Genomic DNA, 72,089 nt, shown 5'->3' with positions numbered 1-72,089 from the left:
CGTTTATGAAACCACCCACATTTTGACTCCATACCAACATTCAATCATTGGGTACTATCGCTACATCAACGACCTGCTGATCATTTGGCGTGGCACACATGGGGAAGCGGTTACCATGGTTGATGAATTGAATTCTCTCTCGCTACCCATACGGTTCACAGCGAACATCAGTGGAGATCGAGTCCAATTTTTGGATCTTGAACTTTCGTATGGTAATAATGGTATACAACATACTTTATTCTCCAAACCCACGGATCGCAACACTTTGTTGCATGCTAGGAGTGCTCATCCCACTGCCCTGATAAAATCAATCCCGAAAGCCCAATTCCAGAGAGTGATCCGCAATAATTCAGATAAAGACAAAGCTGAGATACAACTTGGGGGTATGACCCAAAAGTTTTTGGAAAGAGGATACGATGCTCATGTGTTGGACGATGCACTGTTGAAAGCTCGCTTAGCTCCGGTGCTCCCAAGTAAGAAACGTGAACAGAGACTGGTCTTCCCGATGACCTTTCACAATTCGTCTAGCCAAATATCAGCTATCGTCAAAGATAACTGGAAAATGATCTCAGCAGACGATACTCTGCCAAAAATCTTTAAGGAGATGCCACTCATCTGTTACAAAAAGAATAAAAGCCTCAAGGATATACTGGTCCGTACAGACCCTGTGGAGAGCTATTCGGGTGCAGTTAAGCATAACATACGAGGGAGTGTGCGGTGCCTTGGGTGTGTGACATGTGGACATATGATTCCAGCTAAGAGATTCAACCATCCACATACGAACAAGACCTATGAGATTAAACATACCATTACTTGTAAGACCCAGTTTGTTGTATACAAACTAGTATGCCCATGCGGCCTCCATTATGTGGGCAAAACGGAGACGCAGCTATGCGAAAGGATCAGAGGGCATCGGTCGAGTATCAGGTTAGCCTATAGGGATGGACTATCAGACAAACCGGTTGCACGGCACTTTTTGGAAAAGAAACACCCATTGGCATCACTGAAGTTTGTGGGCATAGACCACATTCCTCCCCCCCGTAGAGGTGGAGATAGAGGAAAGATGCTGCTTCAAAAAGAGACTTTTTGGATCCACCAATTGAATACAGTGGCGCCTATGGGGTTAAATGAAAGCAATACATATCACTCGTTCATATGAAGGTTTACAGCTAGCTAGCAATTTTTAATTGTACATTTTTAATTAGTGATAGAAAGCAATGGGTATTATTGTCATTAGTTGTGGTGGTACGTTGGAGTCACTATTATGCACTGTTATACACAGTGGTTTAATGTTTTAAGCTACTCTATACATGGTTTTTGCACTTTATTTAGATCACTTGCACTTTTTTGTGTATTGGTATTAGCACTTTATATTTACCACTAGCACTTTAAATGAAAACAGTAGCGCTTTTTCTACTCCATTCACTATATACTTAGGGTTTATATGACTACCCCCATACCCCTAAGGGGTTAATGCACATGATTTTTGCTATTAGGATATATTTCTGTGCCAAACACTATGAATTATATATTTATTTGCACATCCACTTATACAAACAATAGATCGATTTATTTAGAAGCACTTAGATGCACTTTCTTTGTAATTATATTTGTGGAATCTCTCATCCTGTCGATCACGGCCCGGTTTTCACGAACGGGCCGTTTTGTTGACATGGTATCCAGGGTGACGGGTAAACCAACACGTAGACACGTAATGGAAGGGGCGTGACGCGCATGTATGCGCGCGCATACCTGGAAGAGCACAGGGTGATGGCGGGAACGCACGGAAACACACCTGAGTGAGTAACTAACTGATTATTTATGTATATATTGGTCACTGATGCACTGTACTGTATTGTTCTGCTGTTCTATTTTTTGACCCTGAGGAAGGTCCCGAGCGGGGACCGAAACGTTGGTCGTTTTTTAACCATTATTGAATAAAAGTTTTTATGTTTTAAAGTCCGGAGAGCAGCCTTCCCTTCTATTCTACTATATATATATATATATATATATATATATATATATATATATATATATATATATATATATATATAAATAAAAATAATAATAATAAATTATTTCTATATATATTGGAAGGCATGGCCTGAAGTTGTGGGAGGGGCTATAGACCTACAAAAGGGACTCCCCCCTTTCCCTACTTACCTTTGTGGGTCAGACGAATAGCACTTCCAGGTCATACAAGAAACCATTTTGATTTCACCTTTGCTCCATGAGGTCTCATACTCCAAGCTGTGTCCAGGAATCCTGCTGCAGGGCTTTCCGTTAATCCAGTGGCTTTATTTCCGGTCAGCATCACATTTGGTGCCTCAGGGACTCTCAAACCGTAAGTTGACCCACCTGTCGCGCCAGGATTAGTTCCCACGGCGTTCAGCACAGCATGGGTCCTCACTTTACGGTTTCCATTCGTTTTGCATGGTTATTTCATTATCTAATACGCACCTAGCTGTTCATGTAAAATCTGTTGTTTAAAATCTGTTGGGTTAAAATCATCTGTGCGGTTAAAACTACAAACGAAATACAATTTTTCACCTACACACTGTCCCCTACCGGTCTTTGGGTGTACTACAGGCTTCTTAGACATTATCGCATTTCATGTACAAACCAACGAACCACTGCATTTTCGCCCACATACTGACCCCTACCGGTCATTCGGTATACTACAGGCTTCTCAGACATTATTGCATTTCATGTACAAACCAACTAACTACTGCATTTTTGCCTACACACTGACCCCTATCGGTCATTTCGGTGTACTACAGGCTTCTTAGACTTGTTTGCTTTTTCATGTATAAACCACTAAATTTTCACCTACACACTGACCCCTAACGGTCATTCGGTGTACTACAGGCTTCTCAGACATTATTGCATTTCATGTACAAACCAACGAACCACCACATTTTCACCTACACACTGACCCCTATCGGTCATTCGGTGTACTACAGGCTTCTTAGACGTTTTTCATTTTCATGTACAAACCAATAAACTACGGTATTTTCACCTACACACTGACCCCTACCGGTCATTCAGTGTACTACAAGCTTCTCAGACATTATTGCATTTCATGTACAAACCAACGAACCACTGCATTTTCACCTACACACTGACCCCTACCGGTCATTTGGTGTACTACAGGCTTCTCTGACATTATTGCATTTCATGTACAAACCAACTAACTACTGCATTTTCGCCTACACACTGACCCCTATCGGTCATTTCTGTGTACTACAGGCTTCTTAGACATTGTTCGCATTTTCATGTATAAACCACTAAATTTTCACCTACACACTGACCCCTACCGGTCATTCAGTGTACTACAGGCTTCTCAGATATTATTGCATTTCATGTACAAACCAATGAACCACTGCATTTGTGCCTACACACTGACCCCTACCGGTCATTCGGTGTACTACAGGCTTCTCAGACATCATTGCATTTCATGTACAAGCCAACGAATCACTGCATTTTCGCCTACACACTGAACCCTATCAGTCATTTGATGTACTACAGGCTTATTAGACGTTTTTGCATTTTCATGTACAAACCAATAAACCACTGCATTTTTACCTACACACTGACCCCTACCGGTCATTCGGTGTACTACAGGCTTCTCAGACATTATTGCATTTCATGTAGAAACATAGAAACATAGAAACATAGAATGTGACGGCAGATAAGAACCATTCGGCCCATTTAGTCTGCCCAGTTTTCTAAATACTTTCATTAGTCCCTGGCATTATCTTATTGTTAGGATAGCCTTATGCCTATCCCACGCATGCTTAAACTCAGGGCCGGCGCGTCCATAAGGCGGCACAGGCGGCCGCCTTAGGGCGCACGGGCTCTGGGGGCGTAAGATTTCAGTGACCGGCAGGAGGGAAGCTCTCCCTCCTGCCGGGCCACCATCTCGGCCCCCGGTGCGGCGTGCGGCTGTGCTGTAATCAGACGCGGCGAGGGAGCTCTAACCTCTCTGCTCTGCTCCCTCGTGCGCTGCCTGTCTGCTGATACCGCGAGAGCCGGAATATGACGTCATATTCCGGCTCCCGCGGTATCAGCAGACAGCGCGCGAGGGAGCAGAGCAGAGAGGTTAGAGCTCCCTCGCCGCATCTGATCTCAGCACAGCCCCACTGGACCCCAGGGAAGGATTCCTCATCCACACCAGCTCTCCAGGTAGGGAGGCTGGGTGGAAAATATGTATTTGTAAAATAATTAGTGTGTGTGAGTGTATGTGTCTGTGTGTGTGTATGTGTCTGTGTGTGTGTATGTGTCTGTCTGTGTGTGTCTGTGTGTATGTGTCTGTGTGTCTGTGTGTGTGTGTATGTGTCTGTGTGTGAGTGTATGTGTCTGTGTGTGAGTGTATGTGTCTGTGTGTGTGTGTGCGTCTGCTAGTGACGGCGTGTGCGTCTGCGAGTGATGGCGTGTGCGTCTGCGAGTGACGGCGTGTGCGTCTGCGAGTGACGGCGTGTGCGTCTGCGAGTGACGGCGTGTGCGTCTGCGAGTGACGGCGTGTGCGTCTGCGAGTGACGGCGTGTGCGTCTGCGAGTGACGGCGTGTGCGTCTGCGAGTGACAGAGTGTGCGTCTGCGAGTGCGTCTGTGTGTGTGCATGTGAGTGTATGAGTGTGTTTGTCAGTGTATGATGAGTGTGTTTGTAAGTGTATGAGTGTGTGTCTGTCAAATCAGTGAGAGTATGTTTGTCATTGAGTCTGTGTGTGACTATCAGTGTGTCTGTCAATGAGTCTGTGTCTGTCAGTGACGTCTGTGTGTTTGTCATTGAGTGTGTGACTGTCAGTGTGTACAGAGTGTAGCGGAGCGGAGCGCGGTACAGGAGCTTCTGTTTCCTGTACCTGGCCAGACTGACAGGAGGTGCTCACAGAGAGAGCACTCCCTGTCAGTTCGGCCGGGTACAGAAAACTGAAGCTCCTGTACCGCGCTCCGCTACACTCTGTACACATTGACACACCAGGAAGGGGAGTGTGACCACTAAAGGGGTGTGGGGTGCACCGAGGGACAGGGAGGGAATGGGAGAGAAACACCAAGAGACAGGGAAAAGAGGGGGGAGGGGAGAAGAACACTAAGGGACAGGGAAGGGACCAGGGAGGGGCTGGTTAAGAGGCACATAGGTGAAGATGTTTTTTTTTTGGGGGGGGGGGGGCGGAAAAATGCATCTTCGCCTATGTACCTAAAAATCCAAGCACCGGCCCTGCTTAAACTCCTTTACAGTGTTAACCTCTACCACTTCAGCTGGAAGGCTATTCCATGCATCCACTACCCTCTCAGTAAAGTAATACTTCCTGATATTATTTTTAAACCTTTGTCCTTCTAATTTTAGACTGTCCTCTGGTTGTGGTAGTTTTTCTTCTTTTAAATATAGTCTCCTCCTTTACTGTGTTGATTCCGTTTATGTATTTAAATGTTTCTATCATATCCCCCCTGTCTCGTCTTTCCACCAAGCTATACATGTTAAGATCCTTTAACCTTTCTTGGTAAGTTTTAACCAAGGAACCACTGCATTTTCGCCTACATGCTGACCCCTACTGGTCAATCGGTATACTACAGGCTTCTCAGACTTTATTTACATACATTTTCTGTTTTCCCCTGGATACATCCTTAGCGTACTGGCAATTAGGGACTATAGGTTTCCAATAGGTATTCTCCTTTCTTGGCATCTATGCCTGTCGTATAGTGGTCCCGCGAGGCCAACACCCCACCTCAACGCTCAGAGGCAAACACCCATCGGGCCACTCGTGAGCTAGCCGCCTCGCATGGTATATAGAGAGGGCCTCACCTGTCACTCCCCTCCCCTTTTTTCTGGTTACAGTCACCGAGAGGCCAACATCCTGCCATTACGTTGGTGGCCACAAAATTCCCTCGCGCCATTGCATAGATAGAGCCTCTCAAGCCACTTGGCAACTAGCAGGGCCTCACCTGTCACAAAACAAAGGACTAATTGTTTCACCATGCGGCTTTAGCTAGCAAGCCAGTACTAGCACACTGTGGGTTCATATAATAATGGCTATCTTCATCTTTCACTTGGAGAGGATGTTGCTAGTCCCACACGACAATTTTGTCCCAACACAGCGGACAATCACGTTTCAGGCTCCAAGCTCTAGCACCTCAGAACTACCAGAGACAAATTGGGTTGTCTCATTCTCTTTGGCAAATCCCAGATTTGCAACAATTTCCATGTTGGCACAAGTAGTTTCAGTGCATGCAGACTGTGGCAGGTATGTTCCCAATACGTCAGGGCACATGAAAACCATGTGTCCCAATAAATATACCCTGAACATTACTTCGCGTCTGTAAACATTATGCATTTCCAGTACTTTCTAACTCATCACCCTTCCAGACATTTAGTTGATTTCCTAATCTCCGATTTTAAAGGCCTTCCGGACAGGTATTGCCATATACTTTTGGGGAAATCTAGAATGCCCTAACTTGCAGTCATCACAGCAGCATCCAACAGCTAGCAATACACTCATGGTTCAAGAATGGCAGAAAGATTCTACCTGGGCCTCTCCGATCTACACCATTTACCGTGTGGCGCAATCCGATTGGGATTGTCACAGGGAATCTTCCCTCACACTGTAACTGATCATAGACTTATCTGCACCTCACACCTCGGCTACCCCAAGTCTCAACTCCCTCATACCCTTCCGAGGAGTCTTCATTACAGTATGCCACCGTTGTTCATACCATTACAGCTATCACTCAAGCAGCGGGGAAGCCTGGTTAAGTAAAACTGATATCACAACGCATTTCAGACTGCCATCATCCACCCTACACTGGTACTTACAGGGCATTTATGGGCAGCAGTCATATATTTCTTCTCCTGCTTAACTTTCTGGTCAAGAGCAGCCACAATCTTAAATATATTCGTAGAACTATTTGCTGTTTGTGGTTAAACATATCCAGATGCCCCACAGTCATACACTCCCGAGATGATTTCTTGTTGGTCAAAAGGAACGCCTTTCCCTCTAGAAGCTTCAAGGAGGCCATTAGTATGTCTGAACACTTGGGGGTCCCAGTATTCCCTAAGGTCACAGAAGACCCAGACACTATCGTTACATTCCTGGGCATACAACTTGACTTGGCATCCTTGCCAACAAGTTACCACGTGAGAAATAGTAACAGTCGCAACAACACCAATTACCAACTCCTGCTTGGTTCTCGCAACCGCATGGAACTACAATCCCTGCCAGGTTCCTTAAAATTTGCCATGCGCATCATACCGCAGACTGCGCTTTCATCTCAGACCACTTTGCTTTTTCCACACTCCCGCATGATGATCAGGGGCTGTCCCTAGACAACCAAGCCACGGCAGACCTAACCACACGTAATGGTAAACTACTGTGACAGCTGACGTGACCGCTGCCATGGCAGGGGGTCATTTATGGTCAAGGTCATGGATTACATGAACCTCGCCAACATAGCCGGGCTCTGACTAAACTGGCCTTGTCCACCAGCACTCAACACGCTTGCTACAGGGTTTCCACTTATACAATACGTTTCATGTCGGACCATGACTTAGATAGCTGGTTTGAGGTTTCACCAATTATGGCATTCACTTCTTTTGCCACCTTAAGTTAAAAATTCGCACACAAAACGGTTAAACTTTATCTCACGGACATTCAACACTATACGTATTTCTCCTTCCCAAACAACAAAGGTTCCTATCCTCCTACCCCATCCATACCTTACTTAGAGACATAGTCAATCGGACATTCCCGCTACAACTAAATACTGGCCATAGACATACAATGTTCAAACCATATCAGAACCACTCGACCATGCACCTTCCGAACCATGCACCAATGCAGTCATCAAAACTGCTACCTATCTAGCCTTTAACTGATTTCTCAAGGTATAACTCACTATCAGCTGCAAACATTATAAACAAGAGTGCCTGTTGACCTCTTATTGTTCTAAAACACACAATACCACTATGTCCGGTCCCTTCCTAAAACTAAGATGAGTCAGATGTGCGAACCAGTGCATATAACCTACTATCTTACAAGCAATGCTGGGTGCCCGGTTTAAGGTACTGGTTACGTTCTTGGGCACGCCACCATACGCACCACTGAACCATTACTGTCACTGTACAATACTGTCCTTACCACAGGTAAGTTCATGCACTATATAGCCAAGATATCCCCGCACACGTTAAAGACACGGGGCCACTCGGAATCATAGGCTTATGCGACTTACATACCACAGCCGATTCAGGAATTAGGAAGCTTTCATTAAATGTCTACCTGATGGTTAACAAATGCACTATGATCCTGTATAATGTTTTGCATTAATATTTCTCTTTTTTCCCACTTTTTACCGGCCTACAGCATACGTCGGTTTCTGCACACCTCAACCGATTATTCCTAAAGCTACATCGCTACAACCATCTTATTCTATATCATATGAGAATGCCCCGAACACAAATTGGAAGGCATGGCCTGAAGTTGTGGGAGGGGCTATAGACCTACAAAAGGGACTCCCCCCTTTCCCTACTTACCTTTGTGGGTCAGACGAATAGCCCCACCCTCCACTCCCATTGTTCATATTTCCTCTATGTAAGCCCACTTTTTACCGGCCTACAGCATACGTCGGTTTCGGCACACCTCAACCAATTATTCCTAAAGCTACAACCATCTTATTCTATATCATATGAGAATGCCCCGAACACAAATATATGTATATATATATATATATATATATATATATATATATATTCGACACATATATTTCTATAATATTTTTACATAATCAATTCATTTTATTAATTACTATTTGAAGGACCTGCCTGACAACCCAGGCTGAAAGTCCAGAGAATTTGGCTCGCAAGCCCTATATTTAACCCTGTAACTTTCTAGGACACCATAAAATCTGTACATGGGGGGTACTGTTTTACTCGTGAGACTTCGCTGAACACAAATATCAGTGTTTAAAAACCGTAAAACATATCACAATGATGATGTCATCGGTAAAAATTACGTTTTTTGCATTTTTCACACACAAACGATACTTCCACTGACGATATCATTGTTGTGATACATTTTACTATTTTGAAACACTAATATTTGTGTTCGGTGAAGTATCCCGAGTATAACAGTAACCCCCATGTACAGGTTTTATGGTATTTTCAAAAGTTACTCAGTCAAATAGAAGGCTTGAGTTTCCTTTTATTCACATTGAAATTTTCCCGATTGGTTATATTGCCTTTTGAGACCGTATGGTAGCCCATAAATGAGAATTACCCCCATGATGGCATACCATTTGCAAAAGTAGACAACCCAAGGTATTGCAAATGGGGTATGTCCAGTCTCTTTTAGTAGCCACGTATTCACAAACACTGGGCAAAATTAGCGTTCAATTTAGTTTCCTGCATTTTTCACACACAAGCAAATATGAACTCTAAATGTGGCCAGTGTTTGTAACTAAGTGGCTACTAGAAAAGACTGAACATACCTCATTTGTAATACCTTGGGTTGTCTGCTTTTGCAAATGGTATGCCATCATGGGGGTAATTCTCATTCCTGGGCTACCATTTGGTCTCAAAAGCAACGTACCATATTTATCGGCGTATAACACGCACCGGCGTATAACACGCACCTCATTTTTAGAAGGAAATTCCAGGAAATTTCCCCCCCTCCCATAGTACCCCCCCCTCATCCCATAGTATTCTCCCCCCTTTCCATAGTATTCTCCCCCCCTACCATAGTATTCTCCACCCCCTCCCATAGTATTCTCCACCCCCTCCCATAGTGTTCCCCCCCTCATCCCATAGTGTTCCCCCCCTCATCCCATAGTGTTCCCCCCCTCATCCCATAGTGTTCCCCCCCTCATCCCATAGTGTTCCCCCCCTCATCCCATAGTGTTCCCCCCCTCATCCCATAGTGTTCCCCCCCTCATCCCATAGTGTTCCCCCCCTCATCCCATAGTGTCCCCCCTCTCATCCCATAGTGTCCCCCCTTTCCACAGTATTCTCCCCCCTTCCCTCCCATAGTATTCTCCCCCCTTCCCCTCCCATAGTATTCTCCCCCCCCTTCCCCTCCCATAGTATTCTCCCCCCCCTTCCCCTCCCATAGTATTCTCCCCCCCCTTCCCCTCCCATAGTATTCTCCCCCCCTTCCCCTCCCATAGTATTCTCCCCCCTTCCCCTCCCATAGTATTCTCCCCCCCTTCCCCTCCCATGCACTTTCCCTTGTCCCATCATTACTTACCTGTCTTGAAGCGCTGGCCGGTGTTCAGCGCGCACCGCGGTACTGGAACTTCAATTTCAGGTTCCGGTTTCCGGCGGGACTGAAAGGAAGTGTGCAAACAATAGTGTGCACACTTCCTTTCAGTCCCGCCGGAAACCGGAACCTGAAATTGAAGTTCCAGTACCGCGGTGCGCGCTGAACACCGGCCAGCGCTTCAAGACAGGTAAGTAATTATAGGATATCGGCGTATAACACGCACCCACGATTTTCCCCCTATTTTCAGGGGAAAAAAGTGTGTGTTATACGCCGATAAATACGGTAACCAATCTGGCGAATTTCAATGTGTATAAATTGAAAAAGTATTATGACATTCACAGTTACAATGTCATGCAGAATTTAAAAAAAAATCTTATTTTCTCCGATTTTTTTATATTTTATTCATATTAAATTATGTTTCATAGCTAAATATTTTGATGTTACATGAAAGTCCTGTTTCCCATGAATAAAATGATATATAATAAGTGTGTGTGCACTTAATATAAAAGAGGTGAATTACGATTAAACAGACAAATTCCAGGTTTTGTTTTGATCACATTTGGCTCAGTCCTTAAGTGGTTAATCAGGACAAAAAAAAATATTTACAGGGCACAGATAACAGTGAATTAATAACATCAATTATGTAGTCAAACAATGCAATGTTAATAAGTAATAAAATTGTGACACTAAAATCCATACTTATAAAATAGTAATTTTGAGCAGAATCCTAAATTTGCTAAATATGGTCCAGAATAACTGAATATGACCCACTGTGAAACTCAGCTATATTCCCAACTTAGCTATTGCGGCCTAAATTTAGAAAATGTGGCTTCCAGGTCACCACAACTTACTGTTTAGTAAATATAGACCCTAGTTTTGTATGAATTCTATGATATATTATTCTAAATAAGAAGTTATATTTTTGCTATTATAACCTCTTCCTGAGCTTAAAATTGAGGTGGTGATCTGTACTCACCTGGCCTCTTACCACATAACAAATTATATTCGTAAGTTAAATGAGGTCTGTGATGTTTATGAAATGTATATGAATTTATATAGAATTTAGCCTTGTTTGGTAGGAAAGGTGGACAGCGTCTAAAATCAGAACATGGAGAATTGCCAATGATAACAAAATGTTGTGTTTTGCAGAACTATTAAGGGAACAGCAATGTCTAACAAGAATCCTCATATACAAGGCACATTGGTGTTGAAATCAGCAAGCTTAAAAATGGCAACCTTTAGTGCACTTATTCACAAAAAAAAAATAAAAAATACTAAAATGGGCTAGTGTAGCTAGCAGTCACCCACTAAAAGAGGAGAAAAAACTAATTACCAAGCAGTGAGTCAGAGTACAACAAGCTTCAGCACTACTTGCAATAAGTGCAACGCTAAAGTGTAATAGTGAAACAACTTATACACTTACCCCTTACAATATGCACGGTTATACATGTAAAATAAACAGAAGAAAAATATATAGAGTAGTATTGTACAGCAAAACCTTAGTAAAACACAAATGGGTGACAGAAAAACTCACATTTTAAAGAGCCTTTTATAAGGGTATAGGCTTTATACACATGGGCCACTGTGCCTTTAAGGTAGGCAACAACACCTAAGGGGTAGAACATTTCCTTTCTTCCCTCTGTCGATGGATATATCTCCAAATAAAGCACAGAAGAGATTTCTTGGTGCAGATTGTCTCAAAACAGGTGGTACAGAATATATGTAAAAATTCAGTGCTCACCTTTTATAGAGCCTTTTGGTAACTGGCTCTAAGTACTGCAGGCATAGGTGTCAATTAGGGGATGACACTTCCCTCAATCGGATACCAAATATGAGGAGGAGATAGGATGTAAGTAATTTTAAAATTACAATTTATTAAACAGAAAAATAATAAAATAAGTAATAAAAAACATGTACCGTATATATGTATTATATATTCTTTCCTCTCTCCTCTTCGGTCACAGACGCGTTTCAGTCTGAGGAAGCCGAAAAGGATGGTGAAACCGTTTTTTTTTCCATTATGTTATTTGGACCTTAAAGGTACACTTTAACCCCTTAAGGACCAAACTTCTGGAATAAAAGGGAGTCATGACATGTCACACATGTCATGTGTCCTTAAGGGGTTAAAGGACCACTCTAGGCACCCAGACCACTTCAGCTTAATGAAGTGGTCTGGGTGCCAGGTCCTTCTAGGGTTAACCCATTTTTTCATAAACATAGCAGTTTCAGAGAAACTGCTATGTTTGTGAATGGGTTAAGCCTTCCCCTATTTCCTCTAGTGGCTGTCTCATTGACAGCCGCTAGAGGCGCTTGCGTGATTCTCACTGTGAAAATCACAGTGAGAGCACGCAAGCGTCCATAGGAAAGCATTATGAATGCTTTCCTATGTGACCGGCTGAATGCGCGCGCAGCTCTTGCCGTGCGTGCGCATTCAGCCGACGGGGAGGAGAAGAGGAGGATCGGAGGAGGAGAGCTCTCCGCCCACCGCTGGAAAAAGGTAAGTTTTAAACACTTTCCCCTTTCCAGAGCCGGGCGGGAGGGGGACCCTGAGGGTGGGGGCACCCTCAGGGCACTCTAGTGCCAGGAAAACGAGTATGTTTTCCTGGCACTAGAGTGGTCCTTTAATCACCAAAACAACTTTAACTTAATTAAGCAGTTGTGGTGTTTAGTTCATGCCCCTGAAGTCTTACTGTCCAATTCTTTGCCATTTAGGAGTTAAATCACTTTGTTTATACCGCCCTAGTCACACCTCTCTGCATGTGACTTACACAGCATTACTAAACACTTCCTGTAAATAATCATCTAATGTTTACACTTCCTTTATTGCAAATTCTGTTTAATTTATAATTTCTTATCTCCTGCTCTTCTAATAGCCTGCTAGACCCTACAAGAGTCTTCTTTGTGTAATCAAAGTTTAATTTACAGAGCAGGAGATAAAAACTTTTTAAAGTAAGTTACATCTGATTTAAAATGAAACCATTTATTTTTTCATGCAGGCTGTGTCAGTCACAGCCAGGGTAGGTTGGCTAGGGCTGCATAAACGGAAACAAAAGTGTTTTAACATCTTAATGGCAGAGAATGTTGCAGTGAAACTTCAGAGGCATGATCTATACACCAAAACTGCTTAATAAAGCTAAAGTTGTTTTGGTGAGTTTCAATTTTCACTTCAGTAAATAACTATAAGAGTTACAAGGTTATTCACTACAGTGAGAATTATCAGGAATTCAAAGTGTATTTAGACAGAGCAGGCACCTCCCGTTTGGGTAGCAGTTGCCTAATCTGCTTTGGCGCACAGCTAGCCGCCTCCTGTGGGGGCGCTATGGTGGCCAGCTCTTAGCATATTCCCTGTATTTGAGGCAGATACCCCCTGGGATATGTGTACTACTGGTTGAGAAACAAGGGTGGAAGAGATGGGTCCACTTTAACTAGAAAAATTGACTGAGTAGCCAGACATTATGCCACCATAATTCAAAGTGGAACCATTGACACATTAGGGTATTTTGTCCAGGTTGTGCTACCCAACAGGGCTTATAGGAAGAACAGTAGATAGACAGCAAATAGAAAGAGCAATGCTGGACAGTGCCACTACCTTGCTTTTGCATGCAGCCTGAATTCACTGTCTGAAATTAAGATTAATAAAGGAAATACTGCACTCCTTATAACTTAAATTAAGAAAATTTGAACCATACTTACCATAATTTTCTTTTTCTGGCTATTATTCATGGCAGCATCACTTATGGGTAGCTCCGTCCTCAGGACCAGAACAGGATAGGAAATAGAATTCAAATGAGTCCCATCTCCCTTCACGCACTAGTCAATTTTTAAGCTAATAACTCACAGTGGTAACTTGATGCTGCCATGAATAATAGCCAGGAAAAGAAAATTACGGTAAGTATGGTTTAAATTTTCCTTATTCTTGGCTAATCATAGCAGCATCACTTATGGGTAATACCCAAATAAGTATTATTTATAAGTATATGAAATTGAGAACAGAAGACAAAACCCCTCTTCCAAAAGTAGTAGATGAGGAGGCCAGGTCCAATTTGTAGTGCTCAATAAACGTCATTGGGGAAGACCAAGTGGCTGCCTTGCATATATCATCTGTAGGCAGTACTGCCCAATTTAGGTCAGAATAGGATCAGCGTCACTACTGCCCAATTTAGGTCAGAATATGATCAGCGCTAAAGTGCCACAAAAAATAGGACTATGTAGGAGTTGAGATCTCAGGGCGTCATGACGTGCTGACGTGCTGACGGCGGGCGTGACGGAAGAGGAGGGGTGAAGGACTCTGTGGAGCATGGCGAGATACACCACGCTGCTATGAACGCTTAAACTTCCCATACGAGACACTGAACTTTCCGAGCTGTGCCTTCCCCATAATATAAAAGCTGGGGTATGCAGGCTTCTTATTGGCGTAATACCGGCTTCTGAATTCATATGTTGACGATACCGCCTGGATACCCACTAATGTCTATTGCAAATTCCCTGGATTAGACAAATCACAACAGCAAGCAAACTTCATCCCTGCATGAAACAGGAATACGAAACTTCAGATAAGTGCACTACTTCATAATTCTACCAGCTATAATTTATATTACAAATTACCAATTCATATAGGGAATTACTATTCTTTCCCTAACAATCTATTGAAAATCAAAAAGGCTATATATCAACATTAAATGAAGACAGTCAAAAGATGTATATTTATATTCTATAATTGCATGATCTTTATTGCCTAAGTTGAAAACTTGAGACTTAAAATACCTGCTATTTACTTAAAACCTGACAACAAGGGCTGGTCAACTAAAAAGTGACCTCATTAAGGTCTCAAGAATAACTTAAGACAACAAAATTAAAAAGGCCATATGGTCACAGCAAATGAAGACAGTTAATTGATGCATAACTATATTCTATAACTGCACTATTTCTATGGCCCAAGTGAAAAACCTGTGACCTAAAATATCTGTTATCTCACTAAAACGGACAACAAGGGCCGGTCAACTAAGCAGTGACTTTAGTATAGACATAAGAAAAACTTAAGTCTACAAAATTAAAAAAGTCTATATATTCACATTAAATGAAAACAATTAGCACTAGCCTTATTGTTTAAGTGGAAAACTCGAGACTTAAAATACCTGCTATTTTATTAAATCTGATAACAATGGACAACAAGGGCCGGTCAACCAAGCACTGACTTTAGTATAGACATAAGAAAAACTTAAGTATATAAAATTAATAAAGTCTATATATTCACTTTAAATGAAGACATTAATTGATGCATAATTATAATCTATATCTCCACTAGCCTTATTGATTAACTGGCAAACTCAAGACTTAAAATACCTGCTATTTTATTAAATCTGATAACAATGGACAACAAGGGCCGGTCAACCAAGCACTGACTTTAGTATAGACATAAGAAAAACTTAAGTATATAAAATTAATAAAGTCTATATATTCACTTTAAATGAAGACATTAATTGATGCATAATTATAATCTATATCTCCACTAGCCTTATTGATTAACTGGCAAACTCAAGACTTAAAATATCTGCTATTTTATTAAATCCGATAACAAGATCCGGTCAATCAAGTAGCGACCTCATCACGGTCTTAAGAAAAATCTAAGACAACAAATCTAACAGCTAATTGATGCACAATTATATTCTATAATTGCATTATCTGTATTGCTTAACCCCTTAAGGACCAAACTTCTGGAATAAAATGGAATCATGACGTGTCAGACATGTCATGTGTCCTTAAGGGGTTAAGTGGATAACTTGAGACTTAAAATATCTACTATCTTAATTAACTGACAACAAGGGACGGTCAACTAAGAAGTGATTTCATCAAGGCCTTAAGAAAAATCCACTTAACAAAATTAAAAAGGCTATATATTCACAGCAACGGAAGACAGCTAATGGTTGCATAAGGGACCTCATTACGGCCTCAACAAACAACCCAAGACAACAAAATTAAAAAGTCTACATATTCACACTAAATGAAGATACCTAATTAAGCATAGTTATATTCTATAATTGTATGGTCTTTAACGCTTAAGTGGAAATTTCGAGACTTAAAATACCTGCTATCTAATTAAAACTGACAACAAGGGCCGGTCAACTAAGTAGTGATTTCAACATGGCCTCAAGAAAAACCCAAGACAACAAAATTTCGGGAAAGAAGGATAAAAAAGATGTACCCCAAGATAGATCAATGTCTACATACTTCTCCCCACAACAGCACAAAGATAATACAAAAAACAACAAACACAATTTGGATGAATCATTGACTAATGTGGGTAACTCTACGACTGAGGAATATAAGGATCTGATAACTGCCTCTCAACTACAAGATCGTTTAAGCGCTAATCTGTCTGAAATCAAGAATATATTAAAAATAAGTACTGCTGAAATTAAATCTGAAATTAAACAGGAAATACATGCACTTATCGCAAGATTCCAAAATTTTGAAGATCAAATAGCCAAGATGAACTCTCATATTCACTCTCTCACTGATGAAAACAAACAAATGAACCAAAAAATCGAAGAACTAGAGCTGAAAATAAACGACATGGAAGATAGAAGTAGTTTGTTGTCAGGACGGATGACGTGAAGGCGTTGACGTCGTGAGGCGGGACCAAGAATGCCCGCGAGTGAGATGCAGAGAGCGCGAGCGTGAGCGGGACAAAAGTGATACGAGAGAGAGACGCTGATCGAACGCTGTTTGTTTAGAACGGTATGCTTCAATACCTTGCCGATCAGCTACGCCGCAAACCGGATAATAACAACAACAAGGTAGCTGTGAACGGAGGTGAAGGAGGGGAGGAGGAGTCTACAGGGAGACCGACCAGACTGATCAGAGCGACAGCGGCAAAAAGAAAAAAAAAAGAAAAAGGAAAACCGCGAAGGTAACCAGACCAGCAGGGACGAACTACAGAGAGAAGGTACAATGAGTGAAAGTGGCTAAAGAGGGGGGTTTGAAAGACTAAAGCTACCAAGCTACCAAGCCACCAAGGGCATTACTGAGGGTAATTACCAAGGGTAGCGTTAAGAAAAATAACAAAAAGGGAGGAAAAGACACAAACAATTATTTCTCGTTATTTTTCGTTTTTTTTGCCCTCACCAACACACTTTTCTGTAAAGCTATCTATACAAACCGTATTAAGCGATTTGAAGTGGGAAGTTATTTCTATTAAACTACCAATCCTGAACAAAGCCTGAATAAAGCCTGAGGTATTCCAGATGCCATAGAGGACAAGTGGGCTATTAGAAATACCTAACAGAGTAAAAGAGTAAAGAGCAAAACACTGCTTAATATAATCTCTAAAAATCTCTAGAAATTAAGTATCTGGTCGTGTTTTTTTTTTCTTTTTTTGGTCAAAACCTGGTCAAACCCCTGCTACGCCCCTCCTACACCTGCCATATTGGCACACCTGCCATATTAACCCCCTCCACCAACATCCCCCGCTAACATCCTCCATATAAAGGCAAGGACACCAAATATCTAGAAACTAAGGAAAAGGTCTAACAAAGAAAGACATGGCTACAAAAAAAGCTCAAGAAGAGAGGAAGAAAAAAGAAAGGAAAGAGCTCCAGCCTGATAAAAGACTTTCGGGGTATTTTTCACCTTCACAACAAAAGCCTCAAATTAACCCAGAAGACTCTGAAGAGAATATGGAAACAAATTACAGTTTAAATAAAGAGGCTCAAACACCTATGACGGAAGATATACTGACAAAAAACCTGGAGAAATTCCACAGAGCCATAGGTGAAGACATGTCGGCTAATACGAGAGAATTAAAGCAGGAATTCAAAACGATTCAAGTCAAACTAGCTGAAATGGAGGAAAACTTCAAAAAATTTGAAAAAAAATACAACATAAGTCAAGAAACGATTGCAGGACTTACAAACAAAATAGGAGTACTTGAAACTAAAATCTGTGATCTGGAAGATAGATCCAGAAGAGCTAACATCAGAATAAGAAACATTCCAGAAGAGGTTTCCAACGAAAAGCTTGAAGAATTTCTCCTGGAATTCTTTAAAAATTTGATACCAGATGGGGACATTCATGATTATCTGACAGACCGGTGCCATCGACTGCCTAAACCCTACAACGCTTCGGAGACCCTCGTAAGGGATGTAATGGTAAAATTTCACTCTTACAAAACAAAAGAACGAATAATGGCAGCTATGAGGAATAAGCAGATAATGGAGGAAAGGTTTAAGAATCTAACCATATTTCAAGATCTATCATTCTCAACTAGAACGTGGCGAAAAACTTTTAAAGATCTACTACCGACCCTGAGACAGAAAAATATCAATTATAGATGGGGTTTCCCTTCAACACTTAGGGTGTTCTGGAATGGAAAAGCTGAAAACTTTGACTCTAAAGAATCATTGAACAGTTGGATGGAACTAACAAAGATCAAACAATAATTGAACAACTTATTTTTTTTTTTTTTATTATGACTCATACAGTATGCTGTACCTATAGTTTAAAGATAAGGAGTATGGTTTACAAAACATAAGAGGGTGAAGAAGATAAAAGCACGTAAAATAGTATAAAGCACAAAAGCACTAGTAAATGGCCTTAATAGGGCTTAATGATTAAAAATAAAACGTTAATGGAAGAAATGGATAATATGTAGTAGAAACAGAGTTTTTTTTTTTTTTATTATGACTCATACAGTATGCTGTACCTATAGTTTAAAGATAAGGAGTATGGTTTACAAAACATAAGAGGGTGAAGAAGATAAAAGCACGTAAAATAGTATAAAGCACAAAAGCACTAGTAAATGGCCTTAATAGGGCTTAATGATTAAAAATAAAACGTTAATGGAAGAAATGGATAATATGTAGTAGAAACAGAGTTTTTTTTTTTTTTAGATTATGACTCATACAGTATGCTGTACCTATAGTTTAAAGATAAGGAGTATGGTTTACAAAACATAAGAGGGTGAAGAAGACAAAAGCACGTAAAATAGTATAAAGCACAAAAGCACTAGTAAATGGCCTTAACAGGGCTTAATGATTAAAAATAAAACGTTAATGGAAGAAATGGATAATATGTAGTAGAAACAGTTTTGTTTTTTTTCTCTCCCACTAAGAAATTTTTGGGTAAAAGGTGCACTATTCACAAAATCGATAAGAAGTTAAAGATATAAAAAGGCTTTTGGAAAGGGCCTGGCACATTAAGTAGTACCCAGAGAATAGGGACAAGGAGCATGGTTTACAAAACACATTGGTGTGAAGAAGACAAAAATAATTTAATTATTAGGAACCACAAAATCACCGGTAAATAGCCCTGATGGGGCACAACTGTTAACAATAAAAAGACAAGTACGAAATAGAATTATGTAATAGAAATAGGCTTTGGGGTATTTTTTATTTTTTTTTTCTTCTTCTTCTTCTTCTCCTCTAAGAAATTTCTGGGTAAAAGGTGCACTATTCACAAAATCGATAAGAGATACAAATAGGCTTCTGGATATTTAAAGAAAAAGAAAAAAAGAGGGGAAGGGAGAGTAAGCAAAACTTAAGGTATAAGAGGTAACAAAACGTAGGATATTATAGATATGATGTTGTATGATTAGATAGAAGACATGCATTTTTTTTTTTATTTTTTTTTTCCCCTCCTCTCTCTGTAAGAAAATAAGTTAACTCACTCAGGTATATAACTAATTACTGTATTTCTCACTTAAGGGCATTCTTTTTTTTGCTCCCAGCCATGTGTCCGTGGTTGAGACACAACAACCGATAAGGTGAAAATTCCAAATTCACCTATCGAAAAAATGGCTCCACCCTTTCTGACGGGGGAGAGGCCATTCTTTCCTATCTGGTGTACAACTAGAAAGGAAGGGTATGAATGTTTTAGTAAATGTTTTGTTTTGTTGTTAGTGTTGAACATGCCGTCGGGGATGATGGGAGACTTTTGTGGGGAATATGGTTAAAATGATATCAGTTAACACTCAGGGCCTGAACTCTCCTTCTAAAAAAGCATTAGTATATGATTTTTTGGTCAACCAAAAGATAGATGTTGGTTTTTTGCAAGAGACGCACTGGAGACTGAGGGATAATGTAAAATGGGGGGGGGATAGATTTCCACATGTGTTCCAGGCTTCGCTTAGCGACAGTAAGAAAAGGGGGGTTGCTATAATTGTGGCAAATACAGTGAAATTCGAATTAATCTACCAGTACGTGGATAGGGAAGGAAGATTTTTAATTATAATTTGTAAACTAAATGAAATTAAATATACTCTAGTCAACATCTACCTGCCAAATGCTTTTCCTGTGGTTACACTGAGAAGGATTTTGGAACAGGCAGAAACGATCAAGACAGGAGTATATTTGATGGCAGGTGATTTCAACTGCGTGTTGGATCCGGTTTTAGATAAGAAACTTAGCCTCAATACTCAAGTGAACAGAGCAATAGTTAAAATGGCAAAAAATCTTAGAAATATAAAGAACGAGTTTGATTGTTTTGACCTATGGAGATCTTCATATCCAGAGAAACTGGAATACACTTTTTTCTCTAGAGTCCATTACTCATATTCGCGCATTGATATGGTTTGGGGGGATATAAACGCACTAGAAAACTTAGTGAAAAGTGATATTAGGAACAATACATGGTCGGACCATAGTATCAACATATGGATTATGAAAGACCAGTGGAACACTAAAAATAGTACGACATGGAGAATTAATGATCATATACTCCATAAGGAAAAAAACCAAGAGGCTCTTAGATTCCAGATAGAAAGATTTTTTTTAGATAATCAACCCGACGAAACTTCACATCCTAACAACTGGTGTACCTTTAAAGCCACAATAAGAGGTAGTTTAATAAGTATAGAATCGTACCTTAGAAAGTCCAAAAGAGAAGAATTAGCTCCCCTATTAGATAAATTAGAGAAAAAAATCTAAAGAGAACAAACAAACACCCTCAAGAGAGAACTCGGAGGCGATTGCTGAGATTAAAAATCAAATTAATCAAATCAAAATCGAGAAAAATATAAAGATAATGGGGAAACTGAAGCTGAAAGAATACAGCACAGGTAATAGAGCAGATAAACTGTTAACTAAGAAGCTGAGAGGAAAAATCGCCTCCAATAAAATAACTAGAATAAAGAGGAACGAAGAGGAATACATCTCCCCCAAATCCATAGGCCAATGCTTTAACTCATATTACAGCGAACTATATTCTCTAGCAACTCAGGATAATGAGATAGACAATTATTTAGAGGGTATTAATACTCCAGTAATATTAGAGAATCAAAAAACAAGTCTTAATAACTTATTAACGGCACAAGAGGTGGAAGAGGTTATCAAAAAGCTGGACAACAATAAAACCCCAGGCCCAGATGGATTTTCAAATCTATTTTATAAAACTTTCGGAGATTTACTTATAAAACATCTAGTAGATTTATTTAATAACATTGTCGATAGGGGACAATTCCCAAAGGAAATGCTGAGGGCAAATATATTACCCATTCCGAAACAGAATAAAGACCCGGGAGAGGTGGAAAACTACAGGCCAATTTCCCTTATAAATACCGATGTGAAGATTTTTTCCGCAATAATAGCAAACAGAATAAAACCGACCTTAGTCAATATTATCGACCCTGACCAAATAGGATTTGTTCCGGGAAGAATTTCTTCAGATAATACAAGATGTATAACAGATATTATAGATCTAGCTAATAGAACAGAAACACCTATGACAATTCTAACTGTCGACGCAGAAAAAGCTTTTGACAGGGTCGACTGGGAATTCATGAGTAAATCCTTGCTGAAATTCGGCTACCAGGGTTGGATACATAGAGCCATAATGTCCCTGTATTCTGGTCCCTCGGCTAGGACAGTAGGCCCTAATATATGTGCGGACTGGTTTAATCTCCATAACGGGACAAGACAGGGATGCCCGCTCTCTCCAATCTTGTATATAATAACCATGGAGATTCTGGCGATTAATATAAGATCAAACAATCTAATAAGTGGAATCACCACGAAACAAAGAGAGCTGAAATTAAAACTATATGCAGACGATCTGATACTCACCCTAACTAAGCCAGTTACATCTATCACTGCTTTTATGAAAACTGTCAAGAGATTTAGCGAAGTTTCGAACTATAAATTAAATGAAAATAAATCTATAATTCTAGATATTAACCTAGATACAGCAAGCAGAAATCATATAAAGGACAAATATAACTTTAATTGGGTTAATACCAGCACCCCATAGTTTGGTATATTGCTGACAAAGAAAGCCTCAGACCTAGCGCAGGTTAACTTTCTAAGTTGTTTTAGAAACATGATGAATGCATTGAATAAATGGAAAAAAATTGAAATTACATGGTGGGGAAGAATGAACCTTATAAAAGCCTACCTTTTACCCAAATGGGCATGGAAGATAGAAGTAGACGCAATAATCTGAGGTTTAGAAATTTCCCAGAAACGGGTCCGCAGGAAAATTTAAAACAGACCTTATATCAATATTTTCAAGCCTTGAATTTACCCGTCAGTATACCGGACAATGTTATACAACGATGTCACAGGATGTTCAAGCCCCAAGCTCTACAGGCAGACATTCCCAGAGACATTATCGTTTCTTTCTCTTCATCTGAATTTAAAGATACAGTTCTTCGGTTTGCAAGATTAAATCCGACAACTATTGGACAATTTGAGAAGATCCAGGTTTATCAAGACCTATCATTCGCTACTAGAACGAGAAGAAAATCATTCCACCCTTCTACACAAATTCTCAGAAAATTAGTTCATTAGATATAAATGGCTATTTCCAGTAAAAATAGCCCTCACTTTTGAAGGCATCAGGGAGACATTCGACTCGAATACAAACCTGATACAATGGTTAAAACTAAAGAATTTAATAACAGAATAGGAATATGGAGTGTCTCGTTGGGGGGCCAGGGCGTAAAGGAGGGAAAAAAAAAAAAGAAAGGAAGGAAATCAGCGTTATATATTAATTCAATTTTATTGATAATTTTGTATTTTTTACTTTTTTAAAATACACCATAGATATTATTCACTTATATTTTTTCACAAAGTAGGATAAATTCTAATACTTTTTTTAGTGTCGTTTGATGTAGACTCACTATTAACATATTCTAATTCTACACTTATGCTGACAATAACCTTTCTTGGTCTATTAACCATTGTATGATATATACACACTATTTACACATAGATATCTTAACTCCATATTGAAGTGGATTTCACATGGGTTACACAACACTAATCCCGAGGGTAATCCCTTGTGGTCGATTTACACTGTATGATAGCATATTCCAGGTATACTTTTTTTTCCTAAACTTTTCTGACAATGCTGATAATACAACTTATTATTCACAATTCAACTTTCAGAGGATAAATATGATGCAATTCTTTGAAAATAAACACTTAATTTATAATCTATCCACTAGGTTTCCATTTCTGGATAAATTTCAAATGAATTCTTCTTCCTTCTCTTTTCTCTCTTCCCTCCTAGAGTCCTTCCCCCTCTATATGTAGTTTTGCTACATTTACTCCGGAGACCTTATGGCCTCCATAGGATGCGGTAGAAATCTCTACCGAAGGTATGTTATATTTCCGGGTCGGGTCAGCCCTCTATCGATCTGCCCTTCCCGAAAATCAGGAATGAATGGTTGCACGAATGTTACTCAGACTGAGAGGATGGAACTCATAAACCTTGAAACATGCTATCTCTGAGAGTATTGAGTTCTAATGTGCAGGGTTTAAATACGAATAATAAGAGGAATAGGTTATATCATTCTTTAATTCAAGAAAAAATTCAAATAGTTTTTATTCAAGAGTCCCACTGGCTTAAGAATTCTAGACAAAGCTGGGGAGGAAATTTATACTCAAAAATCATCCATGCGTCTTTGACCGATAGAAAAAAAAGGAGTGTTGCAATTATCTTTAGGAACGACCTTAAATTGGAAGTTATTCACTGTGATCTGGACAAAGAGGCTAGATACATTATCTTAGTGTGCAATATTGATAATAAGCCATATACGCTGGTGAATTTGTATCTACCTAATGTAGATCCAATGACTACTTTTTCCCACCTAATGGCCAAGATAGATAAAATTTCTAAGGGCACATTGGTTATTGCCGGAGATTTCAATTGTGTATTAAATCCTACTTTGTATAAACAATCTCACGTGCTGATTAATACAGATAAAAAAACACACAAACAAGCAAAAAGATTTAGTAATATATGCAAATTATATAATCTCTGTGACCCATGGCGTACATACAATCCCTACGAGAGAGATTATACTCATTTCTCAAACGTACATGGATCATTTTCTAGGATAGATCTATGCTTAACCAATCCAAATTCTTTAAAAATTATCCACACAGTCACGATTAAGCAAAATCTCTGGGCAGATCATAGCTTCATTATTATGGAAATAGGTACGGCTCCCCATCCTGGAATTTCCACTTGGAGACTTAATAATTCACTAATTGAAAACGAGAAGAATAGAAATGACTTAGTTTCTCTAATAACCCACTTCTTTGAGGAGAATTGCCCTCAGGATACTTCTTGTTCCACTAATTGGTGTACACAAAAAGCAGTAACAAGAGGTTACCTGATTAAAATGGGACATATCTTTAAAAAAAAATAATGGACAATCTCTGGCAGATTTATATATTGAATTTTATAGGCTTTCCAATTTAAATAAACAACAATCTTCGGATGAACTAAGAACTTTATTAAAACAAATACAATATTCAATTAACCTTAAAGAAGAACAAAGAATTCAAATTAATATAAACAAACTAAAAGTGAATTATTATCATATGGGAAACAGAGCATCTAAAAAATCTTACAAAACGATTACAAATTCACCAAGCAAGAAATAGAGTAGAAAAATTAATAGTTGGAAATAATACCTATACTACTCCAACTCAAATAGGAGAAAAATTTAACCAGTATTATAGACAGTTGTACAATCTTAAGGATACCCCTCAACACAGTGATGTTTTAAAATATCTTGGAAGCATCCAGATCCCAACAGTTTCTCCCTCAGATTAAGCGTTACTCAATTTACCATTTACACAGGCAGAAGTTCAGCAACAAATTGAAAAACTATCATGGAATAAAACTCCCGGCCCTGATGGTTTTACAAACGCTTTTTACAAATATATGATGCCAGTAGTGGTTAGCCCACTAACCGATTTGTTTAATGAGATCATTGAAAAAAAAATCGGCACCTAATGAACTTCTCCAATCTAATATAATCCCTATTTTAAAGCCTAAAAAAGACCCTAACGATCCAAAAAATTACAGACCCATTGCTTTAATAAACGTTGACATGAAGATCTATTCTGCAATTATTGCAGCTAGAATAAATACTGTTATCGATAAATTGATCCATCGAGATCAAATTGGGTTTGTACCTGGTCGTATGTCCTCTAACAATACCAGAAGAATAATTGACATATTGGACATGGCCAATAGATCCGATATTCCCCTCCTGACCCTGTCTCTAGATGCTGAGAAAGCGTTTGACAGGGTCGGGTGGGGATACCTTAGGGAGACACTGACGGCGTTTGGTTTCCAGGGTGGAATTAGTAATGCAATAATGGCACTGTATACTAACCCCTCTGCTAGGACAGTAGGCCCCAATATATTAGCTGGATGGTTCACACTCCGAAATAGTACCAGACAGGGATGCCCATTATCCCCACTTTTATACATCTTAACTCTGGAACCTTTGGCTATCGCTATAAGGAATAATCATAACATCAAAGGATTCCCCATTGCACACACTGAATTAAAAATATCCCTATATGCGGATGATGCTTTGATATCGTTGACCTCCCCAGAATCATCTTTGCCTTTTCTTATGCAAGAAATAGAATCTTATAGTGTGGTTTCTAACTTTAAGTTAATATCTCGAAATCAATCGCCATGTATACCAACCTATCTCAGAAAGTGGTTAAGAGATTATCGGATCTATATAATTTCATTTGGTCTAATAAGGAAATAGAATATCTTGGGATTACTATACCGGTAGAAATTGAGGATATAATGGAGATTAATATCCTTAGATTGATCAAAGAAATGAATTATAAATTACAAAACTGGAAAAACCTGGAGACTACCTGGATTGGCAGAATTAATATCATAAATTCATACATACTGCCAAAGTGGTCCTATTTATTCTCCATGGTACCTATGAAAATCCCAAAGTCTTGGTTAAATTTGACCCAATCGTATATTTCCAAGTTTATATGGAAAAATAAAAAACTGAGAATCAGTTCTAAACTCTTGTCTAACAGAAAAACGAAGGGGGGCTTAAATTTTCCTAATATTACCACAATTTATTATACAAATATGATAAGACATATATTTTGTCTTCAAGACCCACAATTCGTAGATGAACCTTGGCACATTTTGGAGTCACAGGTCGTCAAGCCCAATAAATTGGAAATGTTGCTGTGGAAAGAACTCCCGGATAAATCTCAATTTTTTACGCAGATTGAATCATATATACTTAGCCAATCGTTAAACATTTGGCAAGAAATTAAAAAACTGTTGGGATATGTAAATAAGATACCAAAGACCTGTTCTTTGGCGGTAATTGAGCAGAATGTAACTGATTTATCCCTCAATATCTGGTTTGAACATGGTATAAATATTGTTTCTGATATTATGATTGACAATAGATTAACATCATTCCAACAGATCGTAGATACCTACAAATTACCATCTAGAGAAGTTTTATGTATTTAAGGATTAAACATTACTTACACTCTTCTCTTATTGATAACAAATCTACAATTTCTAATCTAATGGAAACTATATTTTGTAATAGATCTAAGAAAAAAGTTACATCATTAGCGAATGCCCTGTTAAAAGAAATAGGTCAGATACCTATAAAGATCATAGATTACTGGCAAAAAGAACTGGATATATCAATAACAGAAAATCAATGGTGTTCTTCTATCTCTCACTTTACAAAATGTATACACGGTATAAATCTGGTAGAATGCCATTTTAAATTAATATATAAATGGTACTATACTCCATCCAGACTTTCTAAGATGTATCCACATTTACAGAATATATGTTGGAGGTGTGGGTCGTCTGTTGGTACATATATACATACTTGGTGGGAATGTCCGATTGTAAAAATATTATGGTCATGGACTTTTGATATTTTGTATGAGTTGTCTCATAAACGATTAGAACAAAATCCAGCCGTAGCGATCTTACATTATAACTGGAATTTGGACACACAAAAAACTAAATGCATAGCATCTCATTGCTTTGTGGCTGCCAAAATAATAATTGCCAGAAACTGGAAATCATCTATTCCCTTCCAAAAAAGACATCTTATTAGTCAAATTAAATTTCAACTCTCGATGGAAAATAACCTTACCAATAACATATCGAGTTCAACCCTTAAAAAAGGTATATACAAATTATGGTTGGACAAAGTAATATCAATCTATGAATGAAAATGGACAGTTTCCTTCTATTGCCTAACCATAATACCAATGTATTGTTTTGGAGGGGGAGAAAATATGAGTAATTTTATTGTATCTCTTTGACCTAATCCTAAGATGTATGTGATTTGTGGGCCTGATTTACTATAATTTACCCATTATATGCGCAGAAATATCGACATAGTCCTGAACGATCACCAGTTCTCCATCAATAAGATGTTTTACTGGATAGGATTATAATTCTCTTTCTTTTTTTTCTCTACTCAAAGGAATGACTAGAGATACTAATAAATCGTAATGGAAAACAACTCAAGACTCAATGAAGCCTACCCTAAATAATATAGCCTCATCGTCTAATAAATCCCTGCCCATACTGAATTAACAATTTGGTTAAATTATATGCTTTACGCTTTACTCTTGATAGATGATAACTAGCTGGGTTGGATCTATCTCTCAGTCTGAAGGTATGAATGAATGTGTGTGAAAGATGTATTTTTTTTTTTTGGTAAGTTAGTCAAATGATGCTCTTAGATGTCTATCTCTTGATATTTATATTATAATAAGACACATTTGTGATTTGAATATGACGCAAACTAAAACTAAACAATATACAAATGGTGTTGATATGGTTAAAGATTCCCATCTAATGCATTGACTGACTGTACAAAATGAAAATTCTTAAATAAAGATGATTAAAACAAAAAAAAAAATAGGAATATGTATATGGTACAGGCAGCACACCTACAAAGAAGGGGGTTCCCTCTAGTCCCCTATAGGTAAGTAGAAACAGAGAAAAAAACAGGTGACGGGTGCGCCTTTAATATAGAGATTGTGTACAAGTGAAATAGTAAGATATAGTCCAAATGACTTATCACTAGTCCAATGTAGTATAGTCCACAGTGGTAGGAAAAATTCTTGTAGAGCAGCAGTGATTCGTCACGGGTGCAGGTTTGTAATTTCAGTAGAACATATGGAAAAAGAAGCAGAGAGACGAAAATCCAATCCGAGCAGACGGCATACCAGCACTTATTCAGCTTTCGTCACTGTAACGGACCGTTTCAGCAGACAAGGGGTTAAAATCCGTTTAGGCGATAATCCCCTTTTCAGAGACAGGCCCAGCTACTGCAGAACACCAAACTCCCGAACTGGATACAAAATAGCACTCCAAACTGGAACCTCACGAATAGCTGCTAGCAGACGAACAGGAAAAGCATACATCAGCTTACACTCCTGGCAATCAGTCTCCAACAGCATACAGTGAATCCCCCAAGAACGAGACAAGGCTCCGTGTTGAGGGTCAAGCAGTGGTCTGAGGTGCTGGCACACCCAGCCTGGGTTTTTATTGCAGTTGTTACAAATACAGGTCCGCCCACAGGGAGGTATAAAACAACCACTCACGCATCTGTTACATACCACATATTCCCTCCCCTTATCCTGAGAGGAAACTCAATTATACATACAGTTAAAACATACTTTTTACCCAACTTTCATAACTCTAAAACCATACATCACATTCACATAAAAAAATACATATTCACAATCAATCCATTCAGGGGATCAACATATTAAAAAATGGCATGAATCAGACCAGGGGTTCAAAAGTTAGTAAAGTATCTTTTAAATCCCCCTGCTAGCATGGCTTTCCGGCTCAGACCAGTTTTACAGAGCCCTCTCTCCTGGAGACAATGGAGAAGTAATCCAATTACCTCCCAGGACAGAGACAGACTCCATTGAGCACATGGTTGCAAAAAGACATAAAATACAATAAAATACACAAGGTTACATTTACTACATAAAATAAAGACATTCAACATATCCCCGGAGAGCTTAGGTCTGAGCGCATATTATTGAATGGCGCTCCGACCACACACATACAGTTCAATTGCCATGGAGCTAATGTCTTTCCCATAGTCTTTCATTGTATGAATGGGCTCCATGGCATAGCTATCTGGGGTATCACCGCTCACACAGGGCAAGTACCGAATGACCCCACTGTATTTAAAGGGCCAGAATGAGTGACATGCACTCTGTTAGGGCCGAATACGTTTTTTAAAGGGCCCAATCTCCCAGGGCCATAGTCCAAAGGCAACAGGCGGGCAACCAGGCTTCTCCAATGCAATGTGGCGAGATTGCTCTCGTCACAGCCACGATGACCATGGGGCTTCTCCCCTTTGGTGACGCAATGTTTTCCCGTGTGCCGGCTCCACCCCTGTCCTCTCTCCTATACACATGCGTTCCACTCATAACCACGTGACGCGGAAGTAAATTAGCCGCACGTCACGTGATTTTTATTTTTACACACTTTTTAACATACCAGCACCTCGTTTTTAAGATTTATGTGCACAAATATCTCCCCTAGTATACCCTAATATGGTTTTGAATATTATTATTCATTTTTAATATGTATCTTTTTATTAAAGCTGTAATTACGTCATTTTGGCGGGAACATTACAATTTTAATACAATCAATGTATCCTATATAAGGTCATGTATGTCAGGTTTATGTTTTTACTATTATCTACTTGAAGAAGCCTATTGTAGGTGAAACGCGTCTAGAAATAGTTTTTATTCTGTTATAATAAAGGAATTTTGGCTCTAAATACCCTGGTTGCCATATTCCTTTCTTATTTATTTTTTATTTTTTTAAATTCTTTATTTTAGTAGTGCAGGTAGACACAATATTTCGACAAGCGCCACAACAGCGTATTTCAAGTTTTTTACATGGTAGACAGTGGCATGAGAATTTGCACAATTTTTATATTTAACAGCTTAACTAAACAGTTGATTTGTCTTAAGAAGGTTGAGTGAGATAAAATTAAGTAACGATGCTGGTTGCACAGCTAGATCGCCTGTGCTACTTGTGCGCCATATTACGTTTTTGTGTGCACAGATATGTAAAATGGTATGCTTAGCCACAATAGCTTCTGCAGGCACAAAATATCACGCAAGGACATTGTCCTGGTTTTGGTACACAAGCACATTTTCAGTTTAACAAGAGTAATTCAGGCTAGCATGTAATTATGTCCCAGTAGTTAGGGTGCGCTTAAACTGACAGGTTAGACAGGTAACCTGGACTTATCTAGGTAAAACAGTATGAGTTAGTTACATGTTAGGAGATAATGAAAATAGAAATAAAAATAATAATAATAAGATAGGTAGACTATTATCTAAACATTTCTGCTTCATTTAAACGTTGCTTTGTAATATTAAGACTTAGGTATTGTTGCTTGTATGGCACAAAACATCTCACCAAAGCGGTCACACAGATATTATAATACCACCTAAGATTGTTATCGCATCATAAAACTCAAATATAACTTTATCACAAGATGGCCGCAACAGAAGCTACAGCAAAACCTGTTCCAGGTAACTATAGTGCCGGTGTATCATCCCCTCACACTTTCTTTGAAGATGTACACCAGACAGTCAATGCATGTTTCGTTGTTAACTATATGGATACCGTACTGCTTGTGCTTAAAGTGTAGTGTCCTAGTGCGTGGGCAGGACATTGCGTGTGTCCAGGAGTGGTAAGGGATGGTTGAGTTAATGGCACGCAGAGTTCGCTGTCATGTTAGGTGCTTGAGATATTGTTAGGTGCTTAGATAAAAAGAAAAAATGCTGAAATAAAGCAACAGCTTGTGTCTGCTCATGGGTCTAAAACTTCCACAGCGCCTGCATAGCTGGTGTCTGTGACATCTAGGAGTCAGCCTGATACTATACTGGTAAACCGGTGAGCTAGAAAATCACAGTAAGCGAGGCAGATATGTGTCAGGCCTAGGAAGCATATAAAATGATAACATAAAAAATTAACAAACCAAACAAAGTCAACGGAAAAGGCATACATCCTGGTACATTAGGAAGCAGTAGGTCTTGGCTTAATGAGCAGTGAGTAACCTGTCCCGGTGCTCAGCCCATACCCTTTGGGGTAAGATGTAAACAAGAACTAAATAAAACGTGCGATCGGACTATAATTTCTGGAGCTTGTGTTAGCTTGGTATATCGGTCAGACGGGGGTGAAACCCAGATCTCAAGAGTACCTTCCATCTATAATTTCGGCGTGCGTTCCGAGTGTGTGTGTGGACCGTTGGGTGCGTGTCTGCGGTCTTTGGGTGCCCCTAAGTGATGTGTGTCCCCGTCCTGCCCGCTATGTGGGTAAGAAAGCCTGGCTGTCGTTGTGTAAGCGCTGGAGAGTGCATGTAGGGCTGGTGTGTTGGGGTCGCAGGTAAGCTAGTCAGACTGCGTGTTGTGTAAGGCTGGGGTTCGGTCATGGCCTGCTTTCCGAGATCTTGGTAGTGAGGAAGGGGAGATGCTACATAGATATTTCTATGGCCAAATCGTGTGTGCGGAACTTTTACTCAACCCCCCTGAGCGGTCAACATCCCAGTCCCTGTCCAGTAAAACCCCGTCTCTGGTCCTCGCGGTGAGTTCCATCTGCTTCCACGGTGGCGGTATGTAGCTGGCAAGTCCGCGGCCCTGTTCATGTAGTGGCCTTAGGGTATGGGTCAGTCGGCTGTTTCCTGGGCACAAACTCCGGGGCGTCTATGGTGTGGCTTCCCAGCCGTTGTGTGCGGCTAGCGGGTCGTGGTGCTAGACCGTGTGGGTCCGTGGGAATGTTCATACTCTGTATCGCTTCGACAGCCTCTAGGGGGTTGTGGACTACATACTTGGTGTCTCCTTTGCTTATATTAAGGGTGTGGTTCGGGCCCCAGCTATACTGGATTTGGTGCTGGCGTAATAAGGCTGTATAGGAGCTCAGAGATCTCCGCCAGGCCAGCGTTCCTGCGGACAGGTCCGAATAAAAAGAGAGGGTCATCCCCTCAAAGGGGTAGGAAGACTGTCCCTTTGTGGCCTCTAGGATCTTCTTTTCTTTAGCCGTTTGGAATTTTAGAATTAAGTCCCCCGTGGCAGTTTGTGGGGCTTTTGCGGACCGGGGTATGCGGAATAGATCCTTCAATACTATTACTTTCGCCGCCTTGGGTGTCAGGAGCTCCACAAATAGGCGTCTGATGAGGTGCGGTAGTTCAGCGTCCTGTATGGAGTCCGCGACTCCTCTCACTTTGAGATTGTTGCGGCGGTATCTGTCTTCTTGGGTCTCCCCCTTCCTCGTCCGACGATCCCTCCGTGAAGTCCGAGCACCCGCTGTGTAGTGACTCCATTTTGGCGCCTCCTGCCTCATGTGCCTGCCGCCATAGTTCCCCTATGTCCATTCCCTGGCGGGGTCTGTCGGGCTTTGCCTTTTTAGTTTTTCGCCCCATTAGACTCTCCTGGATCACAGGGTGGTTTTCGGGCTTGGTTTTGTGCGGGTTTGGGAGTTGTTAAAGTCGTTTTTAGTCGGTTTTGTAGTCGTTTGCCCTGGAGCTCTGTGGCCATGCGACCGTTCGCTTTGGATGCTTGGCTCCGCCCCCCATTCCTTTCTTATTTTAATCTATTTTATTATTATTATTTTACTTTTAACCTGACTACATTGATTTTCACCATCCAAAGAGAAGCTCAAAGAATACTTAGGTGGCAATTGTACCACCCATACGCTGTACATCGAGCAGTGAGCCTGCTCAACACACTGTGAGTACACTTCATACTTTCTATTCCTCTACTACAGTAAGATACAGTGAGCACTATATGGTTGGAATCACACCGCCGCTGGACTACTGCATTACGAGTTACACTCCATATATCCTTGAGTGGGGATTATTCCACTTCACACATTTCATACCAGAGCTTGATTTTAGCTCTGGAAATTGTGAGTAGTACCTTATTATAATTTTTAATATCCAAGTATATCTACTTACTGTACCATTGGATTTTCGTCTCTCTGCTTCTTTTTCCATGTTCTACTGAAATTACAAACCTGCACCCGTGACGAATCACTGCTGCTCTACAAGAATTTTCCCTACAACTGTGGACTATACTACATTGGACTAGTGTTAAGTCATTTGGACTATACCTTACTATTTCACTTGTACACAATATCTATATTAAAGGCGCACCCTTCTCCTGTTTTTTGCTCTGTTACTACTGCCCAATTTGCCCAAGTTGTGGATAGTGATCTTGTAGATTAAGCTCTGATCTTGTCCGGTGGAGATGTGTTATTCTTCCGGTATGCACCTGCTAGGATTGTTGTAATCCAACGTCTGAGAGTTGAAGAAAAGCTGGCTTCTCCTTTCCTGAAACCGGATGGTAGGATGAAATATTCCCATATATCCAATTAATGAAGTTTTAATTCTTCTGGAGTTTGAGGATTAGGAATAAACTATGGTAAAACCACTTCTTGTCCCATATGGAAATTATAAGCCACTTTAGGAAGGAAGTTATGCATAGGCTTAAGAACTATGGGAGGTATGGGAGTCTTGTGATGAGAAAGCCTGAAGTTCCAAATGCGTTTAGCCATTGTAATAGCTAAATTGCCTTCTGGTTACAGCCCACGCACACACACACAAGAATATTAGATTTTCTTAAATACTATAAGAGAATGAATATACAAACTAAGATACCCACCTGGATTAACAAAAAAATATTAGGCAGCCACAGGAGAATGCCTTAATCGTCTTGGCTATTGTAGAAATTCCACGTAAAGAGCTTGAATGAATTGACAAGATTCCACCGTAGTAGTTTAAATATATAAATTTGAGTCCATCCCAGTTAGTCCTATTCTTAAAACAGGCCGTTTCAGACAAACTTGAAAATCTTTTAAAAAAAAAAAAAAAAAAAATAGTGAATTCCTGATTGTCTGAGGACAGAAAAAAAGACTGGTGTGTGAAGGGAGGAGGCACACACTGCGATTGGCCGATGATGGGACAAGATTTGCAGTGCAAACTACAATGTTGTACACAGCAGGACTTTTAATGTCACCTTGCGGTTATGATCCACTGAAGGAAATCACTATGGATCGATGAAATGAGTAGAGCGGGTGGGCATTGGCATTAATGTTTTCACATTCATTGTAAACATGATGTCACAGTGAATTAATTGGAGTAAATTCAACACTTCTTTATGTGTTCAACACTTCCTAAATCTGCCAATACAATTGTTTCACAAGCCCACTCTATGAGGAGGATTAGACCAGACATTATCATTAATGATATCTTAGAAGAGGAGTAGTAAATTGCAGCTTGGACTACACAGCAGAGAATAAATGGTGAATATAAATGTTTTTTGTTTTATTTCCACTGGGGGCATTAGTCTAATGACACCAACATTAAAAATAAGTATATTCATTTTTAAATTAAGAGTGTTTCTATAAAGTTTAACAGACCAGGTTCAATTCTCTGCCACTAAATAGTTCTCACTTCTGTTTCTGTTTATGCTGCCCTATACACACACATCCCCCGACTGACTCACACAGCCAACAATAAAATAAAATAAAAAAAATTACAAAATTTTGCATTCATTAAGCTACATTTTACGTGCTACGGGTGTATGTGATGTATTGTGACAAATATACCGATATTTGTACAATCGGTATGAGATTTGTCATCTGTCATTTAATCATCTCTTGACTTTGAAAAGTATAAGATTATATATATATATATATATATATATATATATATATATATGTAAAAAACATAAAATTTGTAATACCTTTTTTATTGGACTAACAGAATTTTTTAATGACAAGCTTCGGGATAACCTCCCTTTCTCAAGTCTGAAGCATTTCTGAGCAAGACGACACATAGAATTCAAAATTGAGTTGTGATATAGGGGTTAAAGCGACATGAGTGTAGATAAGACACAGGTTTGGTAGAAAATAGACACCATCTTTGTAGAGGGTCATAAATATCTTTCTGAAGAGCAGAGTGAGGGGGGAGAGAGGGAAAAGCAAAACAAACAAGCAGACAGTGCAGAGGATGGTACACTTTATACATGCACACACACATAAATGTGTATATGTGAACGCATAAACACATGTACATATACATAAACGCATATACATACATGCACATGAACGCATATACACAAATATAAATGCACAGAAATATATATAAGCATACATGCATATGAGTATGGGAAAGCATAGGTTAACAATCTCTACTTGAACACTAATATATATATATATATATATATACACACACACACACACACACTTTTTTTTTTTTTAATGTGGCTAACTCAATAAAATGTGAATTACAGCGTTGTCAATTAGCTGTGGGCAGCTGCAGCAGCAATCTGTGCTGTTCTGGGACTAACACAAAAAGATACGATTAGGAACACTACAAAATGATTTTCTGTTGTGTATAACGTACATAAACTGAACTGCCACTTCTGTGGATTGCACGCCATTGAATAAGACATTAAAAATCACCTATAACTCGTGTAAACCTTTTGTCATAAGATGCTCTGCTTTCTTTTAAAATTATATTAAAGATTTAGCAAATTACATCACAATTCTTTCCAGACAAGGTAAAGTCAGCACAAACATAGAATATGAAGAGGAGAAATAGAAGCTTTGTTTAATTTCTCCTATTTTCTTTATACTTTCTCTATGTTGACTGTCACAGGGCAGAGCTTGATTAACAGGGGGATAAAATAGAAGCGCCCTTCTGCAGAATAAAGACTGGTTGATTTCTAGGTTTCACACCTCACAAATACAATAATTGTTAAATATTACATTATTATCACAACATATAATATGTCACAATATATAATATCACAACATTAAAAATCCTGGCAAGTGATATTTCCCCTTTACGTAAATAATGAACACATTCCATTTGGCATTGCCATACTACTTGTATGCACTATATTACATGGCCATTATGAATTTAGATGAAAACATGGCATAGGAAATCTAGCTCACAAGTCGTTCAGATTCCTACTGACACAAAGGGAGAGGGAAGCCAGAACAGAAGAGGGAAAAAAGTGATGGCATAAAACAGAGGAACATGCATGAAGGGAGAAACTATTGCTGTTTAGTACAAAACAAAATAAAAAAGTCACACGCAATGAAGTCCGTTTCCGATTACAGATCTGATGATCTCAAGCTTAATTCAGAGACGGATTACATTTTTTTGATAAACTGTGGGCATCTATTTAATTGTATTCTACTTCAGAATTAGTGAGCCAAGACGTTTCATTCATTATTAACATTCATTTTAATTGAGAATGCCAATATAAAATAATTTTTACATTATGTAAACATAAAAATATAAATACATTTCACAAATATAAATGTCAATCTTCAAGGTAACACTGAAAATATTTGTAATAAACTTTAAACAGTAAACAGCAAAATATGGCAAACGGTTAATGTGTTAAGGTTCCTGATTCTTCTCTTCTTTATGATTTACACTGACATCACTCACAAGCTCTTTGAGTCGTGATAAATGAAGCATCGCCCTTAAAAAGAAAACAAAATCCTTTAGAAAAGTTATATTTAATTTCTACCAGTGGAAAAAGGCACGTTAGAATGAAGAAAAAAAAAAGACATGCCTCTATTCATGAAAGGAATTGTAAACTAATGACAATCTGGAATTCACTAAGAAGACTCTTACCATGGAAAACATATGATGTCGCTATATAGATAACATGATTACATCTAGAGCATAGACAGAACACCAGCAACTACCGTATTTATCGGCGTATAACACGCACCGGCGTATAACACGCACCTCATTTTTAGAAAGAAATTCCAGGAAATTTCCCTCCCTCCCATAGTATTCCCCCCCCCCCTCATCCCATAGTATTCCCCCCTCATCCCATAGTATTCCCCCCTCATCCCATAGTGTTCCCCCCCTCCCATAGTATTCTCCCCCCCCTCCCCTCCCATAGTATTCTCCCCCCCTCCCCTCCCATAGTGTACTTCCCCCCCCCTCCCCTCCCATAGTGTACTCCCCCCCCCCTCCCCTCCCATAGTGTACTTCCCCCCCTCCCCTCCCATAGTGTACTTCCCCCCCCCTCCCCTCCCATAGTGTACTTCCCCCCCCCTCCCCTCCCATAGTGTACTTCCCCCCCCACCCTCCCCTCCCATAGTGTACTTCCCCCCCCACCCTCCCCTCCCATAGTGTACTTCCCCCCCCCTCCCCTCCCATAGTGTACTTCCCCCCCCTCCCCTCCCATAGTGTACTTCCCCCCCCCCCTCCCCTCCCATAGTGTACTTCCCCCCCCTCCCCTCCCATAGTGTACTTCCCCCCCCCTCCCCTCCCATAGTGTACTTCCCCCCCCCCTCCCATAGTGTACTTCCCCCCCCCCCCATAGTGTACTTCCCCCCCCCTCCCATAGTGTACTTCCCCCCCCCCTCCCATAGTGTACTTCCCCCCCCCCTCCCCTCCCATAGTGTACTTCCCCCCCCCCTCCCCTCCCATAGTGTACTTCCCCCCCCCCTCCCCTCCCATAGTGTACTTCCCCCCCCCCTCCCCTCCCATAGTGTACTTCCCCCCCCCCTCCCCTCCCATAGTGTACTTCCCCCCCCCTCCCCTCCCATAGTGTACTTCCCCCCCCCTCCCCTCGTGTACTTCCCCCCCTCCCCTCCCATAGTGTACTCCCCCCCCTCCCCTCCCATAGTGTACCCCCCCCCTCCCCTCCCATAGTGTACTCCCCCCCCTCCCCTCCCATAGTGTACTCCCCCCCCTCCCCTCCCATAGTGAACTCCCCCCCCCTCCCCTCCCATAGTGTACTCCCCCCCCCCTCCCCTCCCATAGTGTACTCCCCCCCCCTCCCCTCCCATAGTGTACTCCCCCCCCCTCCCCTCCCATAGTGTACTCCCCCCCCCCCCCTCCCATAGTGTACTCCCCCCCCCTCCCCTCCCATAGTGTACTCCCCCCCCTCCCCTCCCATAGTGTACTCCCCCTCCCCTCCCATAGTGTACTCCCCCCCCCTCCCCTCCCATAGTGTACTCCCCCCCTCCCCTCCCATAGTGTACTCCCCCCCCCCCTCCCCTAGAGTACTTCCCTCCCCTCCCATAGTGTACTTCCCTCCCCTCCCATAGTGTACTTCCCTCCCCTCCCATAGTGTACTTCCCCTCCCATAATTACTTACCTGTCCTGAAGCGTGGGCCGGCTTCACAGCTTGCACCGCGGTACAGGAACTTTAATTTCATGTTCCGGTTTCCGGCGGGACTGAAAGGAAGTGTGCACAATAGTGTGCACACTTCCTTTCAGTCCCGCCGGAAACCGGAACCTGAAATTAAAGTTCCTGTACCGCGGTGCAAGCTGTGAAGCCGGCCCACGCTTCAGGACAGGTAAGTAATTATGGGATATCGGCGTATAACACGCACCCACGATTTTCCCCCTATTTTCAGGGGAAAAAAGTGCGTGTTCTACGCCGATAAATACGGTATATTGTGGTGGAATCTCGGTAAAAATAAATTTAGTAGGCCGAGATTACCACGTGGCATGTGTATGTGCATATGCTGACGTATCGATCAGTTAGTTGCACGTGGCAAGATACGATCAGTAGTGTACGGAGCATGTGCAAGAATACAGGATATAGTATTCCCCCTCCTCCATTGTGCTGGACAAGCCATGCGGTCAAACAGGAAGTTAATTCTTATTTGTGTTGATTGGTTAAGAGAATGTGCGGGTGGAGCTTAATATGGGAGGAGTTATATGCCTATATAAGGAGCCTGCACTATTGTCCGGGGCTCAGACTTTGCTGTATTTTGGTGACGCTAGTCCCTCTGAGTCCCGATCGGTGATCCAATAAAGAATCTCTTCCTTCCTGAAGAAACCTGTGTCCATCTCTCTGTGCTTGGCTTCCGTCAGTTTCTCCGGTATCATTTGGTGCATTGGCCGGGAAGCTCATCGTTCAACGGTAGCTGAGAGGCAGAGGCGTGAGACGGTCTATCTTTGCCCACGTTCTCTACGGCTGCACCCCTGAACTTATGCGTGGACCTCCCTTCGTCTCGGCGCCACTGGTCTGTTGTCCAGGAGATCATCGGCCTCTACGTGAGAAGTGCTGGGGTGTCCCCGTCGATGAGTGTGAACTCAGGTTCAGGAACGAGGAGGTAAGACAACTGCTGTTTTAGACGGCAGGACCCGCTAGGGGTATACCGATTGTGCGGTAGGCCCAAAGGGGTTTTTGAATCTGTATCTGCCCCCTCTGTCGGAGGGAAGGAGCGAAGGCGCACCGCTCGATCGAACGCTCTTTAGTCAGACCGTTTGATTTGGTTAGTCAGGCAGGGCGCTCTGGTGTAAAATAAGCCCTAGCCGGACACCGGTGTCTTGTCTAGACTAGCGTTCTAGGGTGTATATTTTGTTCGCTAGGTCGGAGGGACCGGGAGACTAAGCGGCGTCTGTGTAAATCCGGTTCGCTAGTTCTCATCCTATCTGGGCTAAGTGGGAAGGCGTGTAAATTTGGAACCCACTAGACTTTTGATAGTACGACTAAGAGGCGTCTGTGTAAATTCGGTCCTCTAGCTCGTTGTATAGTGCGACTAAGAGGCGTCTGTGTAAATTCGGTTCTCTAGCTCGCTATATATGTGGTGATTGGGCAGTGTGGCTAACCAAAACGTATGTAGATTGTTTTTAGGTAGTCCATTCAAGGTACTGGCCAATAGTTTAGTTGGGAATTGTAAATGTGTTAGCGATTGTTTTAGTAAAGTGTATATCTTGTTAGATAGCGCGAGCTCAGCCGTCTAGCGAGAGTGTTAATAGTGTGTTGCTGTATTATAGTGCACGGTACCATAACCCTGTATATTTACTGACATTGTATAATAAGTACTAATCATTGTCGTCCATTGCATGTTTAACACCATAACCACTAATAATTGTATTGTGACCTTAACTTGTGCTTTGACCTATGCTAACCGTACTGTAACCGCTATTTGTAAAAGACGATGTTACTGGGGTGTGTTATAGACGGGTAATTCGTATATAGAGAATTATAGCGTGGGTGACTGTATAGTTACGCCAAAGGGCATAATATTGATTATATAGTGACTGGTGTAGCAGCTGTGTGTGTACGGGAATTCCCTGAGTGATTATTGTTATTGTGTACGTTTCACTTGGTAACCGTACCACGTGGTGCTGTTGCCAGAGGAAACGGGTGTGATTGTTGAATAGTACGCGTGTATAGTATTCGTTGTCGACGACGTTCCATTGTTAAATATGGGTGCGTCGCAGTCAACGATTCCGGATCCCTTAGGATGTATGGTTAAGAATTTTAAAAAGGGATTCAAAGTTTGTGATTTTGGGGTAAAGATGTCTCCTGTACGTTTGGTCACTTTGTGTACTAGGGAGTGGCCTACTTTGGTTGCGGCATGGCCGCCACGTGGCAGTTTGGATCCAACTCTGGTACAGCGCTTACACGTGGCTGTATCAGGTAGGCCTGAACTTTACGGCCAGTTTCCTTATATTGACTGTTGGAGACAGGCCGTAAATGACTCGCCAAAATGGCTCCAGACATGCCACGAGGAGCAGTGTCGCCTCATGGTAGCTAGGACTTGTTCGTCCACTAGGACTGGTGTTAGGCCCATTTTGGACACGCCCCCTGAGTCCGAGATCCCTTTGCCGCCCCCTTACTTTCCGTTAAGAAGAAGTGACGCAAACGCAGGAAGTCCTGCACCCCTCCCCTCATTACCCTCACCCACTTCCGCTTCCTCCTCCAGTACAGGATCCACCCCCCCTCGTACTAAATCTCCCCTTCCGGAACCAGAACCCACCCCCATTAAAAACGAATATCCTGATTTGGCGCCACTTCAGACTTCCGGTCAAGCTTCATCTAGCTCGGCCTGAAGTGTTCTATTTACCACCTTTTCCCAAAACCAACCTCCCACATCCCCATACCCTATCTCTCCCCGACCGGAACCCATGACTGACGCTTCCCTACGTAGCCCCATCCAAACCCGACAGTTGACTGGTGCCCAACAATTAAAGCACTATCAGATGCCTCTTCGCCTAAATCCCGGGTCAGCTTATATCGATGCCGCAGGTCAAATGGCACACGCTGACCCAGTCTTCGTATATGTCCCATTTACCACTACCGACCTTTTAAACTGGAAGACCCATAATTCCTCGTATACTGAGAAACCACAAGCCATGACTGATCTGTTCACCTCAATAGTACAGACGCATAATCCGACATGGGCTGATTGCCAGCAGTTACTAATGACTTTATTTAACAATGAGGAAAGGACAAGAATAAATCAAGCAGCCATTAAAGCATTAGAAGATAGAGCCCGTGCTTTGAATCAAGCTAATCCAGCAGCATGGGCCGCAACACACTATCCCAACACTGATCCCGATTGGAACGTAAATGGTGCTGATATGGTTCAACTCAGAGCCTATAGAGACGCTATAATTGCTGGCATGAAAGCCGGAGGAAAGAAAGCCATTAACATGTCGAAGACAGTTGAGGTGATTCAGAAAAGCGATGAAGCGCCCAGTGTCTTTTATGACCGATTATTGGAGGCATACCGCTTGTATACCCCCTTTAATCCGGAAGACGCAGACAATTCCCGAATGGTTAACTCCGCCTTTGTCAGCCAAGCATACGGAGATATTAAGCGCAAGCTACAAAAGTTAGAAGGGTTTGCAGGTATGTCCATCACCCAACTAATGGAGGTAGCAAATAAGGTCTATATGAACAGGGATACAGAAAGTAAGAAAGAGGAAGAGCGCAAGATGCGTAAAAAGGCTGATATGCTAGCGGTAGCGATCGCAGGCGTAGATAGACGGGGCCCAGATAGAGGCGATAGTAGATGGAATGAGGAACCTCTAAGTAAAAATCAGTGCGCTTACTGTAGGGAAGAAGGGCATTGGAGAAATGAGTGCCCGCGAAGGGAACAGTCTGAGAGAGACAGACCTAGGACAGGTTACGGAAACTTTAGAGGCAGAGCGAGAGGTAGAGGAGGCCCCGGAGGGAGTAATGGTTATAGAGGGAGTAATGGGAACAGAGGAAGTGTTAGGGAAGACAGGTATATTCCAGCAGCGCAAAGGTCCCGCGATAGAGAAGGTAGGGACTTCGTAGGATTGGCTGACACGGTCATGGAGGACTATTGATACCGACCGGGCTCCATCCCCCTTGGTCGAGCGGAGCCTATGGTCGATGTATCAATAGGGGGAAAAAGGAGTGCGTTCATGATCGACACTGGTGCTGAACATTCAGTGGTGACTAATCTAGTTGCTCCTCCATCTGGAAGGACTATTACTGTGATAGGAGCAACTGGAAGAAGTGCTGAAAAACCGGTTCTTAAAAGTCGACTCTGTACATTGGGAGGCCACGTAGTAAAACACCAATTCCTTTATATGCCTGAATGTCCAGTCCAATTGCTGGGACGTGATATGCTATCAAAATTACAAGCGCAGATTACGTTCCTACCAAATGGAACAACATCCTTAAAGTTTAATGGACCTTCAGGTATTATGACTTTATCCGTACCAAAGGAAGAAGAGTGGCGACTTTATACAGTGTTGACTAGCCAAAACCCTAGGAGTGATGAGACATTGTTTAACATACCAGGAGTTTGGGCAGAGAACAACCCACCAGGACTGGCCCGCAATATTCCACCAATAAAAATTGAACTGAAACTTGGGGTTTATCCAGTAAGCCTAAGACAATACCACATCCCGCAGAAGGCTAAGAAGAACATCCAATCCTATCTGGATAAGTTCATACGGTATGGTATCCTAAAATTCTGTACTTCCCCCTGGAACACCCCATTGCTGCCTGTTCAAAAGCCCGGTACAGATGAGTATCGACCTGTGCAGGACTTAAGAGCAGTCAATGATGCGGTTGTTAGTATACATCCAGTTGTACCCAATCCATATAACCTGCTTGCTTTAATTCCGGGCGGGGCTACTTACTTCACAGTCTTAGATCTCAAAGATGCCTTCTTTTGCCTCCGAATTGCCGCAGAAAGTCAATGTATTTTCGCTTTCCAATGGGAGAATGCTGTAACAGGCTCAAAACGCCAAATGACTTGGACAAGACTGCCCCAAGGGTTTAAAAATTCACCTACCCTATTTGGTTCAGCCCTAAGTCAAGATCTACTGGATTTCGAGTCTATCCCAGGAGAATGTGTATTGTTACAATATGTAGATGACTTGTTGATAGCAGCAGTTACAAAAGAAAAATGTCAGCAAGCAACGCACGATCTACTACATATTCTCTGGAAGGCAGGATACAAGGTGTCTAGAAAGAAGGCTCAGTTGTGTTTGCCAACTGTCAAGTATCTGGGATTCCATATCTCTGAAGGTCAAAGAATTATGGGGCCAGAGAGAAAAGAAGCTGTCTGCCAAATACCAATACCCAAGAATAGAAGACAAGTGCGAGAATTCTTGGGGGCAGCAGGCTTCTGTAGGATATGGATTCCCAGCTATGCGATACTGGCAAAACCTCTGTACGCAGCCATCAAAGGTACAGAGCACGACCCCTTCTTATGGACCCAAGAACAGCAAACGGCATTTGAAGATGTGAAGAAGGCTTTGATGAGTGCCCCAGCATTAGGTCTACCTGATCACACACGACCATTCTACTTATATGTACACGAGCAAAGAAGAATGGCTGTGGGAGTATTGACACAGTACTTGGGATCATGGCAAAGACCTGTTGCCTACATGTCTAAGCAATTGGATGCAGTGGCCAGCGGACTTCCACCTTGTCTAAGAGCCGTAGCTGCAGCCGCCCTGCTAGTAGCTGAAGCCGATAAACTCACTCTGGGTCAAGAACTTTATGTACGAGTCCCACATGCAGTACAGACGTTGTTGGATTACAAAGGAAATCATTGGTTTAGTAACAGCCGTATGACCAAGTATCAAGCAATGTTGTGTGAAAACCCAAGAGTGCATTTAGAGACTGTAAACACCTTAAATCCAGCTACCCTTTTGCCACAACCTACTGAAAGTCAACATGATTGTTTGGAAGTAATGGATGAAGTATTCTCAAGTAGACCAGATCTTCGTGATTTTCCCATCCAGAACCCCGATGTTCAATATTACACCGACGGCAGTAGTTATGTGAAAGAAGGGATCCGCTATGCAGGATATGCAGTGACAACAATAGACAAGGTGATAGAAGCTCGGCCACTGGCGAAAGGAACATCAGCACAAAAGGCAGAATTAATAGCACTAACACGAGCGTTACAATTGGCTGAAGGTTTAAGAGTGAATATCTATACGGACTCTAAGTATGCGTTTTTAACCACTCATGCCCACGGAGCTTTGTATAAAGAAAGAGGACTACTGAATTCAGAAGGCAAAGAAATCAAATACGCAGCTGAAATCCTACAACTATTGGAAGCAGTGTGGGAGCCGAAAGAAGTCGGTATCATACATTGTCGAGCGCATCTGAGAGGAGATGGTGATGTAACCAAGGGAAATCGGATGGCAGATAGTGCAGCTAAGCGTGCTGCTGAATCAGGAAGACAGGAGTATGTGGGGCATATAGCTGCTCTTATACCAACTCCACTGTCCCAATGGACTCCAGTTTATACAGCTCAAGAAGAGGAGTGGTTAAGGACTGAACCGGGAAAGTATCTGGAGAACAAGTGGTATCAGCTAGAAGATGGAAGAATAGTTATACCAGCATCGCTAGCGGTAGAAATTGTCCAAAATTATCATAACGGGACACATTCTGGGAGAGACAGTACTGAAGAATCTCTTAGAAAACATTTCTACATACCAAGATTGTCCAACTTGACTCAGGCCATTGTACGCAGATGTGTAACGTGTGCTAAGAATAATGCAAGACAAGGACCAGTAAAGCCACCAGGAGTCCAGTTTATGGGGGGACTCCCCATGTCCGATCTACAAATAGACTTTACAGTGATGCCTAAATCGGGTGGACATCGTTACCTGCTGGTAATTGTGTGCACCTATTCAGGCTGGGTAGAAGCATGTCCTACTCGTACAGAGAAAGCAGGAGAAGTTGTAAGATTCCTGCTACGAGAAATAATACCCCGATATGGACTACCCTGTTCTATAGGATCGGACAATGGTCCAGCTTTTGTTCATCAGTGCCTACAACAACTGACTCATATGCTTGGTATAAAGTGGAGGCTTCATACTGCATATAGACCCCAGAGTTCTGGTAAGGTAGAGAGAATGAATAGAACTATTAAGAACCAGTTGGCTAAAATGTGTCAGGAAACCCAACTTAAGTGGAACGTTCTCTTACCTATAGCTCTATTGCGAATCCGCAGTACCCCTACCAGAAGGATGGGCCTCTCTCCTTTTGAAATTATGTATGGGCGACCACCTCCCGTACTTGGTAACTTAAGGGGGGATTTGAGTCAGTTGGGAGAAGGAATTACCCGGCAGCAGGTTGTAGAGTTGGGTAAGACTATGGAGGAGGTACAGAAATGGGTACAAGATAGATTACCTGTGAATATTTATCCCCCTGTTCATAGTTATCATCCAGGAGACCAAGTGTGGATTAAAGAGTGGAATAATGTACCGTTAGGGCCCAAGTGGAGAGGTCCTTATGTTGTTCTTTTGTCTACCCCTACAGCGATAAAAGTAGCAGAAGTGACTCCGTGGATACATCACTCCAGGGTTAAGCCAGCAGCAGTTGATTCTTGGCAAGTTACAGCAGATCCAGAGAATCCCTGCAAGATCCGGTTGAAACGCACTACTCAGTCGGAGTAACGAGGAATTACTGTGGATTACAAATTTTATTGTTACAGGTGTGAGTGAGAAGGCCATAATAAAGCCTGTCCGCTTACCATCACATAGTGTATAAGCCAGGAAAGTCTCGAAGGGACACCTGTGAAGACGAGCAGAACTCCATTCCCTGCAGCCCTCACATCCTGGAAGCTGAGGTTCCATCGCACGGACGAAGACTGAGGATGACGGCGAAAGATGTGCTTTTGATTGTGTTTATTTATATGTGTTTTTATATTCAGGAAGGTAGAGGTACCGACACTCCTAGCTGTGAGGTATGCATTAAGACTACGAGAACAGGTAACCATATTTCCCAAACCCTAATTTGGCATTCACAATACGAGTGTAAAGGAGATGTATCGAGATGTAGATACTTAAATATAGATTATAGTGTGTGCCATTTAGGAGTAGGAGAACCTAAGTGCTTCAGTCCGGAGTATCAACCTCGTACAATTTGGTTGACTCTCAGGAATGGAGATCCTCAGGGGACCCTAATTAATAAGACGGTATTAGAATCCGTACATTCTTCGGGTGTTCTGCTATTTGATGCGTGCAAAGCGATATCGAGTGGTAGAAAGCCGTGGAATGTATGTGGGGATCTTAGATGGGAGAGGACGTATGGGTCTAATGATAAATATATTTGTCCCAGTAGTAAAAATAAATATGTGAGTCCTAGATGCCCAAATAAAGACTATAACTTTTGTCCATATTGGTCTTGTGTGGGGTGGGCGACTTGGGGACAGACAGTAGACAAAGACATGATAGTGACTAAGTTGCCGACTAGCCCTTATTGTAAGTCTATGGAATGCAACCCAGTCCATATACTCATTAATAACCCCGACAAGTTCTTAGATAAGTATGGAAATTTATTTGGGTTTCAAATATACGGGACGGGTTTAGATCCTGGGACATTATTGTTTATAGGGATAGAGACTGATACGGTATCCTCCCAGACTCAATCAAGTATACCATTCCTTTTATGAAGAGATGAGTATAGATAATAAGATCCCCCATAATGCTAAAAACCTGTTCATCGATTTAGCTGAAAGTATTGCCGGTAGTCTTAATGTTACCAACTGCTATGTGTGTGGAGGTACTAACATGGGAGACCAATGGCCTTGGGAAGCAAAGGAGGTAATGTCCGGTTCTGAGGCAGTTGACCAACTAATATCTACACAAGCCGATTATCATATGAGTGTTAGAGGTAAATCTGAGTGGAGATTAAAGACCTCCATCATAGGTTATGTTTGCATAGCAAGGAAAGGAATAATGTATAACACTTCTGTAGGAGAATTAACTTGTCTAGGGCAAAAAGCTTATGATGATGATACAAAGAATACAACTTGGTGGTCGGCTTCAAATGTCTCAGAACCATCTAACCCGTTTGCTAGATATGCCAATTTAAAGGATGTGTGGTTTGATCTATCCATCACATCTACCTGGAGAGCCCCAGCAAATTTGTACTGGATCTGTGGTAAGAAAGCCTATTCGGAGTTGCCACAGGACTGGGAAGGGGCATGTGTGTTGGGTATGCTCAAACCATCCTTCTTCTTGTTACCGATTGAAACAGGTGAGACTTTAGGTGTTAAAGTGTATGATGTGAATCATAGGAAGAAAAGGGGACCCATAGAGATAGGTACCTGGGAAGATAATGAATGGCCTCCCCAGCGTATCATAGATTATTATGGGCCAGCCACGTGGGCTGAGGATGGTACCTTTGGTTATAGAACCCCTATTTATATGCTCAACCGTATTATAAGATTACAGGCGGTGGTTGAGATTATCACTAATGAGACATCACAAGCGCTCAATCTTCTAGCGAAGCATAACACCAGGATGAGGACAGCAGTTTACCAAAATAGATTAGCCTTGGATTACCTTTTGGCAGTAGAGGGAGGTGTATGTGGGAAGTTTAACCTAAGCAATTGCTGTCTTCAAATAGACGATGAAGGGCAAGCAATAGCTGAGCTTACTAGCCATATGGTTAAACTAGCGCATGTGCCTACTCAGGTATGGAAAGGGTACAATCCAAGTAGTTGGTTTGGTAGCTGGTATGAGTGGTTTGGAGGGCTTAAGGCAGTGGTAGGTGGAGTCCTACTGATTTTACTGTTGTGTCTACTCCTACCGTGCCTTATACCCTTAGTAGTTAGGTCTGTGCAAAGCCTGATAGGAAGTATAGCAGAGAGGAAGGCTGCTGCACAGATAATGGCGATTTATAAGTATAAGGCTTTAGATCAGGGAGAACCAATGCAGGAAGATGAGTGTTAAAAGATTCACATCATAAGATAAGTCTGGTCTGGTTCAAGGTAACTTGCGGTGTAAGCAAACCAAGGTTAAGTGATGCCTCAAGTAATTGTAAAATATCAAGAGGCATCAAAGGGGGGAATGTGGTGGAATCTCGGTAAAAATAAATTTAGTAGGCCGAGATTACCACGTGGCATGTGTACGTGCATATGCTGACGTATCGATCAGTTAGTTGCACGTGGCAAGATACGATCAGTAGTGTACGGAGCATGTGCAAGAATACAGGATATAGTATTCCCCCTCCTCCATTGTGCTGGACAAGCCATGCGGTCAAACAGGAAGTTAATTCTTATTTGTGTTGATTGGTTAAGAGAATGTGCGGGTGGAGCTTAATATGGGAGGAGTTATATGCCTATATAAGGAGCCTGCACTATTGTCCGGGGCTCAGACTTTGCTGTATTTTGGTGACGCTAGTCCCTCTGAGTCCCGATCGGTGATCCAATAAAGAATCTCTTCCTTCCTGAAGAAACCTGTGTCCATCTCTCTGTGCTTGGCTTCCGTCAGTTTCTCCGGTATCAATATAAGTAACAATGTTTGTTCTACTTTGTTGACAATGCAGGTTATCCGTCAGCATTGAAATGCACACTTAAAAAATTATTTTGCCACTGCAAATTCTACAAGATTATCGTTTTGTTTATTTACAATGAACCTATCTTAGAAGACATCAATATTCATCCCTCTTTAGTGTATGAAAATACCACTCATAGAGAAGCATGAAATCAGGGACTGTAGTGAGTGAGCTGGGGAAACATTCCTGACTGTTTGGTCAACAGCTGGGAGGTATTAAAGGACCACTCTAGGCACCCAGACCACTTCAGCTTAATGAAGTGGTCTGGGTGCCAGGTCCAGCTAGGGTTAACCCAATTTTTTATAAACATAGCAGTTTAAGAGAAACTGCTATGTTTATGAATGGGTTAAGCCTTCCCCCTATGTCCTCTAGTGGCTGTCTCATTGACAGCCGCTAGAGGCGCTTGCGTGATTCTCACTGTGAAAATCACAGTGAGAGCACGCAAGCGTCCATAGGAAAGCATTGATAATGCTTTCCTATGAGACCGGCTGAATGCGCGCGCAGCTCTTGCCGCGCGTGCGCATTCAGCCGAATGGGAGGAGAGGAGGCGGATCAGAGGAGAAGAGCTCCCCGCCCAGCGCTGGAAAAAGGTAAGTTTCACCCCTTTTCCCCTTTCCAGAGCCGGGCGGCACCCTTTCCAGAGGGTGGAGGCACCCTCAGGGCACTCTAGTGCCAGGAAAACGAGTAGGTAATGACAGGAAAACGAGTAATAAGGCAGGCATTTAAAACTAATGCCGCCTTTCTCCCCCCCCCCCCCCCCCCCCCCCCCCCCATCCATTGTTGAACTACAAATCCCATGATTTGCCATCTATTAAATGCAAAACATTCTAGTAATTCTAGGCCAGGGCTTGAAAAATCCTAGGTGCCAGGTCACCATGGCGATTAGAAATTTAGTCCTGGAGCCTGGGTGTTTGTCATCCTTTCAGTGGAGGCAGGTAGCTAAGGGAGCAAGGAGGCGGGCGGCTGAGGGAGCAGTAATCTTCCTGCAGTTCTTGCTCTCGCTGGGAGAAAAGGCTGTGTTTACATTGAAAAGCTTAGAGGGATAGGATAGACACCAAAACTACTACATTAAGCTGTAGTGATTCTGATGACTATAGTGTCCCTTTAATAATTGTAATTTTGTCGTTGAAAATTAAACTAAAAAAACTGGCCGCAAACTTTTTTAGCTAGCTCTAAGAGTCCAAGCAAATTTATCAAGGCCATCCACATCTGGGCGGCAAATTAAGAGATGTTTTTTACCAAGGGGAATTATTAAAAATTCTGATTGCTCTCTAAATGAGATTTGAAGAGATTTAGGAAACCGGAGTGTCCCTTTGATCAATCAAACACAATAAAGCAAACGCTACCCTTGTGGTGTACAATTAAGACATTAAAGGGACACTATAGTCACCTGAACAACTTTAGCTTAATGAAGCAGTTTTGGTGCATAGAACATGCCCCTGCAGGCTCACTGCTCAATCCTCTGCCATTTAGGAGTTAAATCCCTTTGTATATGAACCCTAGTCACACCTACCTGCATGTGACTTGCACAGCCTTCCATAAACACTTCCTGTAAAGAGCCCTATTTAGGCTTTCTTTATTGCAACTTCTGTTTAATTAAGATTTTCCTATCCCCTGCTATGTTAATAGCTTGCTAGACCCTGCAAGAGCCTTCTGTATGTGATTAAAGTTCAATTTAGAGATTGAGATACAATTATTTAAGGTAAATTACATCTGTTTGAAAGTGGAACCAGTTTTTTTTTTTCATGCAGGCTCTGTCAATCATAGCCAGGGGAGGTGTGGCTAGGGTTGCATAAACAGAAACAAAGTGATTTAACTCCTAAATGACAGTGAATTGAGCAGTGAAATTGCAGGGGAATGATCCATACACTAAAACTGCTTTATTTAGCTAAAGTAATTTAGGTGACTATAGTGTTCCTTTAAAGTTCTTAAAATTTTGCCCTTAATTTTTTTTATTTTTTTTAAAGTGGTTTATTCACTTAATTACAAATAATACCAACATTAAAATACACATTTCAAAACGTAGGAAAAAGGATTCACACTAGGAGAAAGAAATTCAGCAAATACTATATGACAAACTGAAATGTTTTCTTAACATTGCTTATTTTGGATGGGGCTGGACAATCAGAGACTTTGTGCTTCTACACTACCATCTGCTAACCTTGTGGGCGACATCATTCTATTGAATTTCTTTTATGTTACATTCAGTTAGGAACTCATTTTACTAGTGATCAATGCAGTCCAAAATAATAGGAATCCATGTGGAAAAAAAGCTTTAAAAGGAGTCTAAAACCTGACTGCTTGAACAGAGCCATCCACAAAGCTCACTATTCATATTGTCCACAATCGGTGTGGTTTAGGAGGGACATATAGCTCTCACAAAATTCAGCTGTATGCTGTAACAGAGCCACATTTTTTCATCCAGAGACAGACATGAAAAATATTTAATATACCTTAACAGAGCTTCAAGACATACTGGTGACAGAATTTCACATCGCTTATAGGGATATTCTAAGCACCAACACAACTTTAGCCTAATGTTCAATTCCTTGCAATTCAGGAGTTAGATCAATTTTGTTTCTGATAATGCAGCGTAAACCACACCGCCCCTGGCTGTGACTGACACAACCTATATTGAAAAATGGTTTGACAGCAAAATGTGTTAACTTTAGAGGTTTTCTATCTCCTGTTCTGCGAATTGAACATTAGTCATACACAGGAAACTCCTGTAGGCCATTAACATAGCTGGCATATTAGCTCTCCAATGTATCCCTTTGGGATTGGATGAGATCATCTTTACTGATGAGATGGAACGCAGTTGTGGAGACCAGAGCAGCGAGTGCTGAAAAGTAAGATACTCATCCCTTAAACCATCACATGGTAGGGGGACATTACAATAGGTAGCAGGACACTACATGTTTTTCATTCCTAACTCTACGTTCCTGTAAGCTAAAGTTGTTTTGGTGCTTTGCTACATAAGTTGCCTGATCCATTATCAGAGGTCATGTAGTAGCTGAAAGCTTGTAACTTTTAGGCCGGAGTAGTTACATGGGTGTTTGAATTCTGAGCTCTGAGATACTGCTATAAACTTATGCTACAAAAAAAACATAATTAACAATGTTCTCAAAGCTATTAATACAATAAACAAAGTGTTACTTACTTCTGAAGAGATTTATTCACTGGAAACATCTCTTGGTCAAAATGCAGTAATTCAGAATTAGCTTGTTTAGAGGTCTAAAATTAAACAGAGTTAGTTTTTTTTTGTGTACTGAATCTGATCCTGAAGTCAAAATTAATAAAATGGTCCCTCCCACATCTAGCAAGTTTAGACATATAGTGCTATATTAACCTGTCACAGAACAAAACCAAACCTATCCTACAACCCTTTTCAAAGTTACACTAGAAAGGTGTTGCTTTGTTTTTTTTTGTAGATGCAGCCACCCAACATCCACTTCAGCCAGCCTTGTGTGGATCTAAGCCCTAAAGCACATTGATGTCATCAGTTCTCTCACATTTTATGTTCTCCCCAATGTGCATGAATACAAATGGTGTACTCTCTAGCAATACTGCTAAGATGGCGGCAATGCAATGGAGTAACACTATAGTGCTGGAGTGGCTATTTAGGTAAGCAGCCCACCTCAGATTGCATTTTTACTCACCTTTTCTCCCTTGCCATGTCAGACTAGACCATGGACTAGATCATTAATCTTGATAATCTCACCCAATCTAATGCTTTCTTATAGAAAAGCTTTGGAAGGCTATTGCACATGCATTGAATAAATGCACCTCTATGGGTAACTTTCAGTGTCGCCATGCAGAGCGTGGAGATGCGGAACATAGGTGCTACCCACTGTTCAGCACTGAGATAGGAAACACCTCTAGTGGTCATCACTCAGAGACTAGAGGTATTACTAGGCAGCAATATAAACACTTCCTTTTTTCTGAAAAGGCAGTGTTTACATTGAAAAGCCTGCTGGGGACAGGCTATAGACACCAAAACCCACTTTAATATGGAGATATTTGCAATCTTTTCGTTCACATTTCCATTCTTATTTCTTAGTAAGAGATAATGCCAACAGCTAGAGGGGTTATATACTAATTATATTTTCCTCTTAGGCTCCCTTTATTGGTTTAATATAGCCAATTTTTGTTCAGCCTTGGAGTAATTATGTGGCAGATACATATTTAACCCCTTAAGGACGGAGCCAAATGTACACGTTGTGATCAAAACAAAACGTAAAGAAAACCTTTGCGCTCTAAGTCTATTCTGGCGTAATTCGCCGCTTTCATATGAAATGCACCCACACTTATTTTATATCATTTTATTCAGGTGAAACAGGGCTTTCATTAAACATCAAATAATTAGGTTTGAAACATAATTTAAAATGAATAACGTATTAAAAAATGTTTAGTTCTACGTGACATTTTAACTGTGAATGTCATAATACAGTTTGCTTTTACTGCAATAAAATACACATTTGTATTCAGCGATGTCGAACGTGTAAAGCAGTATCCCCTATGTACAGGTTTTATGGTGTTTACAGGGTCAAATATAGCATGTTACATTTTTCATTTTTTTCACATTGAAATTCGCCAGATTTGTTATGTTGCCTTTGAGACCGTATGGTAGCCCAGGAATGAGAATTACCCCCATGATGGCATACCATTTGCAAAAGTAGACAAACCAAGGTATTGCAAATGGGGTATGTCTAATCTTTTTTAGTAGCCACTTGGTCACAAACACTGGCCAAAGTTAGTGTTAATATCGGTTTGTGTGTGAAAAATGCAAAACAATTTGAACACCAATTTTGGCCAGTGTTTGTGACTAAGTGGCTACTAAAAAAGACTGGACATACCCCATTTGCAATACCTTGGGTTGTCTACTATTGCAAATGATATGCCATTATGGGGGTAATTTTCATTACTGAGCTACCATACGGTCTCAAAGGCAACATAACCAATCTGGCGAATTTCAATGTGAGAAAACTGAAACGCAAGCCTTATATTTGACTCTGTAACTTTTGAAAACACCATAGAACCTGTACATGAGGGGTACTGTTATGCTCAGGAGACTTCGCTGAATACAAATATTAGTGTTTCAAAACAGTAAAACGTATCACAACAATATCGTCCGTGTAAGTGCCATTTGTGTGTGAAAAATGCAAAAAATTTCACTTTCACTGACGATATCATTGCTGTAATACATTTTACTGTTTTGAAACACTAATTTGTGTTCAGGGAAGTCTTCCGAGTAAAACAGTAACCCCCATGTACAGGTTTTAGTGTGTCTTGGAAAGTTACAGGGTTACATATACTTCTAGCAAATTCATATTCCCTGGACTTTTGGCCTGGGTTGTCAGGCAGGTCCCGCAAATTGTAATTAATAAAAAACGACCTAATTATGTAAAATGTATTACAGAGGTAGATAGATAGAGATAGATATATATTATTATATACTTCTGTACATAGATATATATTATTTCATTCTACGTATATTTTGATATCTATAGAGAGCTATTAATTTTAAAATACAGTTAGAACGAAAGCACACATTTAATTTATTTTTCATTGTTTTTTATTATTTTTTTTTACGTATTTACATATTTATTTTATATTACCGTATATACTCGAGTATAAGTCGAGTTTTTCAGCACATTTTTTGTGCTGAAAAACCCCAACTCAACTTATACTCGAGTCAATGTCTGTATTATGGCAACTTACATTGAAATAATACAGACCAGGGGCTGTTGGGGGCTGGCAGGAAGCTGTTACTTACCTCTCCTGCAGCTCCTGTCAGCTCCCTTCTCCTCCGCTCCAGTCAGCTCCCTCTGCAAGTCCAAGTGTAAGTCTCGCGAGAGCCGCGGGGTCATAGCATTGCCACGGGTTACCGTGGCAACGCTCCGCGCGGCCGCAACACTTACACTGGGACTTGCAGAGGGAGCTGACCGGACCGGCGTGGAGGAGAAGGGAGCTGACAGGAGCTGCAGGAGAGGTAAGTAACAGCTTCCTGCCAGCCCCCTTCCTACACAACCTATGCCACTGGACCACCAGGGAATAAGAGCCCCCCTCCCTGGCCAGCTAACAAGCAGGGAGGGGGGACGAAAATAAATAAAAATGTAATAAAATATTAATAAAAAAAAATAATAAAAAAAAAAATAATCATAAAAAAAATAATATTAAAATAATAATTTAAAAATTAATAAAAATGCCCACCTCCCACCAAGGCTCTGCATCACACACACACACACACACACACACTGCATTCATTATATACACACACTGTAAATAAATATTCAATTAATATAATTTTTTTAGGATCTAATTTTATTTAGAAATTTACCAGTAGCTGCTGCATTTCCCACCCTAGTCTTATACTCGAGTCAATAAGTTTTCCCAGTTTTTTTGGGTAAAATTAGGGGCCTCGGCTTATACTCGAGTATATATAAACACACACACTTAGATATATATATATATATATATATATATATATATATATATATATATATAAAAAAACAATTTGATTTTACACGGTTTTAACTTTTTTTCTTCTTCTTTTACGGACAGCAGGGGGAGTACCTGTCATTCCAGGCACTCCCCCTGCTGGCACTGCCTTGGACAGCTATGCTGTCCATGTAATCGCGAGGTCCTCACAAGGACATCGCGATCACGTGGCCCAAGGGGGGCGGAGAGGAAATCCCTGGGCTCCCAGGTGAGTCCCCATACTGTGATCACCGGCGTGGGATCGCCGGCAACCTGGTAAGTACCCTGGATGTCGGGGATGTGCTATGCCGCCTGCCGGAGTTTAGAGCCGGTTCCTTAAGGATGGTTTATAACACTACTTACATTTTTAACTTCTTTCCCCTGCTCAGCAGGTTTACCCTGGCTGAAATTTTGCTGAAATGTCTGAAGATTGAACAACATATGTTTCAGAGCCTCCACAGGACCATGGTGATTACCACCAGAGAATTTGCTTACCTGAAAGTCACATAAAAAAAAAAAATATTTGTAAAGAAGACATAGGACTACAAGTTTAAATAAATACATAAGAATTAAAAAAAAAATAAAAAATAGGTGTCAAATTCCTCATGTCCCCAATGATCTACAGGGACACAATATGATGCCCACAAACATCTGTAGTGTCAGGGTTACCTAGACAAGAAATCTCTGCATGACAATCAGATAAATAATGTCCTACTTATTTAATAAACCACTGAGCAGCCAGTAAGTTAGCTATGGGAATAAAGCTCCAGTTGCAGTTTCTCGAGTGCAATACCCAGCAACATCAATAACTAAGTATATGTTGGGTAATAATGGCCTCTAAAACCCAGGACACATTCTAAAATTAGCGAAAAGACAAATCTAGCTTTGCTAGTGGAATACATTGTTATTCTTTTTGATTAACTACATTATATCTCATGCACTAGAAAGACCTCTTGACTGGCTGTATATTTTTATATTAATGAAACATTTGTTATGAACAATAAGAATACTGTCTTTCTTTAGCAGACTTCATTCCTTACGGAGATGTAATAGCAATGCATTTTACAGTAGCTCATGTAATATTAATTATCACACCACTTGTAGCAAAATGTCCCTGTACAAAGTCAGGTATGATATAAACATCTCTTATATATTTGACTGTATATAAATGGCGATAATAATAATAAATGTAAACATGCATTTGTCATGATACAAGTTGTATTCTTGTTTGAACACACCCCACATGTTGATTTTTAACTTAGAATATCAATGATGGTCTTTCACTGCAGTCAGACGTATACGGTTTTACTCTAATTAAATACAGTAGACAGTGCTCACAATTTTCACTAAGAGATATTCCCCCTGAATTGTGAACACTGGCTAGTAGCATAGGACTACAAATTTTAAGCCGTGGTATAGAGAACAACTACAGCTTATTCTTTTTGTTCTGGTGAGTATAATCATTTCCTTCAGGTGTTTTGCAGTAAACACTGTCTTTTCAGAGAAAATGCAGTGTTTACATTATAGCCCAGGGATAGCCCCACTGGCCACTCCTCATATGGCTACTAGAGACACTAAACTTTCCTCATAAAGTTGCATGGATTCAATGCATCTCTATGAGGAGATGCTGATTGGCCAGGGCTGTGTTTGGCTTGTGCTGGCTCTGCCTCTGATCTGCCTCCTTGACAGTCTCAGCCAATTCAATTTAAAAAAAAAAAAAAAAAACACAATAAAAGTGCTCTTCGCCATAAGGCGCTTAAAATTAAATAGAAAACCAGCTTCATCATATCAGTAGGCAGGGCCGCCATCAGGGCATGACAACCATAACAGTTGTCATGGGCCCGGCGGCCCTGGGGGGCCCGGCCGCCCGGGCCCCACGTGTGGGGCCCATCGGGTGGCCCACACACTTAGGGCCACCCGATGAGCCCCCTCCTTCAGGGGCCCGGTCAGCGCTATGGCCGTTGTATAGCGCGACCCGGGCCCCTTTAAAAAAAAAAAAAAAAAAAAAAAAAAAAAAAAAGCAGCCGCAAGTGCTGCTGGGAGGAAGTGCTCACTTCCTCCCAGCTCACTCCGCGCGGGAGGAGCGCGCCCGCCCACCCAGCCGTGAAGAGGGAGAGCCCGGCAATGAAGAGGGAGCAGCGCTGACTCCCATCATCCCCAGCCACCCTCCTGCAAAGAAAAGGTAAGAGACAGGAGGGTGGCTGGAAAATGAGCTGTGTGTGTGCATGTATGTATGTATGTATGTATGTATGTATGTATGTATGTGTGTATGTATGTGTGTATGTATGTCTGTGTCTGTCTGTGTGTATGTCTGTCTGTGTCTGTATGCATGTATGTGTATGTCTGTCTGTCTGTGTCTGTCTGTATGTATGCATGTATGTATGTCTGTGTGTCTGTATGCATGTATGTGTGTCTGTCTGTCTGTATGCATGTATGTGTATGTGTGTCTGTCTGTCTGTCTGTGTGTCTGTATGCATGTTTGTGTATGTCTGTCTGTCTGTATGCATGTCTGTGTCTGTATGCATGTCTGTGTATGTCTGTATGCATGTCTGTGTGTCTGTATGTATGTCTGTGTATGTATGTCTGTCTGTATGTCTGTATGCATGTCTGTGTATGTCTGTCTGTATGTCTGTCTGTCTGTATGCATGTATGTCTATGTATGTATGTCTGTCTGGATGCATGCATGTCTGTCTGTATGTCTATGTCTGTCTGTATGCGTGTATGTCTGTGTGTCTGGATGCATGTATGTGTATGTATGTCTGTCTGCATGTCTGTATGCATGTATGTCTATGTATGTATGTATATGTCTGTATGTATGTATGTCTGGATGCATGTCTGTGTGTATGTCTATGTCTGTCTGACTGCATGCATGTCTACGTATGTATGTCTGTCTATGTATGTTTGTGTATGTCTGTATGCATACATGTATGTCTGTATGCATGTATGTCTATGTATGTGTATATGTATGTCTGTATGTCATTATATATGTATATATGTATGTCTGTATGTCAGTATGAATGTATGTCTGCATATTATTATGAACGTAGGTCTGTGTGTATGTGTGTATGGATGTCTGTATGCATGTATGTCTGTCAGTATGTCTGAATATATGCATGTATGTCAGTCTGTATGTCTGTATGCCATTATGAATGTATGTGTGTATGGATGTCAGTGTCTGTATGTATGAATGTGTGTGTGTGTGTGTGTGTGTGTATGTATGTCGGTGTCTGTATGTATGTGTGTCTGTCTGTCACTATGTATGCCTGTGTGTATGTCTCAGTATGTGTGTGTCAGTATGTATGCCTGTATGCGTGTATGTCTGTTTCAGTATGTGTGTCTGTTAGTATGTATCAGTGTGTGCGTTTGTGTCTGTGTGTGGACCCAGTGAGCGGTATTTGGAGGCGGGCCCCAGGGGGCCCAGACCCTGAGCTGAGTTAGGGGCCCCAAAATTTCTGGTGGCGGCCCTGTCAGTAGGAACCCCCCCACCCTACTTCAATACAATATCATTCTGTAATGCACAATGACGCCGCTATCAAGGAACAAATCACGAACAGTCAGCATGAATACTCCCACTCGAAAGAACGGTCGTGATTGGGTGTATCACGAGCGTTATCCACCTATCAAAATTACATTTGGAGTTATTTAAATCTGAATCAGCAGCAGTATCATTACCAATTGAGAAAGCCGAATTTGATCGGCGAAACGTGTTTTAGACATTACACCACCAGGACTTTTTATGTATGTACTTAATTTGTTTTATTTCTAATAAATTGTTAATTTTACTTTCACATATAGTCTGGTGGACCATCGCTGCTGCAAAGAAGGATAGTGTCACCCTGAATAGCCACATCTATCTGTAAACTCAGAACCAAGTCAAAGGCTCTTAACAAGGTGAGAAGCAACCTGCACCTTGTTATTTGAATTATATATTGAGGATTTCTGCACCAGGGTCAGCTTTGCCTCCCTGTCTCTCTTCCTTTATCTCCTTTTTGAGGAAATCACTTAATATGGACGTTTAGGGTGTGTGTCACCTAATGTACATGCCAGTGGATGTGATTATAGTCGGTCCTTAATAGGCTCTAAACCATGTGAGTACTTCCAATTAGATTTTTTTTTGCGGTATATTTTTAACTGTATTACACTATATCTCATTCTAATTGTCCTTTCTAGTTATTTCAACTAACTCACTGCCTTAACCATTAGGGATAACGCACTTTATAATATTAGCATTTATTTGCTAAATAGTGTTTGTTTCTTCAGCCAATCCAATGCTTTGCTATGAGCATCGGCATCAAGCAGGCAGATCAGGGGCAGAGCCAGCAGCAGACTGGAATAAAAGTAAGATTTTACTATATTTATGGGGGCCAGAGGAGCTAGATGGTGTTTTTAGTAATATAGGGTGAGGAATACATGTTTGCTCCTTTAACCCCTTAAGGACACATGACGTGTGTGACACGTCATGATTCCCTTTTATTCCAGAAGTTTGGTCCTTAAGGGGTTAAACTTCTGCAACAATTTTTTAGGAATTTTGTGAAGTCAGCATGAAATTCCAGCTAATGGGTTGGATTTTACACAGAGTGTCCATGTCATATATGTTAAAAAGTGCATTACTTTTTATTCATACTATACAACATTTCACAGTGCATTAACATCTAGAAAAAAATACATATACACATTTAAACTTAAATGGGACTTTTGGTACATAAAATATACAAATTAAAAATACTTACAGGACTTTGGCCATCTTTTTTAAGACAATCATCGAGGAATTCTTCAACAAGATTCTGCCTTGAGGCAGACAGAACATTTTGATCATTGTCTCCACATAACACAGGAACAGGAGTTTTCCTAGAAGTAAAAGGTGTTAGAACATATACTAATAAATTGTAACCATTGTGTAAACTATTACTCATATCACTGTGGTTTCTTACAGGGGAAATGGAATCTTCTCCCATGACCTCTCTTGTTCAAGAATTTCTTCTGTCCGAGGGCTTCTATCATTTTTTAAAGGGCTTGAAAATCTTTCATTTAGAAAATCTTTGGCATGTTCAGACTTCTCCTGTGCTAAACCTGAAAGTTTATAAAAATATTTTTTTTAAATGTTTTAAAAATAAGTATACACACACACTTATGATCACCAACCTATACATATGGCGATTATAATAATGTATAAAGTGTCAAGCAACGGTTAGTGGATCATACAGAAATCTCAAAATAGGTAATGTAGTTGTATAATTTGGAGTGTTCCTTAAACTCTTTATATTACTGGATTCCCATTTTGGCACTGAAAATGTTGGTTTAAAAATCAATTAAACTCATCATTATATCAAAGCTTGGAGAGTTTCCTTGCTGCAGTACACGTCCGCCTCCTGTGATGTCATCATTATTGATAACTTGTGTTTAAACAATGCTTGTTATAGAGAAGCATTAGGACACACCAACAATGCCTCTCATACATTAAAACTAATACGTCTCTATGAGAAGCACTTGCATCCATTTAGAAATCACGGTTAAAAGCAAGTGAGGAAGGTGTTTCTCATAGAATCTATTTAAAAAACGGTTTATTTATCTTAAAATTTGTAAGTTTATAAAATCAGCCTACAGAGACATGCAGTTAACTCCTAAAAGAGTGTCAATTTAATATTTTGCATGTCATACTGGAAGGATATAGAAAATACACAAACTCACAGAGTTGCTGGCAGGTTTTAAACCTACCTTAAGAAACACAAATACAGCAAATCTGGTTTTAAAATGTCATATGCACAACATTACTGACACTGCAAGTTAGGATCCATCATCTACCGAGAGATGTACCAACTAGCAGATCTATCATACCCTACCACTGGCTGGCACACTAAAAGCTTAGGAGTAACTAGAGAGGAAAAAGAAAATAAATACATACATGGTATAGGCGATCATGACATGGCAAGCACTTACTTTTTGATAGCATATTTAAATGGTTGTTAATATCCATACCAGACTGACGAGAAGTAATATTTTTATACACAAAGTCAGTTGGGGCAACGTTAGAATCTTTATTATCCTGATATGTATCATTTAGTGGTACATGAAGGCTGTGGGACCGGCCCAGAGGTACTGATCCATATAACCTCCTGTAGGTCTGTAGACGAGGACAAGTTTCTAATGACTGGTATAAATGACTTGTAGATTCACTGTCGGAGTCAGAGAGCAGGCCATGGTGTTTTAACCAGACCGGATATTTAACATCAGGAACACTAGTGAGTCCGGACACACTCAGTTCAGACTTCTGGCTAGTTAACCACCTTGGATAACTATTTGGCAATGTAGACTCTTTTAAAAATGTGCTTTGATCATTTAATACAGGTTTATTTTCAATGTCCTCCACTCCATAAGAAATAGATCTGTCTCTTCTACTTTCTTTGTGGATTCCTTTTGGAAAGGAAGGCTGGAGATCCAGAATATTAAGCTTTGGTAATCTATTTGACGGTGAAGATAGAGGCATTTGCTTTTTCCAAGAAGAAACATGTTGCTTCCTACTAGTTCTACTATATTTTTGTCCACGGAAAGATGAGTGAGACAAAGGCAATGATCCATCAGAAGGAAAACTCAAAAGATCATCTGTGGTAAGGCTGAGCAGGTCTGAGTCTCTAACAACAGGTCTTCTTATGGAGGATGGAGGCTTACTGCCCACTCTGGGATTTGCTAGTTTGAAAGAAACCATATACAATTATTGTAATTAGTAGTTATTTCAAATACAAAAGGCATAAAATAAACATACACACTTAATACAACAAATATAATTAATATTCCTTAAATAAACACTTTTTATCACATAACTTCAGCTCATATAAGTTGTTATGTGGGCAGGAGTGATAAGTAAGAATATAGATACAATGTCCTAAATCAGATGCTCATACTGTTGCCAATCCGTAATTTTTTTTTATTTATTGGTTTCATATAAAAATATTCCTTTCTTTGATGAAAAACAGTATATTGGCACTCAGACTCGCACAGAGGTATGAAGGACTCTGTACACTGCAATTAACGCATTTGTATAAACAAACATAGTTCCACAAGCAAGGGGCCGGAATGTCCATGCACATTCTTGCCTTTAGGGATTAAACATATTGGCTCCTACTGGAATTATAGCTAGGGTAGAGATTACCTACTCCCTTAGCCATGCCAAGTTATAAAGTGGCTGTGATAAGCTGAGAGCAGTCAGCTGAAACTCAGCCAATCAACGAGTTCCATTGTTGGTCTTCTTGGGACTCTTATTTCTGGGGACTCATTTAGCATTAAAACATTAAAAATGGTTTAACATTGAATGGAAGGACAGCACCAGGGACACCAGACAAAACAAGGACTTCGATCAGTTAAAGCACTTAGAGGGTCTACAGTGTGCCTTTATGCACATTGTCATAAGAAACAATATTTGTAACAGAGGATTTTCAAAATATTGCTTGAGCTAAAACAGAATAAAACAGTGCCTGCAGCGCACACACAGAACATGCAATATTTATTAATTGTGATAAGGGAGTCTAAAATGTGTTTATACATTTTATACAGGTTTGGCTCAGCTCGACGCACATAAAACATTTTAAACATTTGTTTCAGATATAAAATAACAAAATACAAAAAAAAAAAAAAAAGCGCTCAGAACAATATCCAATTCTACCTTGCAATAAAAATGCAGCACCTATCAAGTGCAAAAAGCCCTTTAAATACACTCTAAAAACCAAAATACAAAAAAGGTGTGCTGTGTCTTTAAGATTCAAACAGTCTTTGAAAACGTTTCTGTAATTATTAACTAATCCCTAGATGTGCACAACCTCATTTACTTCATTTAAAAACTGATATCAAAAGTCAAATTATCCTAACAGTATTACATAAAGCATAACGCAAACACAGACTACCTTGTCTTGCACAAAACAGACATCCATGTTCTACAGCTTGAAAAGACTAGAAGCTGTGCGTACACATAGAATGTGCCGCAGATAAGAACCAATCGGCCCATCTAATCCGCCCAATTTTCTAAATACTTTGATTAGTCCCTGGCCTTATCTTATAGTTAGGATAGCCTTATGCCTAACCCACGCATGCTTAAACTCCTTTACTCTTTTAACCTCTACCACTTCATCCACTACCCTCTCAGTAAAGTAATACTTTGCCCCTCAAATTTAAGACTATGTCCTCTTGCTGTGGTAGTTTTTTCTTCTTTTAAATATCGTCTCCTCCTCTAGTGAGTTGATTCCCATTATGTATTTAATCAACCTGGTAGGCGTCAAACCCGGATCAAACCTGATAGGCGTCAAACCTACTAGAAACTGTTTTAACAGGTTATGGTAGAATAGCACCAGAGCAGGCTGAATCAACGTTTTTGCCTTTGTTTTGTTTTTGTAGAACCTCAAGGGTGTGGAAATTAAAAAAAAATAAAAATAAAATAAAATAAAAAAAAAATCTTCTTATTTTTGAAATAGTTAATTATTGTTAATAATTTGACTGAAATAGTAAATCAATATACTTGTCCGTCATGAGAACGTACTTGTCCAGACACACAAAATCATTTCAGATTGGAGCACCTGCCAAGAGCCCTGGAAGCTGACTGGCTTATTCACTTATCTGCAAATTTACGTGAATTCAATCCGAACTAAAAACTGAAAAAAATAAGGTGATCTGGAAAAATACTTCAACTCTGCAGTAGTCCCAACTTTTTGCCTCAGTTTTTCCATTTAGATTTAATTTGTGAAAATTTTAATTTTTGTGAAGAACCTAGAATGCTTTGCTTCCGATAGTCTCTCCCTCAGCCCCCTCATACTGTGTGTGCGCGCGCGTGAGGTATGTGTGTGGCGCATGCACTGTGTTTGTGTGCTCTGTTTTGCTTAGCAGAGAGGGGGCTATGATCCCTGGTAATCTAGTTGGCATTAAAAGCCCTTTGGGTCGAGTGGTCTCTGGATGCAGACCACAGTATTCACTCCCTTGCGGCTTTGGCACTCAAGGAGCCAGAGTGTGGGCTGGGAATAACCGATGTCCCCTCCAAACCAACAGCAAGAGGGAGCAATTACTGTGGTCTGCATTAAAGGTACACTATAGTCACCTGAACAACTTCAGCTTAATGAGGTTGTTCAGGTGAGAACTATAGCTCCCTGCAGCCTCTCTCATGTAAACACTGTATTTTCTGAGAAAATACAGTGTTTACATTGAAAGCTAGGAACACCTCCAGTTGCAGTCACTCAGAGTGAACCAGAGGGACTTTGGAGTTGATGGAGGCATAATATGCCTCCATCCATTCAGATCTGCTGTCAGCAGAGCACAGGGCAGCACTGTGCACAGCATCCTGTGATTCAGTATATCCTCCCTCTGTATGCAGACACTGAACTTTCCTCATAGAGATTAATTGATTCAATCAATCTCTATGAGGAGATGCTGATTGGCCAGGGCTGTGTTTGAATCATGCTGGCTCTGTCCCTGATCTGCCCCTTTGTCAGTCTCAGCCAATCCTATGGGGAAGCACTGTGATTGGATCAGGCTACAACATGTCAGCAGACTGCTTGTTTTTCTGAGTCTAACAGCATGCAGATTTACAGCTTCAAGCTTGAATACAGTAAGACTTGTACTATATTTATGGAGGCACGAGGGGCCCAGGGGGGCTAGATTGTGGTGTTAACACTATAGGGTCAGGAATACATGTTTGTGTTCCTGACCCTACAGTGATCCTTTAACCAGAGCTACAAACCACACACTACCTGCCATGTTCTATCCCCTTTTCTAGGCACCTGTGCAGCAGCTGTGATGTTTGTCAACAGCAGGCTTAGAATAAAACAGAACTGCACCTGGAACTACATATTCTGTACGTTGGGACGCTTGAAATGCCAAAATATGGGTACAATTTTAATGCTTGCAGATTTGGTACTTTCTATATGTAATGTCCATATTAAATGTAAGGTTTCTCAGATTTTCTTTCTGCTTACACCTGCTGCCATCTAGTGGCCACACAGTTTAATATTCAAAAATAAAAGAACACATGCAACTTAAACTGGCCCTGTCCTCTTTTTTTGTTTGTGTGCCAGGTCTCAATATTTTGATGTCCTCTGCCCATGATGATTACTGTTTGCGATTCTGTGGGATGTGTTTAACTGATGAATTGTGGATAAATGTGATTGGGAACTGAAACAGAACCTTGGTTAAATGGATTATATAGTGTTAGGGATACAAATCAGTGCCCTCTGATCCCCACTTTCCATGACAACGGATCACCGGTCTGTCTCCTTCGACAGGGGGGGTGGGCCTAAAGCGCATTGGCGGTGAGTTCATTTTGCCCTCCCCATAGAAAAACATTGCCCTCATGATTTACTATGGGGATTTCACTGACCCTAGATGTCCTCATGTAGATCGTGATTTAAGGGACACAGAGTCCACTAGAATTCAGGATGTACCTCTAGGGTTGTCTGATACACAGTGACTAAAGAAAGCATTAGTCCTGCAAGGCAATTATTGCAGTTTCTCTAAAACTGCAATGTTTTACATTGCAGGACTAGAGGGGGCCAGGGACACTGCACCCAGACCACTTCAATGTGCTTAAGTAATCTGAGTGACTATAGTATCCCTTTAAGCTCTGACAACTTGACTGTTGTACATGCATACCTTATGGATTTAAAGAAAACTAGAGTGCTCATGATAAAAAAAAAAATATAAAAAAATATAAGAGGTACTCAGACACAGGGAGCTATAAAGAAGCAGATTAGATAAAGTGTATTTCTACTGACAGAGCCACTTTAACCCCTTAAGGACACATGGCATGTGTGACATGTCATGATTCCCTTTTATTCCAGAAGTTTGGTCCTTAAGGGGTTAAAGAAACAACCAAGATTAAAAATAAATATATTTACTATTAGTGTTAGAGGCTTACTTTATATTATATTAAGGGGCTTCTGTATGCATGTGTATATATATATATATATATATATATATATATATATATATCCAGTCTCCTCTTGGCAGCTGCTTTTCCCTTGATAAAATCATCAAAACTGATGATCTCTGCCCAATTAAATGCTTCTCATAGTGAAGCACAGGGGTCCTACAGTACATGCACAGCATTCGCTGCACTCTGCAAATCTGATGCTTCTCAAAGAGAAGCATGGAGTCCAATGCTCCTAAGAGAAGCTTATGGTCTTATGTGGGACGCGCCTCTAGTGGCTGTCAGCCTCAAATCCACTACAGGTGTATTCTCATACAAATGTAAACATTACCATGCCTCAGCAAAGGCAATGTTTTACAAGTTACGAAACAAATGACATGTATTCATCAGAACCACTACATTAGGTTGTAATGATTTTTGTACTTAGTTTCCCCTTAAATTGTCAGTCAAGGCAACATTCACTTTGCATTACTGCAGCGTATGATACTTGCACTCTGAGCCCATATTCATGCATAAAAATAGGCTTACATAAGCAGTGATTGTGTTAGGCCTGTGTAAATGCTGCACACAATACTGATGATTTCAGTAATTCAGGGGGTGGGGTGACAGCAAGGAGAGTGGTGTGGCGATTGAGTAAAGGAAAGTAAATCACTTTGCTTACTTCATGTAATGGGGCCCAATAATATAACTAGGTATTAGGACACTATAGTGTTAGGAATACATTTGATATCTGCGAGAAAGCTGTGCACTTTAATTTCCGAAGGAAGCTATTGCACATCATGAGAGAAAATGCCTAGAATATTGGGAAATTCGCTACAGAGGGAAGGATTTGATTCACTGCCTTTGGCTATTGCATTAATTTTGTCACACACAAAAATGTTGCTCACATATTTAACGCATGGCTTCCTCCAACACTATTGCTTCTGTGACTAAATGACCATGAAAGGCAAATCTGCAGGGTGTGACTATGAACGGAAGGGAGCAAGAACATGCTTCCACAGTTAATACAACTTAAATGCATCCACATGTACCTTTTTTTGTAACAGGAATCCTTGTAGACTTGCCAATGGTAATTTTCCCAGGGGACTGGAGATTTTCGTCATAGTCTTTAATATACGCCTCCAGTGCTTTGCTGGCTGAATCATACAGCTGGTCCTTGTATGCAATACCACTCGGTGAATGAGAAGAGGTATTGCTGCTGCTCAGGCTGCAACTGGCCAGGAGTGAAGAGATGGAAAGAGAGGAATCGGGCGAGCTAGATCTGGCCATGTTAACAACTGTATGTCAACTTTTTGCAAGCATATTGCTTTAACTGCAAAAGAAACAAAAAACGTATTCACAATCAAGAACTCCAGGGTAGTATACTTTTCTGAAATCAATTTTGGTAATGGTTGTTAAATGAGCAACTGTCACTAAAACGGAACGTTCCCAGCTCAATCTGTCAAGTAAATATTATCGAAGCACAGAGGAAGAAAAGGAAAAAAAAAAAGCCTTACTTCTACATGCTGGGCAATGTCGGGGTCACATGATGTTCTGTCACATGATGCTCTAGCAAGCTTGGGGACTTTAAGGAGAATCTGAACAAATAAATGGGTGTTCCTGCCATAGTGCTGTTCAGACAGCACCACAGAGAATAAATTAATTTGCATACAATGCTTTACTTGTGCCAGAACAGCAGACATAAAATGTCTAATATAAATAAAAATATCTTTGAGAATTAAAACGAAGATTTTTTTTTTTTTTAATCCATGCTGAATGTAACGCATATTGATAATGTAAATGTATACTCTGCATTAGTAATTTAACTGAAGAGATGGCAATCTTTGTATCTTGAAAAAAGACCCTTGGATAGTGTCAATAGGGTCTTCACACCATAACCACTACACTGAGCTGTACCAGTTATAATGTTTAGACTTCCCGTTTAACAATGTAATGGAGAATCAGACGCAGTAAGTGCTGTAGTTATACAATGTGTATGTTGATATATATATCTCAAAATTTCCATGCGCCACTAGGGACTGAAAATTTCAACCTGCCGTTCAAACTCATCACCCATGAGCCTACGATGACTTGCAATGGCGAGTACGGTAACTTAGTAACTTTAAGGCCTGGCTAGAAGCATAAGACTTAAAATTTTACGCCATGTATATGTGAACATAAGACTTTCCAGGATATAACGCAAAGAAGCAACAAGACCTGTATAAAGTACGTATTTTTATTTATATAGGACAACAGAAGGACTTGGTATTTACAAGTACAGTATATGTTATACAGCCAGTGTAATACAGGAGATGTTACTGTCCCTCACACAGAGCTTTATTATTAGTCAACTGTGCAACTGCATGACTATAAAACTACACCAAAATGGCTATAAAAACTAAACTATACCAAATGGCTATAAACTACACCAAAATGGCTATAAAACTACACCAAAATGGCTATAAACTCTACCAAATGGCTATAAACTATACCAAAATGGCTATAAAAGTATATTAAATGGCTATTAAACTATATTAAATGGCTATAAACTATATTGAATGGCTATAAGTTTAACATGGACCCTGCACTCACTGTTATCAGACTGTATCCCCCAGAGCTGCCAGGCACATTGCTTAAACACGGTTTAAATGGTGTAGCAACCAGGACTTAGCCAATCAGAATGCAGGACAGAAAATACTACCCAATCACCGATCAGTAAGAACTGAGGGGAAAAAAAAATTGACACTGGCAACCAATCACTGCAGAGTAAAATGTCCACCAATCACAGCGGAGACAGGGAGAGTTCATCCAATCGGCGCGCCACATAAAGTTTTTCCACTAGTTACAAGCAACCAATCGGCGATAAGGGAGAGATTTAAAAGCCAATCAACGCAAAGCATGGGAAGACGGACAAAAAAAAACACAGAAATTCCTCGGGCGGTTGAGAAGTCCGTTATTAACCCATTGCGTGCCGCAGTCATTCCCGCCCGCGGGCAGCGCTTACCGGCAGTAATAGCCATTGCTGCTGCCTGCGCTCAGGCCGGACTGTCTGAGGGCTCCCTCCTGTACCCGGGGCCGCGCCATGCTCTCCATGCTCCGCTCCTGTATGGTTATAAATACTGTGGGTGGCTCCGAAGGGCCCCGGCCTGCCCCCTCTTTCTGACACAACTGTCAGCCCGCCTGGTCTCTCACAGCACTCCGCCCTGTCACACGGGAAGCAGTCCCGGCGGAGGGATACCCGCTGAGCGGGGTGTCGAGGTGATAGGTCATTGCAGGAGTGTGTGGCGTTCAGAGTACATGTGAGAGATGCTGTGTGTGAGGGGATGCAGTGTGTTTGTGAGAGGGGTAATGGGGGAGGTGTAGTATGTTTCTGAGAGGGGGTGCTGTGTGTGTGGGGGGGGGGGTAGTGTATTTGTGTGTGGGGGTGGTGGTGGTAGTGTGTTTGTGTGAGGGGTGCTGTGTGTGTGGGGGGGTGGTGGTAGTGTGTTTGTGGGGGGGGGGGTGGTAGTGTGTTTGTGTGAGGGGTGCTGTGTGTGGGGGGGGGGGGGGGGAGTGTGTTTGTGTGAGGGGTGCAGTGTGTGTCAGGATCTATATTGTGGATCAGGGAGAAAAAGGCAGACAGCAGGACCGGCTCTCCACGGGCCGGTCCAAATGATTTTGCGGGCCTTATATGGTCTACAGGCCAGACGTTCCCCACACCTGTCCTAAAGGATACCCAGGTTATAGTCTTTGGTTTACTAAACGCATTATAACGAGGATACAAAGACTGTTGCCCACTCAATTCTGTAACTGAATTTATTAAATGGACACTATAGTCACCCACACCATTTTATCTCTTTGAAGTGGTCTACCAGACCGCCACTACAGGTACTTCCTGAAACAACGCTGGATGTCCAGAGTCTTGCAAAGCCCAATTGATTCAATGCGTTCGCCATGCATTAGGTTCCCCCTCACCACTACGTAGGTGGAGAAAGAGACAGTTTCGAGGGACCTCAGTGTTTGAATCAGGTAAGTATTTTAAAGGTTTTTTTGACCCTTTCATTGTCACTAAATATGGCTCCAGGTATTGTTTAACATGTTGGTCTCCCTGGTGCAAGCACGGATTTGAAGAAACATTATAGCGTAAGTAATACAAACCTGTATTCCTAACGTTATAGTGTCCCAGTCCCTAGCTATAAATGGGTCCCACACCCGTTTGCTATACAGAAAATCAGTTTTACTTCCCCTTTTCCAGCGACAAGGCTCCCTCAGTGCTGTTCAACTACATGCCTCCCACAATTTTACAGAGGAGGCATGGCTTCCCCGTAATGGTCCAATCCAATGCTCCTCATGGACCTAATGTACGTGCGCAGTGAGTGCACATTCAAATTATCTAAAGGAGCGCAATGAGTCAGTGCTTCCCTATGGGAATGTCATGCAAGTCTTACACTGTCATGATGACAGCCACCAGGGGTGGAGTTAACTCTGCAATGTAAACACTGTAGTTTAAAAAAAAAAAAAGAAATGTAATGTTTTTACATTGCAGGCTTAAAAGGACAGTGACAGGGGGGCGCGAAGCTTAGCCACTGAACCGAGTGGACACAAGTCCTGAGAGCTCCGGCTAAAACGGAGAAAATCGAAGGCAAACACAACCGGACAGGCCAAATCAGCCCGATAGACTAACGGGCAGAGCAAGAGGGTAAAGCCAACGATCGACCGATGCCCTTTTTATACCCGCAGACGGGTGGGAAAGTACGCCGCAAAGCCAAGGCCTACCCCGCCTACGGGGCCTTTGAAGCAGCGCTACGCAACGCGGTGTACTTTGTCACCACATCACCACGCAGAACGGGACAACCGACCCAGCAAACATGGGCCGGAAATCCCAGCGAATTGCTACAGGTGCATGTAAAGACACCCGCGATATAAGCACAATGCTGCAGCGCCCCGCGGACCCAAAGATGGCGACCACGCCTGACGCAGACACCAGCTCCACATGCTCTGAGCAAACTCCAGGGGAAACCATAGACCCACAGTCACCCCTGGACGCGCAGACAGACCCTGATGCGCTGACACCAGCCACCAAACTGGAGATTAAGAACCTCCTGTTAGAGCTGAAGCAAATGTCCGTGGCAGACATGGCCAAGATGAGAACAGAGGTCCAAGCAGTAACTGACCGCATGAAAACCTCAGAGGAGGACATTATGGACGTACAACAAGAAGTGAGAGGCCTTAAAGAAACAGTACTGCAACTTCAGTCCTGATTAATAAGCTAGATGCTGCAGAAGACAGAAGCCGCAGAATAAATGTAAAGATCAGGGGCATCCCCGACGATATCAGCCAGTCGGAACTACCACACTGCCTCAGACGCCTCTTTGCTTCCTTATTACCACACACGCAGGCAAAAAAGTTGGCCTTTGTAGGAATATTTCACATCAGCAAACCGAGACAGGCACCTCTCCTAGCAACTAGAGATGTGATCATTCGGTGCCAAACTCTAACAGACAAAAACAACATCTTCGCTGCTATAAAAGGCAAAACACCGCTGGACTTCGAATCCGCCAGTCTCACCTTCTATCAGGACCTGACCAGGTCCAGAAAAAACACTAAAATCGGGTAGTACCCCT

At 41.1% G+C, this 72,089-nt stretch overlaps 1 protein-coding gene across 1 annotated transcript; it reads right to left on the bottom strand.

Moving 5' to 3' along the window:
- Positions 1-36,895: 36,895 nt before the first annotated feature.
- Positions 36,896-69,707, bottom strand: C5H18orf54 (chromosome 5 C18orf54 homolog). Its single transcript, XM_063453905.1, has 8 exons — positions 69,491-69,707; positions 67,539-67,819; positions 61,545-62,291; positions 60,539-60,677; positions 60,338-60,455; positions 55,971-56,102; positions 52,288-52,361; positions 36,896-37,055 (listed from the first exon to the last, which is right to left on the bottom strand). Exons 2-8 carry the CDS (start codon positions 67,774-67,776, stop codon positions 36,971-36,973), a joined length of 1,533 nt encoding a protein of 510 aa, XP_063309975.1. The 5' UTR covers positions 67,777-67,819; positions 69,491-69,707; the 3' UTR covers positions 36,896-36,970.
- Between the last annotated feature and the right edge of the window lie 2,382 nt (positions 69,708-72,089).

This window comes from Pelobates fuscus, chromosome 5, assembly GCF_036172605.1.
Source record: "Pelobates fuscus isolate aPelFus1 chromosome 5, aPelFus1.pri, whole genome shotgun sequence".
NCBI lineage: Eukaryota > Metazoa > Chordata > Amphibia > Anura > Pelobatidae > Pelobates > Pelobates fuscus.
Note: the sequence above shows the minus strand (reverse complement) of the source record. Positions and strands in the feature narration are given on the sequence as shown.

What these genes read in the sequence shown, in the direction of transcription:
- C5H18orf54 (XM_063453905.1), bottom strand. Translation starts at nt 67,776, where the DNA reads ATGGCCAGATCTAGCTCGCCCGATTCCTCTCTTTCCATCTCTTCACTC. An exon ending in AAAAAGATGGCCAAAGTCCT is followed by an intron (nt 56,103 to 60,337) that starts GTAAGTATTTTT and finishes TGTGACTTTCAG; the next exon opens with GTAAGCAAATTCTCTGGTGG. An exon ending in GTGAATAAATCTCTTCAGAA is followed by an intron (nt 37,056 to 52,287) that starts GTAAGTAACACT and finishes TTTCTTTTTAAG; the next exon opens with GGCGATGCTTCATTTATCAC.